Here is a 57916-nt window from a genome sequence, read left to right as displayed (position 1 = left end):
AAACAAGTGTGAAACAACTGAAAATATGTCATATTCTAGGTTCTTCAAAGTAGCCACCTTTTGCTTTGATTACTGCTTTGCACACTCTTGGCATTCTCTTGATGAGCTTGAAGAGGTAGTCCCCTGAAATGGTCTTCCAACAGTCTTGAAGGAGTTCCCAGCGATGCTTAGCACTTGTTGGCCCTTTTGCCTTCACTCTGCGGTCCAGCTCACCCCAAACCATCTCAATTGGGTTCAGGTCCGGTGACTGTGGAGGCCAGGTAATCTGGCACAGCACCCCATCACTCTCCTTCATGGTCAAATAGCCCCTACTTTCAAAGTTTTCCCAATTTTTCGGCTGACTGACTGACCTTCATTTCTTAAAGTAATGACGGCCACTCGTTTTTCTTTACTTAGCTGCTTTTTTTTTTGCCATAATACAAATTCTAACAGTCTATTCAGTAGGACTATCAGCTGTGTATCCACCTGACTTCCCCTCAACGCAACTGATGGTCCCAACCCCATTTATAAGGCAAGAAATCCCACTTATTAAACCTGACAGGGCACACCATTTCAGGGGACTACCTCTTGAAGCTCATCAAGAGAATGCCAAGAGTGTGCAAAGCAGTAATCAAAGCAAAAGGTGGCTACTTTGAAGAACCTAGAATATGACATATTTTCAGTTGTTTCACACTTGTTTGTTATGTATATAATTCCACATGTGTTAATTCATAGTTTTCATGCCTTCATAGTCATGAAAATAAAGAAAACTCTTTGAATGAGAAGGTGTGTCCAAACGTTTGGTCTGTACTGTATGACGTAATAGTACATCATAGCGGCAGGTGACTTCCCACCATTTGACGTACTATTACGTTATGCTGATCCAGATCAGTGCGGGGGCCTGGCAGTCACTGATAGCTGGGCCCCTGCTGTATCTGCCAGCATAACCCTTTCTATGCCACGGTCAGCACTTACTGCAGCATAGAAGGTGTTTGCGGCGGGTGAGGGATCCCTTCGGGTGACAGGGACCCAATGGGCGTGAAGGCACCCCGATGCCTTGCAGAGGCACCGGGGCCTGAAAAATAAAGTAAAAAAAAAATAAAATGTTTATAATAAAAAAATAAAGTTTCAAGTAAAAAAAACAAAACACCCCTTCCCCTGATTTTATAATAAAAAAATAAAAAAACACACACATTAGGTATCGTCGCATCTGTAACCACTGGCTCTATAAATACTTCACATAATCTACCCCATCTGATAAACATCATATAAAAAATAAAAACTGTGTTAAAAAGTTTTTTTTGTTACCTTACATCACAAAAAGAGTAATGCCAAGCGATCAAAAAGTCATATGCACCCCAATATAGTACTAATCAAACGGTCACCTCATCCCGCCAAAAATGAGACTCTACCTAAGACAATCGCCCAAAAACGAAAAAACCTATGGCTCTCAGAATATAGACACACAAAAAATGCACATGATCTAACCTGTCAGATGAACATTGTAGAACACAAGAAAATGAAAACCGCCCCAAAAACTTTTTTTTAGTTACCTTGCCTCACAAAAAACGAGCGATCAAAAATCATATGTACCCCAAAATAATACCAACAAAACTGTCACCTTATCCCGTAGTTTCCAAAATGGAGTCACTTTTTGGGAGTTTCTACTGTAGGGGTGCATCAAGGGGCTTCAAATGTGACATGGTGTCTAAAAAGCAGTCCAGCAAAATCTGACTTCCAAAAACCATACGGCGCTCCTTTCTTTTTGCGCCCTGCCGTGTGCTCTTACATCAGTTTACGATCACATATGGGGTGTTTCTGTAAACTACAGAATGAGGGTAGTAGATTTTGACTTTTGTTTGACTCTTAACCCTCGATGTGTTACAGAAAAAGATTGATTAAAATGGAAAATCTGCCAAAAAAGTGAAAATTTGAAATGTAATCTCCATTTTCCTTTAATACTTGTGGAATACCTAAAGGGTTAGCAAAGTTTTTGAAATCAGTTTTGAATAACTTGAGGGGTGTAGTTTCTAAAATGGGGTAATTTAAGGGGGATTTCTACTTTGCAAGCCCCACAAAGTGACTTCAGAACTGAACTGGTCCTTAAAAATTGGGATTTGGACATTTTCTTAAAAAATTTAAGAATTGCTTCTAAAATTCTAAGCATTCTAACGTCCTAAAAAATAAAATGACATTTTCAAAATGATAATAGGAAACAGCGGCTACACCCACAGATCAGTATTGGATATGAGGTGCTCTCCTCCAAAAGGCCTCACCTCAAGCCTAGGTAGACAGAATATATATACAAATTTAAGAGGGGCACTCTCTGCAGAAGGGAACACACATGAATCGTGGAATAGATTATCAATTGATAAATTAATTTAATTGGATATCTTCACTGCAAAATAAAATGGGCAATCCTTAAAATGTTACACTCAATAAAATCACATCAATCAGTGTAAAATATATTCCTAAAAATCAATATATGTGAAGGAAATAGGTAATAGGTAAATAGTCCACCATATATATATCTCCTTGTCAGGGATAATGGGTCCTTAGTTATAATATAATTGTAGTATCTTCAAAGAAGAGATTAAGGTGCACTCGTGCCGTTCCTTGATGACAATATGCAGTTTGAGCAGTCCAAAAATATATATACCGTTGTCCTATTACTGTAGGTCAAATCGACCTCAATAGTCCCTGGATCCGTGACTCTGGTGCGCTGTGTATATCTGCCAGCCGGCTGTAAGGTGCGCTAGTTGTATCCAGAGGTAAACATAAGTTAGCTTACCGGATTCTCAGGTGTCCTCCTCGCCCGCCGCCTGATTCTCGGCGTCTCTTACCGGCCTCCCGCTCCACGGCGTCCCCCGCTGCCCTGCTTCTCACACTTCACGCAGCGTCCCACGTGGTGACGAAGCTGGCGTCGGTACGGCGTATCACGTAACGGAGCTTCCCCTGCTGGTCAGCTGGGTATACTTGCCGGAGGTTTAGATCGGGCTTGGTTTGCTTCTTTAGACAGGCCTGTCGTGTTAGTCGGATTTCCTTAGGTATTAGCACTCACTTCCTGGGACCATACGCGTTTCGGGGACAACCCCTTCCTCAGTGGATCTCAGGAGTGAGCCTTGGAATTGATCTTTTATAGGCGAACGCCCATCAGTCCACATTATTAGTGCATCACATCCAAATTCTGGACCGGATTCCCTGTTAATAATCTATATCTATTATGTTATATATATATATACATATATAGTACTACATTATTGTTTATATAAATATATAGTTCTTCTCCTCACATATAAAGAATAAAATATAGAAAATAAAATCATCAGGTCAATCAATAGTGCATTTATGACTAAAACATTAATTATATATTATGGATTGTGCCATGATTTCTACATATTGAACCACAATTTCCAAATAGAGATAACAGTCTCTGTTTCCACATAACAACTTGATAATAACTGGATGTTTAAAATATTTAAGATCAGGGTGGAATGCTATACATATTTCTGGAGAGGAGAACCTTGCATATATTTCATGTTCAGGCATAGAGTCGGTGGATCTAGATCTTGATGTCGGGTGATGTGTGGAGGAATTAGATGGAATAGGAGAGGGAGGCATGTGGGGAGAGGAGATCGGAGCATCAGTTATACGACCAGACTTCGATGTCCCATCCCCAAAAATGATGTCAACATAAAGTAGACATATGGGGAATGTTAAGTAATAAATATTTTGGGGTATCACTTTCTGTTTTAAAAGCAGAGAAATATAAATTTAGAAAATTGCGTATTTTTCTCAATTTTTTTTTTTCATAAATAAAGGTGAACTATATTGACTCAAATCTACCACTGTCATGAAGTACAATGTCACGCGAAAACAATCTGATAATGGCTTACATAAGTAAAAGTGTTATTGCCACATAAAGTGACATGTTAGATTTGCCAACAAATTGCCTTCCTCCTCCCTCTGGAACTTCGCTCAGCCCCAGGTATGACGGTAACGATGTGACCGCCAGGCATCCCATCCCCCCATGGCATAAAAAAAAAGGAGGACCGCAATATACCAGACTTTTACAGCGGCTCCTAGTGGAGACTTACGCTGTCAGGAACTTTTAATAGGTATGGCATATAAACCCTAGAAGCCCTGCAGCCTCCTGAACAATCCGGGAAAGATGCATCCCCCTATCCTAAGGACAAGTAACAGGAGGAAACTGAGGATGTAGTATGGTGAACCCTATTTAAAGATCTGGGAAGTTCCTGTTTCCTGTCAGGAAGGGGGAGGATTTCTCACAGGTGCTGTCATGGGGCGTAATGGAAAGGTAAGTATATAACATCATTTTCAACCAGACAGCCCCCCTGACAAGAGCATTTCATGCTGCAATGCTCTCCCTTGCCCTGCGCTTGATAAGGGTTCTTTTTGTTAAAACAACACACTGCCAGGCAGATGCTTCCTGCAAGCAGTGTGTTTGGTGACATCACCAGCTCTGATGGGCTGGGTTCAGCACTGCCCTAGCCTTTTTAGCTAGGGCAGCGCAGGAGCCCGCACATTAGTGTAGGTGATTCCGGCAAACATTGTGTTTGGGGACAGCATCTGCCCGGTAGTGTGTAGTTTTAATTAAAAGAGCCCCAGGAAATGCTCCTGTCAGGGGGCTATCTGTGGGAAAATATGGTTATGTCCGGGTTCAACTCTGAACCTAAAAGTGAAGGGGACATGATAACTTCTATTGTTTACCCAATGCTGCTCAAGCATTGGTGTGATTAAAATGTACCGCATCATTAAAAAGATGATTCTCCATTGTGCTGCCGTTCCATGTACTGGGAACCGCAATTTGCAGTCCCCAATGCACAGGCAACGTCCGTGTGGCGACCAGGACGGATCCAGACCTTTTCAACTTGAATGGGTCTGTGATCCGTCTGCATCGCAAATAAATAGAACATTTTCTATTTTTTTGCGATGTGGAGGCACGTACAGAAACACCACGGAAGCACTCCATAGTGCTTCCAAACAGTGTTTCCGTTCCGCACAGCACCGCATCTTCCAGATGTGGAATGGGTCCACATTCATGATACGGGGTGCACACGTCCAGTGCTCGCATATTGTGGACATGCTGTTTTCGGGCCACAATACGGCCACAGCCTGGCAATGGCCTTATTAAAATCTTAAATTATAATAAAAAATGTATTTAATTATAATGACCTAAATAGGTCATCAATATAAAAAATATACTTTTTTTAAAATATTACACTTTTAATAAAATACATACACAATATAAACTATTAACAATATAACATTTTTTTATTATAAACAAAAAAATAAATTAGAAAATCAAATAATTTCCTTGAAAAAGGGCCAGGGGTGTGCACAATTTGGGGGTCTGGTCTGTTAAGACGGGAAGGAGGGGTTAAAATGTTTAGCATTCTGTCTCTGATTTTTCCAAACAGTTAACCACTTCATGTGGCTCTTGAGGCCCAGCAAATTGATCAATAAGTAAGGCCACCGCAGAAATGCACCGCGTTTTCCGTTCATCTGGCACATGATGCAAGGCCTTTTAAAAGCCACTTCTTCCTTGCGGTCTGATCGATTCCAATTTAGATATTCGAGGACCATAGTATCAACCTGGCCTCGAAGACCTAAATCGGAAGCGATCAGCGGACGTCGCCTTCGTCTGCCAGATGAAGGGAAAACTGGTGCTGGACCAACTGGGGTCCTTTCTGCGGTGGCCTCTGTGATGTCTTCTGTTACAGGACATGGTTCAATAGGCTCTGAAGGCTGGAGCTGTTCAGTAGCAGAAGATTCTCCAGGCATATCCTCCTGCTGATCTGCCTCCTGTGTGGATTGAGGTCTGGATCCCGAATTCTCGAAAGCCAGATTATCTACAGTTCTGTTAAAAAATATATAATTATTATTTAATATTTTAAAATTTACATAAACAAATACATAATTTAAAATTTACTTACGGTCTTAATTCCATAATCGGTTTCAAGAATAGAAAACAACATTGCTTACCGGTAATTGTTTTTCTCGATACCCATGACGGCACCCCATGCGACCAGGGACCTCCCATCCGGGACAGGAAACCTGAGAAGATAAAAAGGTTCACACCCCCACCAAGCACCAGTGATAGTAATAAACAGTACTCCGGAGGTGAATACACGTAAGAAAAAGAGAGAGATCCAATACGGTACATTATATCTCTTCAATACTTGAGAGAAACTCTCAGAAACCTATAAGGAAGTGGCGGGCTACTCCGCATATAACCTAATAAAGGACAACTAAAAGCTTTTTATTTTTTTATTTTTTTTATATTAGGGAAGGGAAAATTTTGGGGGTGCCGTCATGGGTATCGAGAAAAACAATTACCGGTAAGCAATGTTGTTTTCCCCTCACCCATGACGGCACCCCATGCGAGATAGACTATTAATGAGAAACTAGGGGGGGGGAAACCGCCTGAAGCACCTTCCTACCAAAGGCGGAATCCGCGTGAAGTTGGAGCCTGTAATGTTTTAAAAAGGTATGTTGAGAGCTCCAAGTTGCTGCTCTACAAATCTGGGCCAGGGAGGCATCCGCCTTCTCGGCCCAGGACGTAGCTACCGCTCGGGTGGAGTGGGCTCCAAACCCTGAAGGGGGCGAGAGACCCTGCGCTAAATAGGCTTCGGAAATGGCCCTTTTAACCCATCTAGCAATAACCGCCGTGGACCCTTTCCGCCCCTTATTTCTACCCCAAAACTGAATAAGGAGGTTTTCTTCCAACCTCCAGGCCGAGGTAGACTCTAAATAAGCAAGCAGACATCTTTTGACGTCCAGGCAATGATACTCCTTTTCTAAACTATTAGAGGGATTAGGGCAAAAAGATGGAAGGACAACATCCTGACTTCTATGGAAGTCCGAAACCACCTTTGGCTGGAAGGACGGGAGAGGCCTAATAATAACTTTTTCGTCCAAAACCTGGGTATAAGGAGGAAAAGCAGAGAAAGCCTGAATCTCTGAGATCCTCCTAGCTGAAGTAATGGCCAGTAAAAAGGACATCTTGAAAGAGAGCATATCTATGGGCATGTCTGACAAGGGCTCAAAAGGTTTTTGTGACAGGGTCTTATCGAAGGGCAGATCCTGGAGGCTGCTGACAGAAACCTTTTAACCCAAGGATGCAGGGCCAGCTGGGAATCGAAGAAGTAACTCAAGGCTGCCACATGTACTCTTAGGGTGGAAGCCCTAAGCCCCTTATCCAAGCCAGCTTGTAAAAAATCTAGGACCCTAGAGACATTTGGAGGAGAGAAGGGGTCAGGACTGATCCCTAAAAAGGAGGAAAAGACTTCCCAGATTTTATTATATTTCCTGGCCGTGGTGGCTTTCCTACTTCTCAAAATGGTGGAAACTACAGATTGGGACAGACCCCGACCTAACCAAATCTCCCTCTCAGCCTCCATGCTGCCAGATGCAAAATTCCTGGATTGGGATGCAGGATCGGGCCTTGATATAATAGATCCTCCTGAGGGGGCAGAATCCAAGGGGGGGCTATTGCTAGGTCTAGGAGGCAGGAGTACCAGGACCTTTTCGGCCAAACTGGGGCCACTAGGGTAATCGTTGCTTTCTCCCTCTGGACTTTTTTCAGGACCTGCGGAATTAGGGAAAACGGAGGGAAGGCATAACCCTCCTCCTGAGTCCAGTTCTGTGCTAATCCGTCTAAAGCTGTTGGATCGTCCAGACGATTTATGGAAAAGAACCTTTCCACTTTCCTGTTCTTTCTGGAGGCAAATAGGTCGACCGTAGGGAGGCCAAATTTCTGCGTTAACTGGGAGAAGACCTCTGAGTTTAGGCACCAGTCCCCCTGCTTTAGCTGGGTGCGACTCAGAAAATCGGCTACTATGTTCTCTTTCCCCTTTATGTGGACTGCCGACAGGGATAGATGTTTCTGTTCTGCTAGCTGAAAGATCTGGTGGCAGAGTATTGCCAGAGAAGGTACTCTTGTTCCGCCTTGATGGTTGATGTATGCCACTGTAGTCAAGTTGTCTGAGTATAGAACTATGTTTCTGAAGGATATGTCTGGAGCTATCGCTTTTAAGGCCATTTCTACTGCTTTCAGTTCTTTGAAGTTCCTGGTATTCAAATCCCACCTCCCTTGCCAACCCTTGTTCTCCGAGTGGGCCCCCCAACCCCACGGGCTGGCGTCCGTTGTTATTACTATCGGATCCTGAAAGGCCCATGGTACTCCTGCTGAGAGATTCTCTGTCACAGTCCACCAAAGAAGAGACACTCTCGCCTCTGCGTTTAAGTGGAAAAGCCGGTCCAACGACTGCTTGCAGCCGTCCCACTGGCGCAGGATGCATGACTGTAGCTTCCTTGTATGAGCCTGTGCATATAGGACCGCTGGAAAGGTTGCTGTCAGGTGGCCCAGCACTGCCATTGCCCTCCTGAACGAACAGAGGTAGGATCTGAAAAGATCCAAAACATGCTCCCTGATGGAGAATATCTTGGCGGACGGGAGGAAGGACTTTTTTACTCGGGAGTCTAAAAGGATGCCTAAAAATACACAACTCTGGGATGGTGTTAGGCAAGACTTTTTCCAATTTATTTTCCAGCCCAGGCTCTTTAACAGGGCGCAGGAAACCTCGATGTTTTGAATCAAGGCTTCCTTGGTCTGGGAAATAAACAGGAAGTCGTCCAAGTATGGCAGCAACGGAACCCCTGACAACCTTAGGAAGGAGGCTACTTCCGCAATCACCTTTGTGAAGATTCTGGGGGCTTGAGAAACCCCAAAGGGGAGGGCTCTGTATTGCAGGTGTAGACATTCCCCCTGAACCCAGACTGCTGTCCTCAAATATTTTTGGGAGGACACATGCATTGGCACGTGGTAGTACGCGTCCTCTAAGTCCAGAGTCGCCATCCAGCAATTCTTTGATTGGAGATCTATGGCCGACCTTATGGTCTCCATGCGAAATTTTTTGTAGCTGAGGAATCTGTTTAATTTCTTCAGGTTTAGGATTACCCGGAAGGAGCCCTTGGGTTTTTTTTACTAAAAAAAGAGAGTAAAAACCCCTGCCCCTCTCTGCCTGCGGAACCGGGACAACCACCCCTTTTCGCAGAAGCAGCAGGACCTCTGACTCTAAGGCCTGTCTCTTGACTAGATCCTTGGGGTAATCTGTCAGCCTGAACGAGTCCCGGGGACGGGTCAGAAGCTCCAGCCGGAACCCCTCTCCAATCCCTCCCAGGATCCAGCCGTTCTTGGTTATGTTCTTCCAGGCTGGGAGAAAGAGAGATAATCTTCCCCCTACCTGGGATTCGGCGTCATTGCTTATCTTTGGGTCTTTGATCTTGGGGTTTAAAAAGAAAACCTCCGGATTTCTTAGGAAATCTATCCTTTTCCCTTCTATCATACTGCCTACCCTTTTGCCTTGGTATCTACGAAAAAAGGGGGGGGGGCGTTGAGGAGCTGGAAAACCCTTCTTCTTGTCTGAGGCCTTTTCAAGTATATCATCGAGGGAAGATCCAAAGAGCATGTCACCCTCACAGGGGATAGAGCATAACCTAGCCTTAGAACCCTGATCAGCCTTCCAGGACTTCATCCAAATAGCTCTTCTAGCTGCATTGGACAAGGCGGATGATCTGGCTGAGAACCTAACTATATCTGTGGAGGTATCGGCTAAAAAATCAACAGCCTTAAAAAAGATGGGAAGAGAGGCCAAAAACTTCTTCTCTTGGCTTCTTCTCACTGAGATGCTGTTCTAACTGTTCCAGCCAGATATGTAGTGACCTAGAGACCCATGACGCAGCAACCGCTGGCCTCAAGCAGGTAGAGGATGATTCCCAGGCCTTCTTCAAATAAAAATCCGCTTTTTTATCCAGAGGATCAGACAGGCTGCCCAGGTCATCAAACGGTAGAGCAGACTTTTTGGCAATCTTCGCAACCGGAGCGTCAACAGTAGGGGCCTTGTCCCAACAGGCTGCTACCTTCTCATCAAAGGGATATTTCCTTTTAACAGAGCTTGTAATAAAAAACTTCCTATCAGGATTCTTCCATTCCTTTTTAATTAATGCCTGCACATTCTCATGAATGGTGAAAACCCTCTGCTTCCTGGGACCTAACCCCTGAAAGGCAACGTCTGCTGTCGACTTAGCCCGTTTCACCTCTTCTAACTGCATAGTTGCTCTGACCGCTTTAAGGAGGTTTTGGGTATCTTCGGGCGAGAAGTAGGAACCCCCTGTTTCTTTTTCTGCTGACGAAGTAGTGTCAGAGAGTAACTGGCCTGCTTCTCTTTCCTCCACGTCAGAATGGTCTATATCCGAATCCCTAATATCCGGAGATTTACCGGAGACCGCGGGCGATTCGTACTTAAGGATTTTAAGGAGGCTTTCACTTCAGATCTTATTAAAGATCGCATATTCCTGGAAAGGCTCCGTGACTCCTCCGCCACCAACTTATCGATACATGGGGTGCATAACGGCTTAGAATAGGAGGAAGCTAGGGGAAGTCTTACATCCTGCACACTCCTTATGCTTCGTTTTAGAGGCCGCTTTTTTGGGGGGCTTTGCCACCTACACAAATCAAGCAGATAACACCCCATTAATAAAAAGGATATATCTCACCACCTTTTTTAGCCCCCACTCTTCAGGACTGGTACCGGACTCGCGGGTTCCAGGGGTTCGGCGCGTCCGTCTGCCGGCTCTGACATCTTGCTGAAAACAAAGAGCCTCTTCAGCACCACACTGTGTGCCACATCAGCCGGCTGGGTTCCCCCCCTCTGCCCCATTTATATTTTAAAAGACGCGCCAGGGCACACATCGGCGCTTAACCCGACTTCCGGGTCAAGCACCGCCCCCCCGCGTCTAGGCGCGCGCATGCGCAGACGCCCCTTCCGACGCCGACAGGAGACGGGCAACCCGGGAGCAAGGAGGGAAGCCGCCTGAACACGGCCACAGCGGCTCCCTCAGGCCAGCGCCAGGATGTGGGGGAAGAAGCCCAGACTAAAGGCAGCAGCCCCGAAGAGCATAACGCCACCTGGGGGAGGCCACCCACCGAATAAGAACCTGGGCCTCCCCCCGGCTGCAGGTGAGAACCAACGTGAAGCTTCCCAAGGACTTCCTATCCGGAGGACAGGAAACCTGAACTGGTGCTTGGTGGGGGTGTGAACCTTTTATCTTCTCAGGTTTCCTGTCCCGGATGGGAGGTCCCTGGTCGCATGGGGTGCCGTCATGGGTGAGGGGAAAATGTTTTGTGTACTGTGGGGATTTGCTCTGGTAGGCAGGTTAGCGGACACAATATACAGGCAATGGACCAGGTTTTAAAACCATCCTCAGTGTTTACTCACACTCATAATATAACACAACAGTCCCTTTTCAGGCTTGGTGCTTGTTCACACACAGAAAAAACTAAATAACATTCACCTGGTATCTTGGGTGTCAGTTCGCACCCGGGTGAATGCTCAGCCTCAGAAAGTCGGCCTGCTCGCCTGACACACAGCCTTCAGACCTCAGCGCAGAGAGCTCCCAAAACCACAGCGTCTCCACAGCTTCACTGTGAAGTGGAGGATAATCCACTCAGCTGAGACTGCTGGCTGGGTTTTTATATCTCAGTCAAAACTCGGCCTGGAGCGCGGGGAGAAGCCACCCACCCTGCACTTTGGCTGCTCCCAATAAGAGCCGAATCGGCTCTACAGCCATACTAAATAACAAATAGTGTCAGTCAGCACTAACTGCCGCGGACACTTAAAATTACCGGCTCTTACCTCACCGAGGCCAGGAATCTCGGTCACACATACCTTCCGTCAATGACGGACCCTTGCGCCTTCCTACAGTACATACAGGGAGTGCAGAATTATTAGGCAAATGAGTATTTTGACCACATCATCCTCTTTATGCATGTTGTCTTACTCCAAGCTGTATAGGCTCGAAAGCCTACTACCAATTAAGCATATTAGGTGATGTGCATCTCTGTAATGAGAAGGGGTGTGGTCTAATGACATCAACACCCTATATTAGGTGTGCATAATTATCAGGCAACTTCCTTTCCTTTGGCAAAATGGGTCAAAAGAAGGACTTGACAGGCTCAGAAAAGTCAAAAATAGTGAGATATCTTGCAGAGGGATGCAGCACTCTTAAAATTGCAAAGCATCCGAAGCGTGATCATCGAACAATCAAGCGTTTCATTCAAAATAGTCAACAGGGTCGCAAGAAGCGTGTGGAAAAACCAAGGCGCAAAATAACTGCCCATGAACTGAGAAAAGTCAAGCGTGCAGCTGCCAAGATGCCACTTGCCACCAGTTTGGCCATATTTCAGAGCTGCAACATCACTGGAGTGCCCAAAAGCACAAGGTGTGCAATACTCAGAGACATGGCCAAGGTAAGAAAGGCTGAAAGACGACCACCACTGAACAAGACACACAAGCTGAAACGTCAAGACTGGGCCAAGAAATATCTCAAGACTGATTTTTCTATGGTTTTATGGACTGATGAAATGAGAGTGAGTCTTGATTGGTAAAGGGCAGAGAGCTCCAGTCCGACTCAGACGCCAGCAAGGTGGAGGTGGAGTACTGGTTTGGGCTGGTATCATCAAAGATGAGCTTGTGGGGCCTTTTCGGGTTGAGGATGGAGTCAAGCTCAACTCCCAGTCCTACTGTCAGTTTCTGGAAGACACCTTCTTCAAGCAGTGGTACAGGAAGAAGTCTGCATCCTTCAAGAAAAACATGATTTTCATGCAGGACAATGCTCCATCACACGCGTCCAAGTACTCCACAGCGTGGCTGGCAAGAAAGGGTATAAAAGAAGAAAATCTAATGACATGGCCTCCTTGTTCACCTGATCTGAACCCCATTGAGAACCTGTGGTCCATCATCAAATGTGAGATTTACAAGGAGGGAAAACAGTACACCTCTCTGAACAGTGTCTGGGATTCTGTGGTTGCTGCTGCACGCAATGTTGATGGTGAACAGATCAAAACACTGACAGAATCCATGGATGGCAGGCTTTTGAGTGTCCTTGCAAAGAAAGGTGGCTATATTGGATCCGCATAACGGAACGGAAGTGCGGATGCGGACAGCACACTGAAGGCTGTATGCATATTTTGTGGAATGAATGGGTCCACATCTGTTCCGCAATTTTGCGGAAACGGATGCGGATTACTAAATTGCGGACGTGTGAATGGACTCTAAATCTGGTATACCCAGGCCAATCTGCCTAAAAGTAACAATGGCTTGTAATACTGATGTAACTCTATAGCTAATAGAATGGATTAACTATGAGTCTTGGTTCACTGCACACTTACGTACACAGCGATAAATTAGACCTGCCTGTAATACTGACGGCACATTGAGGTCTCTTTCACACGGGCGTCGCGTGTGAGGGCCGGATAGGATCCGGGTGCGTCGCGGGAAAATTGAGTGATTTTGCCCGTGAGTGGGGCGAGTATTGAATGCGATTGCGTTTTTCAGTTTTTTTTCCGCACGAGTGCAATGCATTTTGCACGCACGTGAGAAAAAACTTAATGTGGTACCCATACCCAAACTTCTTCACAGAAGTTTGGGTTAGGTATTCTGTAGATTTTAATATTTTCCCTTCTAACATGGTTATAAGGGGAAATAATAGAATTCTTAATACAGAATGCTAAGTAAATTAGGGATGGAAGGGTTAAAAAAATAATAATAATATTAAACTCACCTCATTCACTTGTTTGCGCAGCCCGGCTCGTCTTCTTTGGGGACCTGGGAGGAAAAGGACCTTTGGTGATGTCACTGCGCTCATCACATGGTCCATCATCATGGCCTGAGGCGAAAACTGAAACTTGATAACACCCTGTATTAGAAGTTACTAGATTTGTTACAGAAACAAACAGGAAAATTCCTGTGGTCTGTCATTTTCAATAGCTATGAGAAGGAGCCCTTGCAGAAACAGCCGTCATATATTTACAGCATAGCCTGAGGCTAGCCATGAACCTCCATGCTGGCTTGTGGCTATACTCCTGGTGAGGTGAGTGTATGCATGGTGGGCAGCCCGCCTGTCTTCCCGCTCAATGCGCGCGGCGCGCCCTCCCGCGGCATTACCACACATCGACTGGTCACCACTGCGCATGTCCAAACCGAGCTGTGTTTGTTTGCTAGAGCTAAGGATTGCATTAGACTCTGCCCCCAGAAATGTCTCCGCTCTGGCTTCACCTTACCCTCCCACATCAGTTCACCCCGATTCCTTGAAGGAAAGCTCGGGAGGGAGGAGCTACGGCGCCATGTTTAAAATGTTTCAGGAATGAACTACTTCTCCTCAGGACGCAGGAGCCTCTGTTTTCTGTCAGGGACAACAAGGGCCGGTGAGTGCATGTACAGTGCTCAGGGTGTATGTAAAGGAAAGGGGCACACAACTGTGCAGTGGGTGCCCGCAGTTCTCTGTATGTGGGGGGCGGTGTTGCTATGGGGACAGGACGCTTGCTCCAGTTCTTCACCTGCATGCCATTGCCTATGCAGTGTGATTTCTCTGCACAGTAGGATCAACCCTAGGGTACTCTCAAGTGTGTGACTGGCCGACATTCGTGTGCCCGATAATGGGGGTGATGTTTGGTTGCAGAAATGTTTACATCAAATCTGCCACACAGGAGCATAGCTATAATGGGTGACCAGGTAGAAGTCATGCCCGAGCCCTGCTGGTCCTTTGCCATAGGTGCCAGTATTTTAAATAGCACATGGTAGGTGGGGGTCCTCTTACACATTTTGTATTGGGGCCCAGAAGCTTCAGGTTACCCCTCTTCTGCCATGTGTGAATATACCAGGGCTCAGAAAACTCCAGCTGTTGTGCACTACAACTCCCAGCATGCACACTTGCTTGACTGTTGTCAGAACTCCCATAGAAGTGAATAGAGCATGCTGGGAGTTGTAGTTTCACAACAGCTGTAGTGCCATAGGTTTCCAACTGCTGGAATATGCTTTAAAAGCACTAATGGTTAAGGAGGTTATTCCACAAAAAAATGGAATGTGGGATCCTGGCGTGTCTGACTGCTGGGACCCATAGCAATCCTGAGAAGGGGGTCCCCAAATCAGCCCTCTGAATGGAGGTGCAGCGCATATGTTGTTCCACCACTCCGCTCACTTCTATGAGATTGTTCTCTTTCTACGTCAGCCCCATAGCGGAGAATGGAGCGGTGCACTGCAGCCCCATGCAGAAGGGAGATGGCATGGGGTGCAAAGAGCACACTTGAAATGAACTCTGGACCTTTTATCTGCTCATTGTAATTGGGATAATGAGGAAATAACACACCTGGCCGTGGAACAGCTGACAAGCCAATTGTCCCATTACTTTTGGTCCCTTAACAAGTGGGAGGCACATATGGAAACTGTTGTAATTCCTACACCGTTCACCTGATTTGGATGTAAATACCCTCAAATTAAAGCTGACCATCTGCAGTTAAAGCACTGAATCCTGACCCATTCATTTCTATGCGGCTGTGCACATGAGCGGTGATTTTCACGCATGACTTGTGCGTTGCGTGAAAATCGCAGCATGCTCCTCTTTGTGCGTTTTTCACGTAACGCAGGCCCCATAGAAATGAATGGGGTTGCGTGAAAATCAAAAGCACGGTTGCTAGTAGACGATCGGGATGGGGACATGATCATTATTATTTTCCCTTATAACTCGGTTATAAGGGAATATAAATGTATTCTGAATACAGAATGCATAGTAAAGTAGGGCTGGAGGGGTTAAAAAATAAATAATAATTTAACTCGCCTTAATCCACTTGATCGCGCTGCCGGCATCTCTTCTGTCTTCTTTTTTGCTGTGTGCAGGAAAAGGACCTGTGGTGACGTCACTCCGGTCATCACATGGTCCGTCACATAGCGCTCCGTTCGGCAGTTGAAGTAGCCGAATTCCATATGAAATGCCAATAACTTTTTAAGATGATTCCCTTAATAAAGCATGCAAATCCCCAATATCTGGAACACACCTTTATACATGAGGTATCCCCACAAATCATATGTCCCCTGATAGCCCCGGTCTGGGTGATCAACATATTCAAATTTCACCCAGATCGGTTTAGGGGTTCTCAAAGAGACATGGAAGTCTTCTGTGACCGGTTCACCCTGGGTGAGCTGCCCAAAATAGTTCCATAAGTTTGGGTGTTTTTGCCGGTCACTTTAGAAAATGGGGGATTTCTTCACATAAATTATTATATATTATATATATATTTTTTAACCCCTCCAGCCCTATTGTACTATGCATTCTGTATTCAGAATGCTATTATTTTCCCTTATAACCATGTTATAAGGGAAAATAATACAATCTATAGAACACCGATCCCAAGCCAGAACTTCTGTGAAGAAGTTCGGGTTTGGGTACCAAACACGCGCGTTTTTTCTCAGGCGAGTGCAAAACGCATTACAATGTTTTGCACTCGCGCGGAAAAATCACGGGTGTTCCCGCAACACACCCGCACATTTTCCCGCAACGCCCGTGTGAAAGAGGCCTTAGTAAATCAACAGTTAAGTTTTAAATGTATTTTTTATTATTTAACCCTTAGGCTCCCAGGGTCTTTAAACATCCCGCCCGCCCTTTCAGTGGGCGCCATAGCCAGCTGGTTTCTGCTGTTTCAAACAGCAGAGGCCCACGGCTCATGTCTGCGACCAACAATAATGCCAGTTGTAGGCATTTAATACTTAAGATGCCGTGTTCAAGTGTGACCACTGCATCTAAATGGTGGAAAACCCAGAACCGCATGCTTTCGGCTTAAGGCCTCTTGCACACGAACGTTGTGCATCCGTTGCGTGCATTGGGGACTGCAATATGCGGTCCCCAATTCATGGGCAATGTCTGTGTGGCGGTGCGGAGGCACGGACAGAAACACCACGGAAGTAGGGTTGTCTTGATACCAAAATTTTGATTCGGTTTCGATACCATAAAAAAGTATTGCAATACTCAATACCACGCGGAAAAAAAAAATGCCAAAAAAAGCAGCATGCATTCCGCATTTTATAGAACGTCCGGCACATAATTGAACAGTCCGATCCTATTTTTTGGGGGGGACAAGGTGACGAATCGCACAGTTTTTATTTTATTTTTTGTTCTTTTATGGCGTTCACCGCATAGGAGATATTTTTTAAATATTTTATTAGTTTGGACTTTTCGGACGTGGCGATATGAAATATTTCATTTATTGTATATGTTTTATATGTAAAACTGGGTGATTTATGCTGAATTATTTTTTTTACAGTTTATTTAATAACTATTTCCCCCTTAGGGGCTAGAATCTGGGATCTTTTAGGCTAGGTCTACACAATGACATTTGTCGCGCAACAATTTTTATAATGGTAGTCTATGGTGTCGCACTGCGACATGCTGCGACGCGACAGTCACAGAAAAATCCACCATAGACCACCATTATAAAAATTGTCGCTCGACAAATGTCATCGTGTAGACCTAGCCTTAATCCCTTGTCCTATTCACCCTAATAGATCTCTATTAGGGTGAATAGGACCTCACACTCTCCCTGTGCATAGTACACACAGCAGCAGGGAACTTACCATGGCAGCCAGGGCTTCAGTAGCGTCCTGGCTGCCATGGTAACCGATCGGAGTCCCGCAATTACACTACTGGGGCTCCGATCAGAAGCTGCCTCTGCCACCAATGAGAGGAGGAGAGGGGACCCTGTGGCCACAAATGTTTTTAATGCTGGGGACAGGGGGGAGGGCGCACTGCGCCACCAATGATACTTAACCTTTAATATACAAATACAGCCGGCGGCAGAAACACATTGCCAGCACCCGACCTCTGACAGGGCGCTGCGATCAGCGGCAGTTAAACCCTCAGGTGTGGCACAGCAGCGCCCTGTCAGAGGTCGGGTTCCGGCAATGTGTTTCTGCCGCCAGCTGCATTTGTAATGTATTAAACGTTAGTTATCATTGGTGGCCACAGCCCCTCCCCTCCCCTTCTTTTGTCCTCTCTCCTCTAATTGGTGGCAGCAGCAGTACAGGGGGAGAGAGAGAGACTGCTTCCTTCTTCCCTGTGCTGCTGAGGGAACATGGCCGCGCTGAGAGCAGCGCAATCCATGTTCTCTGATACTGGGCTGTGCAGTAGCACAGCCTAGTATCGATAAAAGACAAATCCCGGTATCGTATAGACACCGGGCTAAAAGTATCGTATTGGATATCGAAAGTTTGATACCCGAAACAACCCTACACGGAAGTACTCTGTAGTGCTTCTGTGGGGTTCTGATTTGTGCTTCCGTTCCGCATCTCCATTATTGCGGACCCATTCAAGGAGTGCACACAGGCCGGTGCCCGTGTATTGTGGATCCACCATATGCGGGCCACAATACGGCCACAGGCACACAATGTTCGTGTGCAAGATGCCTAAGACTGGCTCCCTTGTGAGGAGGTCATTAATTATAATACGCTGAGTCTCTGAAGAGACCCAGTGTATTAGAGCTGCAGTTCCTATGTTGGCCAACAAGTGGCAGGCCGACATAGGATAACTGCAGTTGGAGCTTATACTGTACCTCTATGAAAATCAGCTGTAAGAAATCTGAGTACTGCATATTGTAGCCTTCTAGAGGGGCTACAAAAAAGTTTAAAAAAAAATATATATATATACTGGTATATAAAAAAAATTAAATCACCCCCACATCATGGGCATCGTCGCATTTGAAAACGCCCATACTATTAAAATATAAAATTATTCATCCCATATGGCAAATGGCATAATGGAAAAAAATATCACAATGGCTGATTCCCCATTTTTTTTCATCACTTTTCTTGCCCAAAAAAATGTATTAAAATAAAAGTCAAACACACTCCAAAATGATATCAATAAAACTCCCGATTGTCCTGCAAAAAATAAGTCTCCACACAACTCGGTAGACATAATTATAAAAAAAAAATATGGGGGGTCAGTATATGGCAATGTAAAAAAACAACATTTTCTTTCACTGTTTTTATTTTATTTTTTTCAGTCTTTTTCCCTGTCTTCTCTGAGTCATAACTTTTTTATGTTTCCGTTCACATAGCCATATGAGGGATTGTACTTTCTAAGGCTACTTTCACACTGGCGTTTTGGCTTTCCGTTTCTGAGATCCGTTCAGGGCTCTCACAGGTGGTCCAAAACGGATCAGTTTTGCCCTAATGCATGCTGAATGGAAAAGGATCTGCTCAGAATGCATCAGTTTGTCTCCGTTCAGTCTCCATTCCGCTCTGGAGGCGGACACCAAAACGCTGCCTGCAGTGTTTTACTGTCCGCTTGACGAAACTGAGCCAAACGGATCCGTCCTGGACACAATGTAAGTCGATGGGGACGGATCCGTTTTCTCTGGCACAATAGAAAACTGATCCGTCTCCATTGACTTTCAATGGTGTTCAAGACGGATCTGTATTGGCTATGTTAAATATAATACAAACGGATCCGTTCTGAACGGATGCTTGCAGTTGTATTATCTGAACGGATGCGTTTGTAAAGATCCATGACGGATCCGCACCAAACGCGAGTGTGAAGGTAGCCTAATGCTACCATATTGCATAGGATGTAGTGGAAAGGGGGAAAAACTCCAAATGAGGTGGAATTGGAAAACATGCAATTCCGTTACAGTTTTACAGTTTTTTTTTTTTTTTTTTTTTTTTTTAACAGTGTTCACTATGCAGTAAAACTGCTCTTGATTCTCCAGGTCAGTACGAATCTGGCAATACCACATATTTATAGTTTTTTGCATTTTAATACAAAAAAAATACTCATATTCTGACCCCCATAACTTTTTTATAGTTATGTCTACTAAGCTGTGGGCTGGCTTTTTTTTTGCGGGACGATCTATAGTGTTTATTGATACCATTTTGGAGTGTGTGTGTGTGTGCCTTTTTGATAACATTTTATTAAATTTTTTTGGGTGAGAGAAGTTATGAAAATATGTTGAAAAAGCCATTTTGATATATTTTTCCGTTACACTATTCGCCGTATGGGATAAATATTTTTATATTAGTATAGGAATTTTCGGAAGCGGCGATGCCCATGATGTTTATTTATGTATTTATTTATTTATTTTTTGTTCCAGGGGAAGGGGAGTGATTAAAATTTTTATATATATATTTTTTAATATTTCTTAATTTTTTTTTCTTTTTTGTAGCCCACTCTAGGGGCTTACGACTTACACTGTATTTCCATAGAAGTACAGTATAAGCTCCAACTGCTGTTATCTTATGTTGGCCAAGAGAAGTGATAAAAAATGGCGAATCGGCAATTGTGATATATTTTTCCATTATGGCATTCGCCATATGGGATGAATAATTTTATATTTTAATAGTACAGGCATTTTCAGACATGATGATGTGGGGGATATAGAGATATATATATATATATATATATCTATCTATCACTCCAACTGCAGTTATACTATGTTGGCCTGCCACCTGCTGGCCAACATAGGAACTGCAGCTCTAATACACTGGGTCTCTTCAGAGAGACTCTGTGCATTAGAATTAATGACTGGCTTCCCTGATTGCTGCACAGGGGAGCCAGTCTTAACCCGGAAGTGCGCGCTTCTCGTTTTTTTACTATTTAGATGCCGTGGTTGGCCTTATTGCCAGTCGCAGACATGAGCCACGGGACTCTGCTGTTTGAAACGGCAGAATCCTGCCGACTATGGCTGCTGCTGCACACATGAGTGGGCGCCATATTTATAGAACCTCCCAGGGCTGTGCATGTGTGGCGCTAGGAGCCTAAGGGTTAAAGGGGTTGTCCCATAAAAAATATTCTACATTTTCCAAACCAGCACCTGGATCTAAACGCTTTTGTAATTGCATATAATTAAAACTGTATTATAGCCACTGAGTTATTTAATAAACTCTATCTGTATAGCGCCACCTGCAGTTTGTTGTTTTTCAAAATTCTTTGTCCAGCTCAATGAGATGGCCGCACATGCTCAATTCCATCCTTCAACTGCCACCTTCTGCAATACAAAGGACACACCCCAGGGCTCCAGATGGCGACCAAAATGGTCGCAAATTTGTCGTAGAATTGCTAAATGGCGACAAGACTTTGTAGTCTTGTTGCCATTTGCGCCTAGACCTCTGCCGCTTTCACATTACTGACATGGCACGCGCTGTTCTCAGCGCGTGCCATGTTCTTCTCAACAGCACAGTCCCTCTCCCCTGTACTGCCGCTGCCACCAATGGGCTGATAGCAGGGAGGAGGAGGGGAGGGGCTGGGCTATAGTTTATGCTTAATACAAACGCGGGCTGCCATGCGGGTGCCAGACATATCCCATACCCGGCACCCAGCCTCTATGAGTGCGCGCTGTGATCCGCCGCTATTAACCCCCCAGGTGCGGCATCTGAGGGGTTAATAGTGGCGGAGCGCAGCGCGCAGTCATAGAGGCCGGGTACGGGATGTGTCCGACACCCGCATGGCAGCCTGCGTTTGTATTAAGCATAAACGATAGTCATTGGTGGTGCAGTGCAGCGAACACTCACCCCCCCAACCCCAGTATTATAAAGTAAAATCAGTGCGCCCCCAACCCCCCCATCCCCCAAGTATTATCATTGGTGGCAGTGGCAGCTTCTGATCGGAGCCCCAGCAGTGTAAGCCTGGGGCTCAGATCGGTTACCATGGCAGCCAGGACGCTACTGAAGTCCTGGCTGCCATAGTCAGCTCCCTGTTGCTGTGTGCACTATGCACAGGGAGAGTGTGATGTCCTATTCACCCTGATAGAGATCTATCAGGGTGAATAGGACAAGGGATGAAAAGATCCCAGGTTCTAGCCCCTAAGGGGGGAAATACCGGTAGGTATTAAATAAAAAGTTTTAAAAAAAAAAGGTTAAAAAAAACAAACACCAAAATATTTAAGTTTAAATCACCCCCTTACCCAATTTCACATATAAAATATATAAACAATAAAAAAAAATTACATATCGCCACGGCCGAAAAAGTGTGAACTATTAAAATATTTAATAATATCTCCTATGCAGTGAACGCCATAACAGAAAAAAAAAAAACTTGCAATTTGCCATTTTTTTTGTCACCTTGTCCCAACAAAAATTAGGATCGGACTGTTCTATTATGGAATGCACGCGGCTTTTTTTGGTGTTTTATTTTTTTTCACGTGGTATCGCAATACTTTTTAATGTTATCGAAATCGAGTCAAAATTTTTGTATCGTGACAACCCTAGGTAAGACGTGTTGTGTGTTTTTTTTTTTTTTTTTTTTTTAATTATACCGTAATTATATGTATTTTAAGTTTGGCGACTAAAAATTTTAGTTTGGCTCCTAAATTTTTCAGGTTAGAAGCCAATGGCTCCTTGATATTTTTTTTAGTCTGGAGCCCTGCACCCCTTAGAGAGGACACGAGCTGCCAGCTTGAAATGAATCTAGCAGAACGATTGCAGCAATGAATGGGGAGATCTCTGGATCCATGTGAGCTACAGGGCTGGTTCTAAATTTGTTAGGGGTTGTCATGCACTATATCAGGGCTGGCCAACCTGCGGCTCTCCAGCTGTTGTAAAACTACAACTCTCATCATGCCCTTCTGATAGCTGTAGGCTGTCTGGGCATGCTGGGAGTTGTAGTTTTGCAACAGCTGGAGAGCCACAGGTTGGCCATCCCTGCACTATATGGTGTCTGATTTTCATTTTTTAGATTACTCATGGGATAACCCAACGTCAACTCTTGGACAGAGGTTAAAAAGAGCATCTCTCACTCTGGAGGACCTGTCCTTCATTACTCCTACAACCCATTAATATGAATAGGCACTATGTAATGCTCAATGCCCCTATGATGGCACTACAGGGAAAGTGAGTACTTACTGCTCGATTTGCCTTCAAATAAGAGTGTATTGTTGGGGCTACCAGCAAGAGAGACACATTGTAACCTGTGCCAAGGAACCCTGCTAACAAGTAGGGCTAGACCCCTTGAAATCTTCTTAATTCATTGTATGCAGTATATGAGTGTTCTGATGATCAGAGTGCATGTGCTTTGTTTCTCTGCCCCTCCCTTTACCTTCTAGGTACAGAGGTAATTTCCTCTTCTGGGAGATGATGTAAAAGACAGAAAGAAGGTAAACCCACAGCTGTCTCTTATTTAGTGCCATTTTACCTAGCAGTGGACAATCAAGATGGAATCCATGCCTGTGTTGCCTCCCCAGCTGGGTGGCAGTGCCCATATGACAGACACTGAGCTGCATAAACTGTTAATCAGTGAAAAGATGAGATGTGAAAATCACAGGACCAACTATGAAACCCTGAAGGCCGAGCATTCCAGGTAAGGTCCCTGCTTCCTGCAGTAACCTGGGGCATGCGATGAAAGTCTATGCTATGGTGTCAGTAACCGTAAAGATCTGATGAAAGGAGGTATCTGATTTTTGTGTTTGATTTATTCTGGGGTTTTCTTTTTATCAGATCTTTAAGGCCCCATTCACACATCCGCACATTTTGCGGAACGGAATTGCGGACCCATTAATTTCTATGGGGCAACACGGATACAGAATTGCGGACCCGCAATTCCGTTCCCGAAAAAAATAGAACATGTCCTATTCTTGAACGCAATTGCAGACAAGAATAGGCATATTCTATTAGTGTCGGCAATGTGCGGTCCGCAAAATGCAGAACGCATATTGCCGCTGTCCGTGTTTTGCGGATCCGTAAAACACGTTACGGATGTCTGAATGGAGCCTAAAGAGTTTCTGTCATCAGAAATAACGTTATGTAGCTGGCTGACATTAGCAATGTGCTAATGTCAGCAGAACATAACTTTATGACTTATATCTCCCTGCCTGCCGCCGTTCGCGCTAAATAATGACTTTTATAATATGCAAATGAGCCTCTAGGTACTAGTGGGGCGTTGCTGCAGCACCTAGAGGCTCCTTCCTCTCACCGTTTGGCATGCCCTTGTAAAGGTGATTGACATCCTCTTTCTCCTCTGTGCCCGTAAAATCCCGCGCCTGCGCCGTCCCGTTTAGTATTCGGCACAGGCAGTGAGTGAAGGATGCTCGCCTGCTGCCCTCCTTCACTCACTGCGCTTAATACTAAAATGGACGGCGCGGGATTTGCGGGGCACGGAGGAAACCGAGGATGTCAATCACCTTTACAAGGGCGTGCCAAACGGTGAGAGGACGGAGCCTCTAGGTGCTGCAGCAACGCCCCACTAGCACCTAGAGGCTCATTTGCATATTATAAAAGTCATTATTTAGCGTGAACGGCGGCAGGCAGGGAGATATGTCATACAGTTATGTTCTGCTGACATTAGCACATTGCTAATGTCAGCCAGCTACATAATGATTTTTCTGATGACAGAAACCCTTTAAATCTATTTTCAACCCCTTTTTATATTGTTGTGCCCGATGGGTACCTTGGCAGTGTGAACACTTCTGTTCTTGCAGGCTGCAGGCTAACTTCATGATGTCTCAGAATGAATGTAAGCAGCTGTCAGCAGAGAAGCAGAACGTGCAGGAAAAATTCCAGCTCTTACTTTCTGAACTACGAGGGGAACTTTTGGATCAAACAAGAGAAGCAGAAGAGCTGAAGCTGCAAGTAAGCTTGGACCTCATTCACATTACCAGTAAACCGTACTTTGTGTGCATCATTTATGCATTTCACCCTCCACAGATAAGGGGCACTGGGAAGAATAGCATTACCGTTTTTATCTTTTATTTTTCAGTTACTGATGCACAAGATGCAACAATTCGAAAGTTCATGTGAATGAGGCTTAAAGGAGTTGTCTCATCTGAAACATTGGCGGCATATCGCTACAATATGCCACCCATGTAAGATAGGTGCGTATCCCACCTCTGGGGCCTGCACATATATCTAGAATAGAGCACCCAAAGTTCAGGGAGCACCCAAAGTCTTGTAGAAGTGAATGGAGAATGCACAGCGCAAGTGTGGCCACTGCTCCATTCACTTCTATGGAACAGCTGGAAATAGCGGAGCCTGTGCTATTCTATTTTCCGCGCTCCGATAGAAAGGATTGGAGGGCAGCCACACAATCGTTGCGTGCTCACATTCTCTTCGGGAGGTTTGTTCTAGTGATAGGTGCAATATGCCACCAATATTCCAGATGAGACAGCCACTTTGAAGCTGATCTTTCAGCTTAATATGCTGCTCTTTTGTGTAAGAGTAGTATTTCATTCCATTTTAATGGTAGCCATAAAAGCACAAAAAACGTATGTGCCATTTGGCTAATAGGAGCACTAAAAGAATACAGCAGACTCATACTTATGAGTCCAGTATATTCATGAGGGAGCGCCCCTCAGTCTACTGTACAAAGCAGCCTGTCAACACCCTGATGAGGAGGGGGCACGCTCCCTCATGAACATACCGGACTCCTAACTAGAAGTCAGCTGTATACTTTCAGTGCTCCTATTAGTAAGATGTATTTTGTGTCAGAAGTCAGACCTATATCCTTAATGTGCTGTTCTTGCAGCGATGGATCCACTTTCATGCTGTAAATATTCTCGTCTCATGTAACTGAACATGTAAGCATCCACCTGATATTTCTTAGCTCTTCTGGGACCACTTTTGTCATAGCAACTGAACGTGCTGCCAGAGTTTTTTTTTTTTTTTTTTTTTTAATAGCATTTCCGTATGAAGGACATATTTAGTCTGCAACACATTGGAAAAAAACATTGAGCACAGTGTGGATTCGCAATGTGGTTTTTCGGAGAAAATGGCTCCTATTTAAGTGTAAATGTTCCTTTTTTTTTTTTCTCTACAATATTCTGTAGGGACAGGGATGTTGCTAAGGATAGTCTGTCTTCAGTGTTCTGTTGAGCGCTGAAGATGACTGAAGATACAGAGGCTTCCAGCCTGCCTTTGGTCAACACTCTCTATATGTGCCCCACCTAGCACTGCAGTGTCCCAGCACTAGGCGACTTGCTGCCATCTCTCCCAGCTCTGTACATCTGTGTCTTCTCTGCACAGTACTGAGTGCACTGAAGAGCGGAGAATGGGACTTCCAGATTTTAGCTCTGACAGTAAGTGTACAGTAACATGGCACGCTTACTGTCAGCGCAGAACGCTGAAACCAGCTCCTCTCCCTGTCTTCCCAGTGTATCTCTTAGTGCTAGGAGGATAGGGAGAGGTGTGGGGATGCAGCGTTCTGTGTTACTGTATACTTACTGTACTTTCAATGCTAAACTCTGGAAGTCCTGTTGTCTTCCCTTGTCCCTGCACTCAGTAACAAAGAGAGAAGCCCAAGGAAGAGAGACCTATACAGAGCTGCCACCTTTTAGCTAGGCAGGTACACAACAGTTATAGTTAGGGTACGTATAGTGAGACAGGGGCTGGGGTGGGGAGATGAGAGGCAGGCTGAGAAGCCCTCTGTGTGTACACATAGTCCTCTTCAGCACTCAGTAGAACACTGACAATGGACTCTCTTTAGCAATGCTCATTGACAGTGTTGCTTTAGAGACCCTTTACACCCTCTTTCTAGTCCAAAATTCACATGTCATTAGTAAAGTATATTGCAAAAATGCTCAACATCCCTGACCATAAACTATATTAATACTAAACTGAAATGGAAGGTGCTGTTGAGAAAAAAAAAAAAAAAAGGGACTGATAATTATAGTGAAATGATTGTAGAGATTTTCCAGATTTGTGTCCCACCGCTACTGCAGTGTGTGCGGATAGACAGATATTCATCAATGACAAATACAGTAGTTATTCCTGCACCCTCTCACAGGGGACATTGATGCCTCAGTTATTGAATTTGTTCTTCTTTGTTCCCTACACTTGTGTTATTAGGTGCTGTCGCCTCAGAGACTGGAGCTGCTGAAACTTCAAATCCAGCAGGAACTAGAAGCTCCGATGCGGGAACATATTAGAAAACTCAATGACGTAGGTCCACATGTGATACGTATTTGAATTCAGATCTTTTGAAGGTCAATGCCATGGTGTTTTTCGGTTATACTTGACTGATTTTTGCTAGTGAAGTGGAGATGCATGTTGTCATCATTTTTTTACTGTATTGTAAAGGTCTATACACGGGCTACTCTGTTTAAAAGGAATTAATTAACAGAAAATCAGTTGTTGGTTATTTTTTTCGTGACCCCCTCCTCAACAAAATCACACACACACACACACACACACACACACACATACACACACACACACACACACACACACACACCACCCCCCTCAATAATCAGCAAAAATGTAAAAGACTGAAATTCCAAATTGGTCATTTTCTTTTCTTCTTAAGCTTATATTACACCTGCAGATAATCGTTAAGATCATCACTAACAAGCATTTGTACGAAGGCTCGTTATCGATGATCTGGCAATGTAATACTGTTGCCAAGTACCTGATGAACAAGCAAATGCTCATTCATCAGGTAATTGGAATCTTTCAGCAGGTTTAAAAATCATTGTTTGCCAGCGACAGATCGTGCTGTGTTATCACGATCTGCTGCCGGCAAACAGTGATTCAGTATGGGGACGAGCAATGGCATAGCGATCTCTTGTCCCCATACTGTAGAGGAGATTGAGCAGGCGATTGCCGGGCAGAAACACTTCCTTCCCGCCAATCGCCTAGATGATCTGCAGGTCTAATATACTGTAAACTCACTTGCATTTCCCTGCTATATGCCCATAAGCAGGCTGTGCACTGTATGCTGATGCAAGCTTGGCGATACAATGGATAGGACTCTTCCTTTCATCAGCATGCAGTGCTCATCCCATTTGCAGGTGCAAGGGGGAAGTGCAAGAATAGAAAGACAAAAATGACGTTCAGAATCAAAATTTTTAAGCTACCTGTATTTACTGTCATTTATTAAAAATAAAAAAAAGATGTGCAATGTCACGATCTATGTTTCAGTGTTCTCACTGAGTGGCCACTAAGCTCTGACAATAGAATGACTCTTCCTATGCTCTAGGCATCTCATCCGCACAGGCAGGATTACAATAGTAGGAATCGCTAGTATTTTAAAGCTCAGGATAACATCATCAATAAAAAGGTGATAAGGATACCTCTGGTTCTTGTCCCTCCTGCCCTGGCTTTTAAAGTGGCATGTCTCACACCAAATGTCTGCAATGCTCTGCTAGCCCTCTCTTTTTCTTGATGGATATGGACAGCTGAGATGACTGTGCAGTAACCTGCTCCTGTCAGTTAAGGCCACTTTTACACTGGCGTTTTGGTTTCCGTTTGTGAGATCCGTTCAGGGCTCTCACAAGCGGTCCAAAATGGATCCGTTTTGCCCTAATGCTTTCTGAATGGATAAGGATCGGTTTGCCTCCATTCCGCTCTGGAGCGTTTTGGTGTTCGCCTGACGATGCGGAGGCAAACGGATCCGTCCTGACGCACAATGTAAGTTAATGGGGACGGATCCCTTTTCACTGGCACAATAGAAACGGATCCATCCCCCATTGACTTTCAATGGTGTTCAAGACGGATCCGTTTTGGCTATGTTACAGATAATACAAACGGATCCGTTCATGACGGATGCATGCGGTTGTATTATCTGCATGGAAGCATTTGTGCAGATCTATGACAGATCCGCACCAAACGCGAAAGTAGCCTAAGAAGGAGGGGCAGGTATAGGAAGCAGGAGGAGAAAGGGTGCATAGAGTGGCCTAGGCCCACCCTCTGTGCACTTAGTACTTTTTCTCCAGAATGTAGAAACTGATTAAGGCCTCCTGCACACGGCCGTTTTTTTTTCCCGTTTACTGGCTGTTTTTTGCGTTCCATATACGGTCCGTATACGGAACCATTCATTTCAATGGTTCCGCAAAAAAAACGGAATGTACTCCGTATGCATTCCGTTTCCGTATTTCCGTTTTTCCGTTCCGTTTTAACATAGAACATGTCCTATTATTGCCCGCAAATCACGTTACGTTCCGTGGCTCCATTCAAGTCAATGGGTCGGCAAAAAAAACGGAACACATACGGGAATGCATCCGTATGTCTTCCGTTTCCGTTTTTTGCTGAACCATCTATTGAAAATGTTATGCCCATCCCAATTTTATCTATGTAATTACTGTATATGCCAAACGGAACAAAAATGGAAACACAGCGGAAACAAAAAACGGAACAACGGATCCGTGAAAAACGGACAGCTAAACACTGAAAAAGCCATACGGTCGTGTGCAATAGGCCTAAAGGAAAGGTATCATTATATTCAGGTTTATCAATAAATTTGCTCGTGCGTGATCCATTGCATTTAAGAGTAACTGAATTATGTGTAAAAATTAAAGGGGATTAAAAAATAGTATTCTTGCATCTTCAGCTTGAACATCACACTTTGCAGCAACTTTCCTCTATTCCTAAATAATGGTGAGGGGGCATGAGTGGCTACCACCTCTAATAATGTCCATTATATGCCCTGATAGGTTGACCACCACTGCTGTACAAAAATATGCAGATTTCCTGTTTCACTTGTGTGACAGAACTTACATTTGGAGGCTGCTGATATGAAAACTCTTTTTATCATTTCTATAATCTTGTTTTTAATATTTGCAGGAAGTTGAAAAATACAGAGGGGAATACAACAAACTTCGATATGAAAATGGTATCCTTACAGCTCAGCTTGAACACCAGAGGGATGAACAACATCGAATGTTAGAAGAACAAAACCTCAGATTTGAAGCTCAGGCAAGATTTCATTTTCCAATGCCCACTTAGGCTACATTCACACGTCCGCAAATGGGTCCGCATTCGTTCCGCAATTTTGCGGAACGGGTGCGGACCCATTCATTTTCTATGGGGACGGAATGGATGCGGACAGCACACAGTGTGCGGTCAGCATCCGCATTTGCGGAGCGCGACCCCGATCTTCAGGTCCGCAGCTCCGCAAAAGATAGAACATGTCCTATTCTTGTCTGCAGCTTGCAGACAAGAATAGGCATTTCTATAGGGGTGCCGGGCGGGTGTGTTGCGGATCCGCAATTTGCGGGTCCGCAACACACCACGGACGTTGAATGGAGCCTTATTGGCATAAAAACCTACTGGACCTCACTGATGGTAGTATTCCCCTTAATATAGGTATATACTTTCACTTTCTTACAATTAAGAGATGAATACTTACATGTATCACTTCCAAGTAGATATCTCTACCCCTGCCAAGTAGATATCCCTAGTGTCGTTTACCAAAACTGCACAATGTCACTTTATTAAAATGTAACCATTGATTATAATATATAAATCGGATGAAGCTCCAATATCAAAATTCAGATAACAAAAACACGGATTGAATCAGGAACACATCCTATAAAATGACAAAAACCAGTCGGTTATTGACACCCAGCAGGAAGATCAATGATCGCTGGATGAAAAATCCTGTTTTCACTATAGACAGTACTAGTTCATCCTTTAGGTTCAGAAGAAACATACAATTCATTAGCAATGCATATCGCATGTATCTTTCTGCTCAAAGGGCAGAGTATAGTGATGGACTGTAGTGTCCCTTTTCTCTCCCTAAGTGACTCTACCAAACCGTGGAGTAATTTAGTAAGAGAATAGGGGACAGTACAGTCCATCTCTATACTCTGCCCTGACATTTATTATATTTATTATAATAATAATAATAATAATATAATAAATGTCAGGGCAGAGTATAGAGATGGACTGTACTGTCCCCTATTCTCTTACTAAATTACTCCACGGTTTGGTAGAGTCACTTAGGGAGAGAAAAGGGACACTACAGTCCATCTTTATACTCTGCCCTGACATTTATTATATATAAAAAAAATAAAAAAATGTATTATCTTTTTTTATTTATTTTTCTTATTTTAAAGTTTGTGCCCTCAATAAGTTTATACAAGACCTTTTGGGGACATTTAACGTTACATTTTATTTTTTATTGCTGATTTTAGCCCCAGAGATTTGGTAGTTCCCTCTACAGCCTCACTGCAGCTGATCTGGGTCTGATCCAGCCAGCTCCATAGGCTCCTGGCCCCCCAGTGATCACATGAGCACTGGGACCAGAGCAGGAAGCGGCATTGTGACTCCCTGATCACCATACACTGACTGCGTTCATTGAGCTTAGTGTATAGAGCAATGGGGAAGGCAGGGACAATAAAAAAATATCCCTGCTTCTCTATGGGGAGTCTGTCTATAAGCGTGCGATCTCTACACAGATGTTTTAATACTTCTGTGTATAGATAAAGATCTGCCACCCTGACATTTATAGTCAACAGGTGGTCAGGATCTGGTTAATGCTACCCATGGTGTTGGGTTCACATTTCTTAAATCTGCTGCACCAGGGTTATGGCATCAAAAAGTAGCACATTTTGGTGCAAGACCCACTTAGACAAAAATTAGTAACTTATTGGAGGTATTGTGCCATGCTGACCACTTGTGCCATGCTCACAATTATACCTAAAATCTACATCTGTTCCTAGTTGGCGTAGATTTCAGCTCTGGTGCGTGGAGGTGTGCTCCTGTTACTGATTGTGGCTCATCGAACACCAGCGGTCCACAGAGTGAGACTGGTGAATTAGGGTCCATTCACACGTCCGCAAGTGTTTTGTGGACCGCAAATTGCGGATCCGCAAAATACGGACACCGGCCATGTGCATTCCGCATTTTGCGGACCGCACATGGCCGGCACTTTAAATAGAAATGCCTTTTCTTGTCCGTGCCTGCGGACAAGAATAGGACATGTTCTATTTTTTTGCGGAACTGAAGGGCGGATGTGGAACGGAAATGTGCTGTCCGCATCTTTTCCAGCCCCATTGAAAATGAATGGGTCCGGATCCGTTCCACAACATTGTGGAATGGATCCGGATCCATTTTGCGGACGTGTGAATGGATCCCTAATAATATTAATAAATGTCACCCTAGGTATTCTGAATTATTGGTTAACTTATCCTATCTGAGTCTGTATTGGGGGAGTTTGTTATTTGAACATTTTTTATTTGGGGGAATATGATCCTTTCCTCTTCTGCCTGTTTATAGTGACTCTTGGGAACTGGAGGAGGGGAGTTTACTGTAAACTCTCTAGTCTAGTAAAGTTTTTAGTAATAAGGGCTGTCATATCTATTGATTCCTGTATTACTTTATTATAGAGGACCTGTCTCCTCTCCTGACATGTCTGTTTTAGTAACTAGTTACATTCCACATGCAATAACAGTTCTAAAGCGTCTATTGTCATGACTCTATCTTGTGCCCTTCCTTTATTATTCCTTTTGGAAGTTATCAATGAATTACTAGCTGTTTTCAATGAGGTTCCAGCTGGGTGTTACCAGTTGAGTCCCTGCACAATCTAAGTCTACTTTCACCCTGCCGTTTCTGGGTCCGCCTGTGAGATCTGTTTCAAGGCTCACACAAGCGGCCCAAAACGGATCAGTTCAGCCCCAATGCATTCTGAATGGATAAGGATCCGTTCAGAATGCATCAGGTTGCCTCCGTTCAGCCTCCATTCTGCTCTGGAGGCGGACACCAAAACGCTGCTTGCAGCATTTTGATGTCCGCCTGACGATGCGGAGCCAAACAGATCTGTCCTGACTTACAATGTAAGTCAATGGGGACGGATCCGTTTTCACTGACACAATATGGTGCAATTGAAAACGGATCTGCCTCCCATTTATTTTTTTTATTTATTTTTTTGTTCATAGTAATGCAAACTGATCAGTTCTGAACGGATACAATAGTTTGCATTATAGGTGCGGATCCGTTTGTGCAGATACCAGACGGATCCGCACCTAACGCAGGTGTGAAAGCAGCCTAATACTACAGCGCTAATTGGATAGTATCAGACTGTTCAAAGACTCAAATGGTAACACCCAGCTGGACCTTCACTGTATACAGCTAGTAATTCATTAATCAATTCCGGGAGGAATTTAACAACATAGAGTTATATGGAAAGATGCTCCAGAATGGTTATTACAGGGGGAAGGCAAGTAATCACTAAAACAGACATGGAAAGGGGACATGTCCTCTTTAAAGACAGAAAATCTTCAATACTCCATATTTCATTGTGATGATTTTTAATCCTTTTTTGATACTCTTATTTTTGTAGGTTGCTCAGCTTGAAAAAGATAAAGAAGAGCTTCATAGTCAAATAATAAGTATTGATTCCTCAAGAGATGGCAAACGTTTAGAGGCTTTGCTGGGGGAGAAAGTCTTATTAAGCCAAAAATTGGAGGATTTAAAAGCCGAGGTGAAAGAGCTGCGAGCAGAGAGAGAGCATTATGGTGTGCAAGCAGAAAATGTCCAGAGGATACAAGTGCGACAGATGACTGAGACTCAAGCAGCTCTCCGATCTCTTGAGGTTGTAATTGTTTTCTGTACAGAAATGTTTTAAAGGGGTCGTCTCATGTCAGCAAATGGCACTTATAATGTAGAGAAAGTTAATACAAGGCACTTACTAATGTATTGTGATTGTCCATATTGCCTCCATTGCTGGCTTGATTCATTTTTCCATTGAAATATACAGGGATTATGGCCGGGACAGGAGCACTGTGCATGCCTGCCTATATGCGCTGTCAGGGTCCCAGCTACCTGAGAGGCTGGCACTTGCAAGGACGGCCACCACTGCTGGACACGAGTCGTGTATAATACGATTGAAAAATAAATCAAGCCAGCAAAGGAAGCAATATGGACAATCACAATACATTAGTAAGTGCCTTGTATTAACCTTCTCTACATGATAAATGCCTTTTGCTGAAGTGAGACAACTCCTTTAATGTTAACAAACCTTGAAAATAATGCAGGCTCGTGATTCAGTCATAATGTGCCAAGCCAGCAAGTAGGCAAAAACTGTTCAAGTCCCTCAGATGATACATAGCAACAGGACTAGAATTCTCTATAGAGACCTACGTTTTTGAATATTTCATCATGTCCATTTTGTCTTCTTTAGGCCGAAAAGCAATCTTTGAAACTGCAGCTCGAACGTTTGGAGAATGAGTTGCAGGCATCCTCAGAACAAAATGATATCCTAACTAAGAAGCTGCACAGAGCTGAAAGAGATGTGCATTCTCTCACTAGTAAAGTAAGCTATATATGTGGATTATGTACTTGGTACCAAAGGCATTGTTATGCAACTAAAACCCTTTTTTTCATGTCTATATTTCTAATCTATTGCATGTCTCAATTCTGGGTGGATGAAAAGACATAAAGGCATAGCCCTGCTTTCATCTGAGAAATGGATACAATTGTGTCTTGTCTAGGCCATCAGGTTAGGCCTCATGCACACAACCGTATGCGTTTTACAGTCCGCAAAATAAAGATGCAGTCTGTTTACCGTATGTATTTTATTTGCTTACCTATTGTTTTCAATGGGTTCATGGACTGCATTTTGCAGAAATGTTCTATCTTTTTGTGGAACAGACATACGGATGTTCCATGTGCTTTCTGAATCCATATGTCCCTTGCGCAAAAAGATAGAACATGTCCTATACATATGGACCACTGACCCATTGAAGTTAATAGGTCTTCTAAAAGTACGGATGCAACACAGAATGCATCCATATTTTGCAGACCCATGATTTGCAGACTGCAGAAACGGATACAGTCATGTGCATAAGGCCTAAGGTAAATGCCAACTGTGTATATATCAGGCAGCTGTGTTAATTAATAAAATAGTTAAGCTCCATGTGGATTGTCTGGATGTTGTATGAAGAACTCTGAAACAATGTTTTATCACGTGGATATATCACAGATTTTGCTGCTGATTAGCTGCAAATTTCACCCTTTGCATTGCAATAGGTGAAATCCACAACCTAAATTGACACCACAGGTCAGGAAAGCTGTCATGGCCAGGAAAAGTGCTCTGATGGATGTAAAGAGGATTTCCGGGTCCAAGACTGAGCCTGGATATAAGCTGTTCTTTATTTGTAGAGTACATATTAGTGGAGCAAAGGTTCATTTCCTTGCTCCGATACTTTCATGATGCATTGTGCTGCGCAAGGCTCTTTTTGATTTGTGCCGATGACGTACTGGGCTTTACATCACTATGCTAAGCAGAGAATTCCGTCTTGCAGTAAGCCCAGTGACGTCAGACACAGATGGGTGTTCTGTAGCGTTGCCAGAGGCTGTTATTTAATAAACTGTGCCATCAGCTCCACCTATCCCCCCCCGTGCCATCAGCTCCACTATCTCCCCCCCCCCCCCCCCCCCGTGCCATCAGCTCCACTATCTTCCCCCCCCCCCCGTGCCATCAGCTCCACTATCCCCCCCCCCCCATGCCATCAGCTCCACTATCTCTCCCCCCCCCCCCCATGCCATCAGCTCCACTATCTTCCCCCCCCCCCCCCCGTGCCATCAGCTCTCCCAACTCCGTGCCATTAGCTCCACTCCCCCTTGTACAATCGTCTTTGCCACTGGCACTATTGATGGGCGGGGGCACTGTGGCTGGCACTATTGATGGGGGGGGGGGCACGCCTTTTGACTGGAACTATTCATGGTGATTCTCTGGTTGGAGCCATTTATGGGAGCACTCTGGTTGGCACTATACAGAAGGGTGCTCTAGCTGCCATCATATATGGTGACACAAATTGTCACTAGTCATAGAAGCATTCAGACACCCTTTTTTATCGTGGGCACCCTGGCTGGCACTATTTATGGGCACCTTTGCTTCCTTTCTTGTATTATCCTGAGATCTCGAGGACACGCCCCCTGCAAGCTGGAGCTGCAGCTACCACACAGAGCTTCTGTCCATGCAGCCTGCCCTCCTCCTGACACCCGGAGTGCACAGCGTCATTGGTTGCTATGATGCTGTGCACTTTAGGCGCCCCCGGCCTTAGTCGCGCCCCCACCCCAACTTACCTTTCCAGCAGGGGCGCTGCCGACACTCCATTGTTCCGCACTGCTCTGGGCCTGATGTCACACAGCGCGTCAGGTCAGTGTGTGTACGTCAGGAGGTCAGTGCAGCACGGTACCATAGACGTGCTGTGGGGTGTCCGGAGGCCCCCTGCTGGAAAGGGGAGTATAGCGGGCCAGCAGGAGACCACGGAGCAAGAGTAATAGCAAGCTCTTCACTCCCGCTCCATGGTCACGTGACACAAACAAATCCTCGATGCAAAAAATCTGCATTGAGGTTTTTGTTTTTTTTGTGTCGAATTACTTGATTTAATAGAGTACTCGTTGCAGCCCTAAAAGTATGTAATATTTTACTGAAGGAATACGATAATCAATATAAAATTAGATGGCTGTATATCCCACAGTCATCAGCACAGAGCATCTCCAGATTGAGAACATGTTAATACTGCTGTTGCCCCGTCTTGCGTTAATTGTTATGGCAATCAGACCAGTGTTATGCAGTGCAAATGACCATGCCCTTTCAGTCTTCAGCTGGTGCTGCGTCTTGTGTATTACTCTTGAGGCTGACTCTCCTGTGCATGGGCCCTATGCTCTCCTCAGGATAAGTTATCAGTGTCAGATCGGCCGGGGCCCAGTTGCTGACACCTCTGCCGATCAGCTGTATGAAGAGAATGCAGTGCTCATATAAGCGCTATGTTCTCTTCACTGTTTACCTGCTGGCTGTTGAAATTACAGCGGCAAGCAGTGTAATTACAATGCTGCCGTCCCATTCACTTCAGTGGGACAGCTCTGAACACAGATGCTTCACAGACCTTTCATGAATGAACCACTAACCCTCTTGTCACAGAAGTCATCATGGACGTGTGAATAAGGCCTTAATCTGAAGTCATGCTAACCTTCAGCCTTTAATAATATTTTTGTATTTCTTAACATTTAGATTGAAGAGCTCAAACATTCCCAAAAAATTGAAATTGACAATATAAAATTAGAAGCTACCAGAACAACCAATGACGCTAAAAAAGACAAAGACAGGATTCAAAGTCAGCTTGATGGTAATAAATATCTTGTAGCTTAAAAATATATTTTGTCTGTTATCTTGTTGTACAATACTTTTCACATTTATAATTGTGGCTAAGTGTAAATGGCACCTATATTCTACTTATTGTCCCTACGTGGCATCGGTGGTGAATCTGATACTCCACCAGATAATACCAGGTTAATTTCCTTTTTGCATATGAGCCCCCTCTTTTTTGTGGACCATCTCTACAGAAGACCATTTTTTTACCATAATTTTGAAAAGTTATCTATATGATTTTAGAGTATGTGTGTGTGTGTATGTATATGTATGTATGTATATGTATGTATGTATGTGTATATATATATATATATATATATTTGTGTGTGTGTATATATATATATATACACACAACTATATATATATATATATATATATATATATATATATATATATATATATATATATATATATATATTAGTTGTGTGTATATATATATATATATATATATATATATATATATAGTTGTATATAAAGATGTACGGTGTATATAATCCTTTTTTATGCAGTAATGATATGTAATGAAAATTTGAAGAAAACTGAAAATAGGTTATCGAATTCCCTCTTTTAGTTTTCAGCATAAATGTGTTGCTGAAGCCTTGATATATATTTGGGCTGACTTACAAAAGTTTGACACCAAATTTTTGGCATAAAAAAGTTGCAAAATTTTCCGCAAAAGCCATTTTGCCCAAAAGTTTGCGGCTGTTTTGTGTTTTCCGCCACTCTCGACACTTTAAAAAAAAAAAAGTAGGCTGAGCTTAGAGGGGAGGGGGGGGAGGGGCAGGGCCACATTGGCCTGACATGTTTACTGTAATTTACACCAGAAAAATAGTAGAAAGTATAACTGAAATCTGCTGCAGCTTCATGATTTCAGTTTCTGGGGCACAGACAGACAAATTTATTAAAAGACGTGCACCTTTTAATAAATTGGTCAGTGGACTTTTTATTAAGACTGATGAGTGAAACGCTGATCTTTAGTAAATTACCTCCATTCAGTTGTTTTTAAAGCATAATTAATTATGTCAAGTTTTTAATCCTCAGCACTAGAGACTGAAAATGAAATCCTTAAAGCATCAATGGACCACCAGAAAGAGTTACTGGCTGAAAAGGAACGGGAATTAATACGTAAAGTACAAGCAGCTAAAGAAGCAGGATTTCAACAAATTGCCATAATGCAAGATGAAAGGTAGGCTGTAAATATCCAGTCTGAGTGTTGTCTTTACTGAATTAATATTTGTTCTATTGCTTTTTTATTCACATGGATTGTTTTTCATTTTAGGCTTGAACTGGAAAACGGAATCACAGAACTAGAAAAGTATAAAGAAGAACAAGAGCAACATAAGAATTCTGAAATCAGTCAGATGGAAGAAAAATGTCGCATTGCACAGTTAGCAGAGGAATCTGCTAGAAGAGAACTTCTGAGTTTAAGGTTAGGTGGCTTTAATGTTGTTCACATGGAGTAAGGAATGAAAGAGCACTACTTTGGGAAACATTTGAAGTCCCTCTTGGTACTGCTGAAAGTGGTAACTAAATTCAATAAATCTTCCAGGCACGATCATTACCCTGTGTGACACACTCATTTCCTATTTACTCAGCAATGATCCGGTTCATTTAAAGGGAGTCTTTCAGCAGTTTTGATAATGCTAATCTGCTGACAGTACTAGTTAAGCACTGTACAGTACAAACATCAGATTTGTGGAGATTTTCTTGTCAGACGTGTGAATATCATGTTTTATTCTGCCAGACTCTGCTCTTACAAGAAACTAGGGCATGGCTTCCCTGTGAAGTGCTCTCTGCATTGTGCTGCTTCAGGTCCCCTCTTCTGGGAATGACCGCTGTAGTATCCAACCAGGCGATCACTGCAACTATCTATCTAGAGTTGAGGAGCTGTGAAGCAGCTCAATGCAGAGAGCCCTTCACTGTGAAACTCCATCTGCTTGCAGGAGCAGAATTTGACAGAATAAAACCTCATATTCACATTACTCCTTATGATAAAAGCGTCACAAAAGGTATGTTTGTACTGCTTTCCCCAACGCCTACCTAGTGATGTCTGCTCCTTAGCAGGGTCAGAACTGCTGACCCATTCCCTTTAAATGGAGCTGTATGCAGTTCCCTGCACATTGGGTTCATTGCAGCAAAATGGAGCTGGGGAAAAACTGAAAGGAACTTTGTCCACTGTAATAATATTATGTCATATCCTATGATGCACCATAACATTTATTAGATGGGAACACTACTAACATCTTTACATTTCTGCGAATGTCCTATTCACCTTAACAGGACATGCAGAAATACATGCACATGCTGCAGAAACCTCATTCAGATGTACAGAATGAATGTTTCATTTTTCATATACATTTCTGCAACCAATCTGCCACATTTAAATGTACCCTTAGGCCACCTGCACACAATTGCAGGTGAACGCACATAATATCCATGAAGATTTATGTGCATTTCTGCACCGTATCCGCACCAAAATCTGCAATTTCTAATTGCAGATTTTGGTGCGAATTAGGTGCAGTTTTTGCTTCCATTGAAAAGGGTGAAATCTGCAACTAAAACTGCAAACAAAATTGAAATGCTGCAGTTTTGGAAATCTGCACAGCAGGTCAGTTTCCGCAAAGAAGAAAATCCTCAGTGTACATGAGATTTGTGTAATATCATACACTTTGCGGTTACTGTAATACACTGCATTTTTTCCACATTGGAATCTGCACAGAAAAACTGTGCATATTCTGCAATGTGTGCAGGCGGCCTTACAGTTTCCCTGCAGACCTTCTCATCAACACATGCTCATGGAGCGAGAAAGTGACCTGAATTAAAGCAAAAGAAAGCTTGGGCAAAATTTTGTCAACGATATCAACTTTCGTAAAGTTAATGCACGCAGGGAAGCAGCGGTCCTCATTTGACCTTTTGTCAGTGTGCCACTACTACATCCCCAACTCTGTGCTAACCCCATTGTTCACTTTTTTCTTTTTCTTTAGTGCTTTCCCTTTATGTCCCATGCTTCCTTATAGCATTTCTTACTTCCTTACTGCATTGGAGATTCAATGATAAAATCCTGTCTTCTAGAATCCGACAATAGAAGGGGGCTTCTTGTGAAAATATTTTTGCAGCCTGCACAGCTCCATTCATTGTGCAGCGGATGAAGGTGGATACTGCAGTGCCGCTCCCATCCTCTTCTGTGGAAGCAGCGCTACAGTTACTAACTCCATCCAATACACAACGGATGCAGTTGTGTAGTTCCAGCACTGACTCCTGGCCACGTAGCTGATTGGCAGGGGTGTGGTATGTTGGCCTATCCTGAGGCTAGACCTTCAATATCAAAACCAACCCTTTTGAAAGCTGTGTATTTTTGCATTGTGTTTGGTTGATGGTAAATCATGCATTTGAATAATGTCTGTGGTTGTGTTTTATTGTTTTGCACGTCTCTGATTAGGTCAAAACTCCAACATCAAGTGGCCTATGCAGAGCAAATAAAAAAAGAGAAACTTGAAGAAGTGGACTTAAAACGGGTAACTATCATTATATGTAGACTTGAGTGAACCTTCCTTTTGACAGGTTCGAGTTCGGGTTTTAAGTGAATTACGTAATGGATTGCGTTCGCGCGGAATCCATAACTTAATTCAATGTCAGCATGCCAAACGGAATGACTTTAGAGGCATTCTGTTTTGCATACCATCATAATACAAGTGTATTGCCAGCAGAACGGAACCCTAGGAGCTGGCCATACATTTGTATTATGTGGCATGCCGGCATTAAAATACGTGATGGATTCCGTGAGAACGGAATCCATAACATAATTCACTAAAAACCTGGGCCCAAATTCGAACCTGCCAAAAGGCAGGTTTGCTTAACTCTAATTATATGCATAGAAATGGTCGGTTTTGGTTTTTAAAAAGACATCAAAGATTAATTGCAGCAATTGTTTTTCAACTTTTATTTTAGAGTGCTGACCTGCTTTGATATCACATTGGCAATGGTTTCCAAACATTAGGTTTAGATATGTCCTGTTGTAATACCGTCTGCAAAATGTAACCAAAATGGTCAGACATGAATCTCCAAACCATTCCAAAGCACAATTCTCCTATTGTCTTATAGTTTTCAATAAATGATTAATTGTAAACTTTCAGTTAATTGAATAGCTACATCTAAACAGCTCTCCTATTTATCTAATCCCCTAAGGATATTGCCAATTTTGGCCTTCAGAACGCAGCTTTTCTTCATTCCAAGAGGTTTTGTTTTTGTTTTTTTACATCAGTGTAGCGTCATGAGGACTTGTTTTTTTCCTAGACAAGTCATATTTATAGCTTTATAGCATTTTGGGGTGCTTGAATTATAATTATAATTTTCTAGAGGGTGTTAATGGGGAAAAACAGCAATTCAATCATGTGGGAAATTTAGGGAAGTCTCTACTTCTGTTACACTCCTTAGATGCTGCCATCTCTATTGACCCTTGCATATAAAGGGTTAATTACCAGGATTAGAATTATCTCTGATTCACGCCATTACAACAGGATGCTGGCTGTTAGCTACAGTGGACACCCTTTAATTATTATTTTTTTCTAGAGGGTGTTAATGGAGAAAAACAGCAACTCAATCATGTGGGAGATAGAGGGAAGTCTCTACTTCTGTTACACTCCTTAGATGCTGCCATCTCTATTGACTATAGCATATAAAGGGGTTAATGACCAGGATCAGAGTTATCTCTGATTCACGCCATTACAACAGGATGCTGGCTGTTAGCTACAGTGGACACCCTTACATAATAGTATGGCAGTCCCTGCAGGAACAACCTGCGTATTGTGATGTGGGAAGAGGTCAAATGTGTTCACTTTACAGAGCAGAAGTCTTCAGTTGTTCCATGTTTGCTTTTACATGTAGGAAATTACTGACTTGAAAACTCAGGTACTGTCACTGTCCGAGTCAGAAAACAATTTATTACGTGCTAATGAAAATCTCCGGGACATGGTAGAACGACTCAAACAAGAAAATCGCTGTGCTAGAGGTCAGGCAGAAAAAGTCCAACAAGATGCAGAAAGGTAAGCCTGCTTGAGGTTTTCTTTTATTTGGATTGTGCGGCAGTATGGTCAAATACATGCATCTGCAGGAGATAACATGAGCCATGCATGTTTCCATTGCTTCCTGCTACGGCACCAAAATCCTGATGCAAAGCTGGAATGTTAAAGTGGTTTTCTGGGATTTAAATCCCCTGGATAAGTCATAAGTAGCTGATAGCTCGGGGTCTGACACCCCCCTATCAGCTATTTGAGGAGTTATGTCCATCAGTCACATGGCTTTTGTGCCCCATTCAAGTGACTGAGATTGGGCTGCAGTACCAAGCAAAGCCACTATACAATGTATAGCACTGTGTTTGATATTGTATAAGGAGGCCACAGTGGTCTCCTGAGCTCTGCAGATCCTTCAAACAGCTGATCAGCTGGAGTACTGGAAGCTGTGTCCCACCCTTGTGAAAAACCGTTTTAACCTTAAAAGGTTTTTAAGTATATTGATGGCCTGTCATAGGATAGGCATTCACAATAAGAGATCAGTGAGGGTCAAACTCTTTGCCGCGAAACCCCATTCACAAGTTGCAAAATTTCAATGTATAGGTGTGAAATACGCAGAAATATCTGGATTTTCATCAAGACCTGTGGTTGGAAAAATTCCAATATGTGTGGACTCAGTGTTAGAAAATTCTGAGAAAACCGAGTTGGGCCTTGACTCATCTCTTAGCATGAGAGTGGCTACAAAGGGAGTCTTTTGCTCTGAATGACCCAAGACAGCTCTTTGGTTTCAGCTGGAACTGTGTAAAGCTTATTTCCCTTAGAAACACTTGTTGGGTTCCTCAACAGTTGACAGGGATACACTGTGATCAGCTTCATTGGGGGACCCTTTTGATGGTCCAAAGCATACTAATACTACCCTTGTAATGAATTGTAAGTGGGCACAAGTTTCTGTCCATATAGATCCCAGTGTTTTTTTGTTTGTTTTTTTTTTTTGCATTTTTTTTTAGCTTTTGCATATTTAAAGGGTTATTTCTACCTTACTTCATTCTCAGCCATATGAAAAATTATCTGTCATATGCACAGTTGTGGAAACACTTGCTTGGCTGTTTCTATAGCCCTGTCCACTCTGGGTGCTTTGTGCAACTGGTATTCTGTTCTAAGCCATGAATGACTGAGATCGGAGTATCCCTTTAAGGATATTCCTATATACAAATGTAGTTGAAGCAGTCTGTATATATCTCTGACTGACCACTTAGTTTTTCCTTCTTTTGTGTAGAGAATTAGAAGGTAACCAGGTAGAATGGCTACAAGAAAAACACACATTACAGGAGGAGTTGTCTCAGATACAAGAAAAATATAAGCATCTTAAAGAGAAAATACAAAGAGCAGCTGAGGCTCAGAAGAAGGTAATTAGATTCCTACCTTTAAAGATTTACATTCTCATTGTCAAAAGGGCTCCTTTTACACGTATGTATATATCGCTACTTCTCCGACCAAAGGTTCAGTCCTTCAGTGCATGACTCAAATATTAATTTTCCCTCATTCCCTCACATGTAGAGATTAAATGTAGTGATTAAAACTTTTAATATGGTAAAAATTAAAAGCTTGAACAAAATCTAGTGCTGCTTCTGACTGTTTTAGCAGGTGCATAAGCAAATCAACTCAATGATATTCTGTGTGGGTGTAGTTAAGGGCATGAAATGGAGAGTGCTAATATCGGAGGGATCTCATACTTGCCCTAAAATCTTTCGGACTGGTGTCCAAATGATGATTGCTAAGCCCTGACGCCCACAAAAGCAGAGCAGCCGTTTTGAGAAGGTCGGCCTCAACTGGAACTTGTACCTAGTCCCTGCCTAACTTAACCCTGACGCTCTAAAGGACTTGATCGTATGGGTTTTGCATGTGGTCTATAAGTTAGGGAAGCAAAGAGGCAATTTTTACTTTACATATAGACGTTATATATTCACGTATGTGTATGTGCTGTTGATGGAGTACAGCTTCACCTTACCTCCACTTCATCCGTATTAGATAGTAGTCAGATAATGGGCAACATAAGCAATAGGACAATAACCCATCTGACATTTTTCTTAAAGTATATCTCTGCTGTGAGGGGGGGACTCCTAATACCCATTTAAATCAGTGGACACCAATATATCTTGCTGCTCAGCAATGCTTCAATCAGAATTCAATTATGAGATAGATGGTCATGTAACATCAGGTATTTCTGCACAAGTCTTGTGTGGAATCATTGTGTTATTCCTGTTTATGAAAGTGGGGAGCCGTGCCGGAAATCTGTTTTGGACTTAATGGTGATCCATCATCACATGTGGAAACACTCGTTTCTGAGCATTTTTTAAAAGATTTGGTATACAAATTAAAACATTTTTCAGTCTGTAGATAATGAAGACCTATCCTCAGGCTAGGACATCAATATCAGATACCGTAAGTATGGGAAGGGGGCCCGGCCAACTCTCAGCTGCAAAAACCCATCCAAAGATACAGGGCTCCAGACAAAAAAAAAATATCAAGGAGCCATTGGCTCCTAACCTGAAAAATTAGGTCGCCAAACTAAAATTTTTAGTCGCCAAACTTAAAATACATATAATTCCGGTATAATAATAAAAATAAAAAAACACACGTCTTACCTAGGGTTGTCACGCTAGTAAAATTTTGACTCGATTTTGATAACCTAAAAAAGTATTGCGATACTCTATACCACGTGAAAAAAATAAAACGCCAAAAAAGCCGCGTGCATTCCATAATAGAACAGTCCGAGACAAGGTGACAAAAAAATGGCAAATTGCAAGTTGTTTTTTTTTTTCTGTTATGGCGTTCACCGCATAGGAGATATTTTTTAATTTTTTTAATAGTTCACACTTTTTTGGGGCATGGCGATATGTAATTTTTTTTTTTTTATTGTTTATCTATTTTATATGTAAAATTGGGTAAGGGGGTGATTTAAACTTAATATTTTGGTGTTTGTTTTTTTTAACCTTTTTTTTTTTTACTTTTTATTTAATACCCATTTCCCTCCTTAGGGGCTAGAACCTGGGATTTTTTTCATCCCTTGTTCTATTCACCCTGCTATATCTCTATCAGGGTGAATAGGACATCACACTGTCCCTGCTGCTCTGTGCACACAGCAGCAAGGAGCTGACTATGGCAGCCAGGACTTCAGTAGCATCCTGGCTGCCATGGTAACCAATCTGAGCCCCCGGCTTACACTGCTGGGGCTCTGATCAGAAGCTGCCACTGCACCACCAATGATAATACTTGGGGGATGGGGAGTTGGGGGAGCACTGCACCACCAATGATAATACTTAGAGGGGGGGGGTTTGGGGGCGCACTGCACCACCGAAGATTATAATACTTTGGGGGGGGGGGGGGGGGTTGGGGGCGCACTGCGCCACCAATGATTTTACTTTTATAATACTGGGGTTGGGGGGAGGGTGTTCGGTGCACTGCACCACCAATGAATATCGTTTATGCTTAATACAAACGCAGGCTGCGGGTGCCGGACATATCCCATACCCGGCACCCAGCCTCTATGACTGCGCGCTGCGATCTGCCGCTATTAACCCCTCAGATGCCGCACCTGGGGAGTTAATAGCGGCGGATCACAACGCGCAGTCATAGAGGCTGGGTGCCGGGTATGGGATGTGTCCGGCACCCGGATGGCAGCCTGCATTTGTATTAAGCATAAACGATATTCATTGGTGGCGCAGTGGCAATAGCCCCTCCCCTCCTCCTCACTGCTATCAGCCCATTGGTGGCAGCAGCAGTACAGGGGGGAGGGACTGCTTCCTTCTCCCCTGTGCTGTTGAGAAGAACATGGCACGCGCTGAGAGCAGCGCGTGCGATGTCAGTAATGTGAAAGCGGCAGAGGTCTAGGCGCAAATGGCGACAAGACTACAAAGTCTTGTCGCCATTTAGCAATTCTAGGTCGCATTTGCGACCATTTTGGTCACCATCTGGAGCCCTGAGATATGTATAAAAAAAAAAAGCATTTGCATGTGTCAGACCCCCACCGATCTGATATTCACGTCCTATCCAGAGAATAGGTCATCAGTATCTGTAGGCTGAAAAAACCTTTAAGACCTATAAATCAGTTCTGTAATGGAAATACCATGATAAGCTATTTGCATCTTTTTGGCTGATAAGAGTATGTTCACTGAAGGACAGAATTCATGTAGAGATTTCTGCGAATGAAATCTGGTAATATATAATTGGGTTGTTTCTGTAGCATGTATTTTTACAAACCACCCTTATCCAGTCTTTTAAAAAGCATATTTATGGTTTTAAGCTGTGTGCAGAAGACTTAATTAGACTGGCATAAACCACTAATATTTAAAGTGTAATTCTCATATTTTTATTTTATTTGCTAGTTTATTAGAGCTAGGCTATACCTGAGTTCGTCTGTCAATGATTGATTGTCAAAAGATCTGTAATTACCTTATAATAACAGCTTTCATTAATGTCTCCTGTCCCTTTCCACTGATCCCTTAAAAGACCGTTGCTATGGCTTGTCTGTCTTCCCTTTAGTGTAAACAGAAGACAGAGTGGTGATTAGAGATGAGTGAATTTCATATTTTGAAATTCGCTCACACTTCGTTTACTGGTAAAAGGCAAATTGCGTTATGGATTCTGTTACTACGGACCATAACCCAATTCTATGACGGAATGCCTTTAGAGGCATTCTGTTATTCATTCCGTCATAATAGAAGTCTATGGGCTGCAAAACAGATCCGTTCCGTTTCAGTTATGCAGGGGAGTCCTCCCCTGCATAACGGAAACGGGACAGATCCATTTTGCAGCCCATAGACTTCTATTATGACGGAATGAAAAACAGAATGCCTCTAAAGGCATTCTGTCAGAGAATTGGGTTATGGTCCGTAGTAACAGAATCCATAACGCAATTTGCCTTTTACCAGTAAACAAATTGCAAACTAATTTCATAACCGGAAATTCGCTCATCTCTAGTGGTGATCCTCCACACTGCATGCCTGCATTAGGCTTCAGAGTGAGGAGGCGTGTCTCTCAGTAATCCAATCTGATTGGCTGGCAGGGAGCTGCTGGCTACAGCAAGTGTGTATGTGAAGTGAAGGAAAGCCGTTTTGGCCTCGGAGAACTGGCAGAGGAGCCATCTTAAGTTCTTCATATTGTAGGGTTCAAAACAGCCGTAACTAAGTGAAAAACTCAAGGAAAACAGTGGTATGTGAAAAAACTAAAGATTGCTTTATGCATAATGCTGCAGCAGGAATAGCATATGCTAAAAAAATTATTATTTTTTTTTTTATGAAAACATGACTGTTACACTTTAATGCACAAACTGTATCACTTGAAATAAAATCTGCATCTTTTTAATATTTGCACCATCTGGGTCGTTCCAGACTTTGTACGTAATGATTGTAACACTTTCTTTACTCATGCAGAGAAAACATATACATGAGAACAGATGCAGAAAATTAAAAGAAAAAATTGAGCTCTTGGAGGCAAAGAAAGAGGAACTTGAGACTGAAAAATCTGTGTTAAATAGGTGAGTTGACTTTTTTTTTGTCTGCCATTGCACCGTACCTGGCAACCAATATGTGTTGCCTTATGCTGGCTTAGTCATGCAGACGATTGCTCTGCCAACATCCATCATTCTCAATAAACATTTATGTTCAAGACAGCCAACTTGCTTGTCATTTCAGTAGGTAGAGGGAGATAGGCAGTTGCTGAATATCTTTTTATAGCTGTTTATGCTAGGAGAAAAAAAAAACTAGATTGAAATCCAACCTATCAGAGCCTTGCATTGATCCTCAGACAGTCAGTTTGTCAATCTGGTAAATATTGTTGGGATTTGACAACTAAAGTCTTTTCCTGGAGTTTTAAAAAAAAATAATTATTGAGCAGAAAGTGAACAGATAAGCTGTTTACCCATGTAGTCCATCCACAAGATCTTTTTTACATTCTGAAATGTTGCCAACAAAATTTTACAATATGACATTTTAAGAAAAGCATAAATGTAATACATTGGTTTATTTTAAAACACATAGTGCAGTACTTACTTAAACAAATCATGTACCTTATTTCTCGTGCTGCTTGTTGTCTGCCGTTTCTCCTGGAACCCATAGCAAACGACAGCCAGAGTAGTAATTATGGCCAACCTCTTTTGGACTCTGACAACTGAAATAAATTCTTGGGACAATTGTTCTTGTAAAGGCATTAATGTGTATGTGTGACAGATCAGGCTGATTGTGGAAAGCTGGGTGGTCTTGGATAGTATGGTGGTTACATGGCAAATGGTAATGTTTTTCTCGAACAATAGATTCTTAGCCCCCAAGATGACAGAATATCCTTATTATAGCTTAACCCCTTTAGGACACAGCCTTATTTCACCTTAAGGACCAGGCCATTTTTTGCAAATCTGACCAGTGTCACTTTAAGTGGTGATAACTTTAAACCGCTTTGACAGTTTTTTCGTCACATATTGTACTTCATGACACTGGTAAAATGAAGTAAAAAAAATATATTTTTATTTATTAAAAAATAGCAAATTTACCAAAAATGTGTCAAAAATTGCAAATTTCCAAGTTTCAATTTCTCTACTTCTATAATAGATAGTAATACCTCCAAAAATAGTTATAACTTTACATTCCCCATATGTCTACTTCATGTTTGGATCATTTTGGGAATGATATTTTATTTTTTGGGGATGTTACAAGGCTTAGAAGTTTAGAAGCAAATCTTGACATTTTTCAGAAATTTTCAAAAACCCAATTTTTAGGGACCAGTTCAGGCCTGAAGTCACTTTGCGAGGCTTACATAATAGAAACCACCCAAAAATGACACCATTCTAGAAACTACACCCCTCAAGGTGTCGTTAACCCTTTAGGTGTTCCACAAGAATTAATGGAAAATAGAGATACAATTAAAAAATTTCACTTTTTTGGCAGATTTTCCATTTTAATATTTTTTTTTTACTTTTACAAAGCAAGAGTTAACGGCCAAACAAAACTCAATATTTATGGCCCTGATTCTGTAGTTTACAGAAACACCCCATATGTGGTCGTAAACTACTGTACGGGCACACAGCAGGGTGCAGAAAGAAAAGGAATGCCATACGGTTTTTGGAAGGCAGATTTTTTTTAACACCATGTCCCATTTGAAGCTCCCCTGATGCACCCCTAGAGTAGAAACTCCCAAAAAGTGACCCCATTTTAGAAACTACGGGATAGGGTGGAAGTTTTGTACATATGATTTTTTTGTTGCTCTATATTACACTTTTTGTCAGGCAAGGTAACAAGAAATAGCTGTTTTGGCACTGTTTTTATTTTTTGTTATTTACAACATTCATCTCTCAGGTTAGATCATGTGGTATTTATATAGACCAGGTTGTCACGGACGCGGCGATACCTAATATGTATACTTTTTTTTTATTTATGTAAGTTTTACACAATGATTTCATTTTTGAAGCAAAAAAATCATGTTTTAGTGTTTCCATAGTCTGAGCGCCATAATTTTTTCAGTTTTTGGGCAATTACCTTGGGTAGGGTATGATTTTTGCGGGATGAGATGACTGTTTTATTGGCACTATTTTGGGGTGCGTTTGACTTTTTGATCGCTTGCTGTTTGTACTTTTTGTGATGTAAGGTGACAAGAAAATGGTTTATTTAGCACAGTTTTTTTTTTTTTTACGGTGTTCAACTGAGGGGTTAGGTCATGTGATATGTTTATAGAGCCGGTCGATACGGACACGGCGATACCTAATATGTATACTTTTTCTTTTTCCCCTATTTTTACCATTTTTTTTTTTAACTTTATTTGGGGGAAATGATGTTTTTGTTTATTTTTACTTGAAATTTTATTTTTTGTCCCACTTTGGGACTTGAACTTTTGGTGGTCTAATCCCTTTACAATGCATTCCAATACTTCTGTATTGGAATGCATTGGCTGTATGAGTAATACTGTGTGTATTACTCATACAGCTTCCGGCCTGTGAGATCCAGGGGGCTCGTCACCGGTGTCCTGAAGAGGTTAAAGAGGACCTTTCACCACTTCTGAAATGTCTGTTTTATTAGCTCCATGCATTCCCCATGTAATAACAATTCTGGGGCATCTATTCTTATGGCTCTATGTTGTGCTATTCCTCTATTATTTCTGCTAGAAGTTATGACTGAATTGCTAGCAGTCTGCAGTAAGAGTACAGAGGGGAGGTAACCAGTTGGGGGGTGTACCTGCACAGTCTGACAATGGCAGCACTGATTGGATAGAGTGAGTCTGTGCAGATACACCCCCCAACTGGTAACCTCCCCTCTGTACCATTACTGAAGGCTAATAGCAATTCATTCATAACTTCTAGTAGAAATAATAGAGGAATAGCACAGCATAGAGCCATAAGAAGAGAGGCTCCTGAATGGTTATTACATGGGGAATGCATGCTATTAAAACAGACATGTCAGGAGTGGTGAAAGGTCCTCTTTAAAAAGCCAAAGTCTACTGCAGTACAGCACATCAATTTATAAATAATATTATCGCTATATAATTATTCATTTCTGTGAGGACCTCAGCTCATTATGGTGCATAAGGAAAGTTATACCTCTTGTATACTTTGCAAGTCTTAAAGGGAACCTGTCACCTCTACTCTGCTATCCTCACTGAGCATTTCTAAATGTTCATTGTGTTACCCTAAACATATAAATTGCACTTTTAATTTCATTTGCAGACAAATTAAATAAGTATTATGCATTTTTGTTCTTCCCGCCTTTTATGCAAATTTACATAAGTGTCATATCTTACTTGTGTGACCAGAGAAGAGTCATATTTTCTCTGAGTCAAGCTCCTCAGCTCCACCTGAAAAAAAACTCCCCTACAGATAAAATCTTGCGTGAGCTTCCTTGCTTCGAGTCAAGGTAAGCACGCCCCCTAACCGTTCCCTCTTTTGTTAGATTGACAGCCTGCAGTGTGGTAGGGATCACATAAGTCTCACGCATGTGCGGTGTGCTCCTTGGTAAGGCGCGATCCTGTCTCCGGGTGTTGCTGTTAGCCGGGTTTCAGCGGCGCACTGCGCATGCGCGAGACTTGTGCCATCCCGGCAGCGCTGCAGACTGTCAATCTAATAAAAAAGGGGATGGTTAGGGGGCACTAACCAGAGGTGACTAGTGTAAGTCCAGTTATGTAATTTTGATCTTCATCTTACTTGCATTCCGACGCAGTGCTCACACAAACCAGTAGTAAAATACATTGGGAGGACTCCTGAGCCCACTCACATAATGGAGAGGATTCAAAGTGGAGTCCTCTCAATTCATTGTACTTCTGGTATGTGGAAGCACAGCGTCCGAATGCAAATGAGTACTCTGTGTTGCTTACACTATACACTGCTGACATGTGACCTTTAATTTGTTAACAGTTTTCTAACACATTAGACCTTTAATCCATCTTCCTCATCCACTTGTTTTTGTTTCTTTGTAATGATGCTGATGATGATTTCTTAAAGCATACATTTTAATTTACCTAAAGTGTAGCTGTTCTTTCATAAATCTTCTGACATCACAGTGACATTTCATAAAATGTTCTTTAGTGTACAACAGTATATAAGCTGCAGCCCCAGACTATGGGACTGTAGTGTATATGTGTGTGTGTGTGTGTGTGTGTGTGTGTGTATATGTGTATATATGTATATGTATGTGTATATATATATATATATATATATATATATATATATATTGTGTGTGTACCGTATTTATCGGCGTATAACACGCACAGGCGTATAACACGCACCTTCATTTTAAGAGGGAAATTTCAGGAAAAAAATTTAAATGCTGTATGGGGGCAGGGGCCACAGGGTGACATTATACTGTGCGGGGGCAGCCGCTTGGTGACGTTATACTGTATGGGGCACTAGGGCAGCCCCAAGGTGACGTTATACTGTATGGGGGCAAGAGGGAGACGTTAGTATGGGGAAGTCCCCGTCCACCCCCTATTCATGGAGGGTGAGTGGCTGGAAGTTGGAACCTGGCAGCACTCCTATTGACACTTCAATGCCAGGGAGAAGAAGCAGAGCATAGCTGACCCAGAGCAGTCACCACACACACTACCTGCTGGGCTATCTATCACGGCACAGGCTGCCACCATGTCAGGAGCTCCTACTACAGCCGCTGACTAACTTGTGCCTCCGCTGGGAGCTGACTTCCGGCCCGCGGCGCCCGACTTCGGCCTGCACAGGAGCGCTGATAACACTGCGGTAAGCAGCCCGGACTTGCTGCACCGGGCTGTGTATTAGAGGAAAACCCGGCGCAACCCTAGCCCTGCTACCTGCCCGCAGGGCTAAGCTGCCTGCACAAACTACCTGCCCGGCGCCCGGAACTGCATGTCCCGGGCGTCGGGCGATAGGAATTCCACACCCCTGTAACATTATATCGGCGTATAACACGCATACATCATTTGCCCCCTATTTTCAGGGGGAAAAAGTGCGTGTTATACGCCGATAAATACGGTGTGTGTGTATATATATATATATATTATAATATTTGGCAGCACCAACCTTTAAAATGTTGAAAATTGGGTGCAAGCTCCAATGGGAATAGCGTCCCAGGATAATATCAATGGAAAACAGAGCAGCACTCCAGTATGGTGGGAAAAAAGAGTGCTGCTCTATATATATATATATATATATATATATATATATATATATATATATATACACAGTACAGACCAAAAGTTTGGACACACCTTCTCATTCAAACAAACAAGTGTGAAACAACTGAAAATATGTCATATTCTAGGTTCTTCAAAGTAGCCACCTTTTTGCTTTGATTACTACTTTGCACACTCTTGATGAGCTTCAAGAGGTAGTCCCCTGAAATGGTTTTCACTTCACAGGTGTGCCCTGTCAGGTTTAATAAGTGGGATTTCTTGCCTTATAAATGGGGTTGGGACCATCAGTTGCGTTGAGGAGAAGTCAGGTGGATACACAGCTGATATGACCATGAAGGAGAGTGATGGGGTGCTGCGCCAGATGACCTGCCCTCCACAGTCACCGGACCTGAACCCAATCGAGATGGTTTGGGGTGAGCTGGACCGCAGAGTGAAGGCAAAAGGGCCAACAAGTGCTAAGCATCTCTGGGAACTCCTTCAAGACTGTTGGAAGACCATTTCAGGGGACTACCTCTTGAAGCTCATCAAGAGAATGCCAAGAGTGTGCAAAGCAGTAATCAAAGCAAAAGGTGGCTACTTTAAAGAACCTAGAATATGACATATTTTCAGTTGTTTCACACTAGTTTGTTATGTATATAATTCCACATGTGTTAATTCAGAGTTTTGATGCCTTCATAGTCATGAAAATAAAGAAAACTCTTTGAATGAGAAGGTGTGTCCAAACTTTTGGTCTGTACTGTATATGTATATATAAATATTACATATCCCTTTTTGATTTCTATTAGGTGCAGTATTCTCATGAAAACTTTTTGTGGACTTAAATCTAAATTGAATTGACATTAATATCATCATCATAACTGCCCTCAGTAGTGGCAGATGTTTGTGTACATAGATGTGAATGTTTTAGATCCCCAAGCTACTCCATGACTACCCCGGACAGAAATCTCCACAGGAATTGTAATTACTAATTCTCACTAGTACAGCATCCGTATAGAAGTAAGACATTTTTAAAAAAAAGTCAAAGGGTTTGGCCACTCTATTTATTACTGCACAGGGACTGGGATTTGGGGGGAGTTTGTTTCGCTGTGGGGGATTCATTAATCGCTAAAACAGCCCAGAACTTGTAATAGACATATGAGTAAGTGACATATAATGCTTGGTAATATTCCCTGGTATAAAATTGTAATAAAGCGACCATCCCCTTTAAAAGGATGAGCAGCCTCTGCATCACCACTGTGAACTTCCTGCAATCTTCCTCTTTCCAGTACTGTTACTGGTATGTGAACTTCCTGCAATCTTCCTCTTTCCAGTACTGTTACTGGTATGTGAACTTCCTGCAATCTTCCTCTTTCCAGTACTGTTACTGGTATGCACACTCCATCCTTGTGCAGTATAACAAGTAACTATGTCAGTCAGAGCACAGAGAATTGGCAATGTATTTTACTACCCTTCTTTCATAAGCACGTCCTAATGAACAATCCAAGCGTTCTGCAGCTGTATACTGTGACCAGACATGATCAATTCTTCTCAATATCCACCCCTATTATAGGCAGAATATACCCCAAGAAGACCATGTACGTCTTCAGAAAAGAATGAAGGATCTTCAGCGACGACATAACGAATTCCGCACTTTAATACTTGGTCCAAATGTTGGAGCCTCTGGGTTCTTGAATCCAAGCAGTTACCTGTCATCCACAATCGTTCCAGAGGCGTTTTCTTTTCAAAACGCACAGGTAACTAGTAATCTCAAAGATGTGTGTTTTTTAATGCGGCTGACAGCAGCAGTACACATTTATTCTCCAGAACCACCAGATAACCTTAATGGTTATAAAAATATAGTGCTAAGCCAAGCTGCATATTTCTGAAGTCTTGCAGCACATTTCCTGACATGTACAAATGTGTGGGAAGGCTTCTGGATACTGCAAAGCTTGATTCATTCATGAAAAATGCCTGACACTTTCCTAACTAGAAAAGTGCTGAAAACAAAGCCAGAGGTCCCATGTTTTAAGACACTGAGATACAGGGGTCCTTTAAATGGCTCTGTTCCACACTGCACACCCTCCCATTGTCTCTTAATAAAGGGAAAAAAAGCTTATGCTATGCAAGCTTCAGTTTGGAGTAATGCACAAGTCATATGGGGTCATTTATCAAACTGGTGTAAAGTAGAACTGGCTTAGTTGCCCATAGCAACCAATCAGATTCCACCTTTCATTTTCCAAAGGAGCTGTCAAAAATGAAAGGTGGAATCTGATTGCTTGCTATGGGCCCTAAGCCAGTTCTACTTTACACCAGTTTGATAAATGACCCCAATAGTTTTTCTAGCAAACGTGCTTGTCTTGGCACAGTGATCTGAAAACTGGACATGAGCACATTCTGCTATCCACAATAAAAAAAGCCAAGGTCTAAGTATCCAGTGCCCTACTACTATGTGTTAGTGGAAATTAATGCATATGTTCATTCTCATGCATGTAATATCTGGCCACTGTAAGGCCTCTTTCACACGACCATATGGCTTTTTCAGTGTTTTGCGGTCCGTTTTAAACGGATCCGTTGTTCCTTTTTTTGTTTCCGTTGTGTTTCCGTTTCTGTTCCGTTTTTCCGTATGGCATATACAGTAATTTCATAGAAAAAATTGGGCTGGGCATAACATTTTCAATAGATGGTTCCGCAAAAAACGGAACGGATACGGAAGACATACGGATGCATTTCCGTATGTATTCCTTTTTTTTTTTTTTTGCAGACCCATAGACTTTAATGGAGCCACGGAACGTGATTTGCGGGCAAATATAGGACATGTTCTATCTTTGAACGGAAATACGGAAACGGAATGCATACGGAGTACATTCTGTTTTTTTGCGGAACCATTGAAAGGAATGGTACTGTATACGGAACTCAAAAAACGGCCCGCAAAACGGAAAAAAAAAGTCGTGTGAAAGAGGCCTAAAACAGCTATACCGAAATTTTGTATTTGATCCATTTCCAGGAGGAACAGCATCAAAGAGAAATTTCTATGTTACGAAAAAGACTTGAGGAACTAGAAATGACTCAGGAGAAGCAACTGGAAGAACTTGGTCCTCCTGCGGAACGTAGCAAGACTGAAAACCTCAGCTCTGTGCACCAGCAAAGGAATCTGGAGGAAGAAGAGCTTAGTGAAACAGGGTAGCAAGGTTTTCAGACCATTCAACGTTGAATGTATTTATTGTTGCAGGCACTAGAGTGTGAACCTTCTACAGATATCGAAAATGGGAAATCTATGTTAAATATTTCATATAGGAAACTGTGATAACATTAAACGAGTTTTACACAAAGCTGTTTCTGCGTTTTTCTGATATATGTCCCTTTTGAGAGCTGTGGGGGTCATTTATTAAAACCAGCGTTTTAGATGCTAGTCTTAATACCCTTGGCGGTGGCGATGGCCTCTACATAACCTAGGCATACCCGCCTCCTGTCTAAATCTACGCCAGCTCCCTTACTGGTGTAGAGTCAAACCATTTTCTACACCTAAAACAGGCGAGACGGGCCTGCCCATATACCACGCTACTATTTATTTATTTTAACTCGTTTTATTGAAATGGTCAAATAAAACCATTACAATATTTTTCTGTTTCATAAAACATGACATCTATAAAGGGATTTACAGTAGAGATACATGATATTATCCAGAGAACCACATATTATATCTGAGTATCAGCAGAGCGTGATGTGACAAGGCATTCAATGTATTAATGAACGTTTGTACAGAGTTCTGCGTCAAAGATGAGGAGCACCATGATCCCCAGATCCTGTTGCACTTAGAGTCGCAACCTCTATGTTTATATACAATGTGTTCATATGGGATAATAGTGTTAACTAAAGTTTTCCATTGGTTGAGAGTTGGGCACCTATCTCCCATCCATCGAAGTGCAATGGTTTTTCGTGCCAAGAATAGTGCTTCTTTCAGGAATATCCTAGTATACTGAAGGATGCCAAATAAACATATAGTAGGGTGGACTGGTAGAGGTAGGTTCACCAGTGTAGATAATAGATCATTGACATCCTGCCCGAACCGTTTGATATAGCAGCAGTCCCAGATTAGGTGCCAAAAGTTAGCATTTTCTGCAGAGCACCGATGACTATTAGTGTGGGAGAGACTTCCCACTCTTTACAATTGGGAGGGAGATAGGTAGCTCTGATGTACAATACAAAGCTGAATAAATCGGTTATTGATAGCTGGGGAGACCCCAAGAGATGACTCCAAGATGTCTGAGATATCCTCATTTGATAGATCAGGGATCATGGCTCTCCATTTATCCATTACATTGAGGTGACCAACTCAGTTTAGTGTCGAGTAGGTGGGTTTACAAGGCTGAAATGAAGCCTCAGGGTCCCTGGGACCAAAATATTTTTAACAAGGGGGTAGGTGAATACGGCTACCTGCGTCCCAGGAAAGTGGGCATTTAGGGCATGCCTAAGCTGCAGGTAGTGGTAAAAAGCGGCTCTAGGGTGCTGGTGTTTAGACTGGAGGTGGTCTAATGTACGTATGGTGCCATCCTGGTAAATTACCCAACGGATTCCATGTGATTTCCAGAATTGAGAATCTGGGGAGGAGATCATGAGATTGTCCCAAAGAGGGATCTCAGCCCTAATATCCCTGAAGGCGTGGACCTCCTTAGTAGCGGACCAGGGCTGTATAGCTACCCTGTGGATTGGCAGGAGAACTCTGGGAAATAATGAAGGCTTTTCCAATACAGGCCATAGAGACTTTAGACCAAGGTAGAAAGCTAAGTGAGCCTCTGAGTTAGGGCTCATGCACACGACCGTATGTATTTTGCTGTCTGCAAAAAAAACTGATCTGCAAAAAATACGGATCCTTGTGCATTCTGTATTTTACGGAACAGAACAGCTGTCCCTTCATAGAACTGTACTATCCTTGTCCGTCAGAAAATATTGAGGTTACATAATCACACACTCCTTTTTTTAGACCTGGCATGAACGGGAAAAAGTCACAGATTGCTGCGCCAATAACCTTTGCACCACAATATGCGACAGATATACACCACATGGAAACTGTACAGTTCCCATAAGCCACTGTGAAAAATTTGCTGCATGTCTAGACAGCCTGTCTATGATATTTGTAAATCTGACCTATTATCTTTCCATTTATGATACTCTACCCCCTTACCAGATCTATCAATTACAGCTAAGGCTACTTTCACACCTGCATTAGGTGCGGATCCGTCTGGTATCTGCACAGACGGATCCGCACCTATAATGCAAACGCTTGTATCTGTTCAGAACGGATCCGTTTGCATTACCATGAATAATGCATGATAATGCAAACGGATCCGTTTTGACTTAAACTGAAAGTCAATGGGAGGCGGATCCGTTTTCAATTGCACCATATTGTGTCAGTGAAAACGGATCCGTCTCCATTGTCTTACATTGTAAGTCAGGACGGATCCGTAGTGCAGCTTATCCAGAATTGCACATCAATGCGAGCTGTGGCAAGAGGGTTTGCTGTGTCTGTCAGCGTAGTGTCCAGAGCATGGAGGTGCTACCAGGAGACAGGCCAGTACATCAGGAGACGTGGAGGAGGCCGTAGG

General features: G+C 42.9%; 1 protein-coding gene across 2 annotated transcripts; it reads left to right on the top strand.

Annotated features, from left to right (window-relative positions):
- Nucleotides 1-14086: 14086 nt before the first annotated feature.
- CEP83 (centrosomal protein 83) lies at nt 14087-55684 on the top strand. Of its 2 annotated transcripts, XM_040408851.1 has the most exons (17): nt 14087-14269; nt 22561-22715; nt 22928-23181; nt 24299-24449; nt 26661-26753; nt 29373-29504; nt 32872-33123; nt 33712-33843; nt 36550-36664; nt 37729-37873; nt 37967-38116; nt 40127-40202; nt 41572-41729; nt 42973-43102; nt 47129-47232; nt 53884-54067; nt 55318-55684. In XM_040408851.1, exons 3-17 carry the CDS (start codon nt 23036-23038, stop codon nt 55495-55497), a joined length of 2148 nt encoding a protein of 715 aa, XP_040264785.1. In that variant the 5' UTR covers nt 14087-14269; nt 22561-22715; nt 22928-23035; the 3' UTR covers nt 55498-55684. The 2 variants fall into 2 exon arrangements, with proteins under 2 accessions (XP_040264785.1, XP_040264784.1); XM_040408850.1 differs by lacking the exon at nt 22561-22715.
- Nucleotides 55685-57916: the final 2232 nt, after the last annotated feature.

The sequence above is a fragment of the Bufo bufo genome, chromosome 1, assembly GCF_905171765.1.
Source record: "Bufo bufo chromosome 1, aBufBuf1.1, whole genome shotgun sequence".
In the NCBI taxonomy this organism is placed as follows: domain Eukaryota; kingdom Metazoa; phylum Chordata; class Amphibia; order Anura; family Bufonidae; genus Bufo; species Bufo bufo.
Note: the sequence above shows the minus strand (reverse complement) of the source record. Positions and strands in the feature narration are given on the sequence as shown.

Bases quoted from the DNA above. Each gene is read 5' to 3' on its own strand.
- CEP83 (XM_040408850.1), top strand. From the start codon at position 23,036: ATGGAATCCATGCCTGTGTTGCCTCCCCAGCTGGGTGGCAGTGCCCAT. The intron at 24,450-26,660 runs GTAAGCTTGGAC...TTGTGTTATTAG, and splicing joins CAGAAGAGCTGAAGCTGCAA to GTGCTGTCGCCTCAGAGACT. The intron at 29,505-32,871 runs GCAAGATTTCAT...TTATTTTTGTAG, and splicing joins ACCTCAGATTTGAAGCTCAG to GTTGCTCAGCTTGAAAAAGA.